Raw genomic sequence first — 72,089 nt, forward strand, 5'->3', positions numbered from 1 at the left:
GGCTACAAAAAAGAACCCTGCTCCTAATGGCGACGATGACGGGCGAATATGCCCCTTCTCCAAAGACTCCTTCACATAACTCCCCATAGCGGCGTGCTCAGGCACAGATAAATTAAACAGTCGACCTTTTGGGAATTTACTACCAGGAATCAAATCGATAGCACAATCACAATCCCTATGCGGAGGTAGGGTATCGGACTTGGGCTCATCAAATAAATCCCGGTAATCAGACAAGAACTCAGGAACCTCAGAAGGGGTGGATGACGAAATAGTCAGAAATGGGACATCACCATGTACCCCCTGACAACCCCAGCTGGACACAGACATGGATTTCCAATCTAATACTGGATTATGGACTTGTAGCCATGGCAACCCCAACACGACCACATCATGCAGATTATGCAACACCAGAAAGCGAATAACCTCCTGATGTGCAGGAGCCATGCACATGGTCAGCTGGGTCCAGTACTGAGGCTTATTCTTGGCCAAAGGCGTAGCATCAATTCCTCTCAATGGAATAGGACACTGCAAGGGCTCCAAGAAAAACCCACAACGCCTAGCATACTCCAAGTCCATCAAATTCAGAGCAGCGCCTGAGTCCACAAATGCCATGACAGAATATGATGACAAAGAACAGATCAAGGTAACAGACAGAAGAAATTTTGACTGTACCGTACCAATGGTGGCAGACCTAGCGAACCGCTTAGTGCGCTTAGGACAATCAGAGATAGCATGAGTGGAATCACCACAGTAGAAACACAGCCCATTCAGACGTCTGTGTTCTTGCCGTTCAACTCTGGTCAAAGTCCTATCGCACTGCATAGGCTCAGGTTTAAGCTCAGGTAATACCGCCAAATGGTGCACAGATTTACGCTCGCGCAAGCGTCGACCGATCTGAATGGCCAAAGACATAGACTCATTCAGACCAGCAGGCATAGGAAATCCCACCATGACATCCTTTAGGGCTTCAGAGAGACCTTTTCTGAAAATAGCTGCGAGCGCACCTTCATTCCACTGAGTGAGTACGGACCACTTTCTAAATTTCTGACAATATACCTCTATTTCATCCTGACCCTGACAGAGAGCCAGCAAATTCTTCTCTGCCTGATCCACAGAATTAGGCTCATCGTACAGCAATCCGAGCGCCAGGAAAAATGCATCGATATTACTTAATGCAGGATCTCCTGACGCAAGAGAAAATGCCCAGTCCTGAGGGTCGCCACGCAAAAAAGAAATAACGATCCTAACTTGTTGAACTGGGTCACCAGAGGAGCGAGGTTTCAAAGCCAGAAATAGTGTACAATTATTTTTGAAACTCAGAAATTTAGTTCTATCTCCAAAAAACAAATCAGGAATAGGAATTCTCGGTTCTAACATAGAATTCTGAACCACAAAGTCTTGAATACTTTGTACTCTTGCAGTGAGCTGATCCACACATGAAGACAGACCTTTAATGTCCATTGCTACACCTGTGTCCTGAACCACCCAAATGTCTAGGGGAAAAAAAAGGCAAAACACAGTGCAGAGAAAAAAAAATGGTCTCAGAACTTCTTTTTTCCCTCTATTGAGAATCATTAGTACTTTTGGCCTCCAGTACTGTTATGAAAGGTAATTCAGTACCACAATGGACATAGAGGTCAGCGCACATACAGTGACCTGGCAATAACCCAAAAAACAAGAACGAGCTCTGAGACGTGGGAACTCTGCAGACCGCAATCCCTAATCCTCTCCAACCACACTAAAGGCAGCCGTGGATTGCGCCTAACGCTCCCTATGCAACTCGGCACGGCCTGAGAAACTAGCTAGCCTGAAGATAGAAAATAAGCCTACCTTGCCTCAGAGAAATACCCCAAAGGAAAAGGCAGCCCCCACATATAATGACTGTGAGTTAAGATGAAAAGACAAACGTAGAGATGAAATTGATTTAGCAAAGTGAGGCCCAACTTTCTGAACAGAGCGAGGATAGGAAAGGTAATTTTGCGGTCAACACAAAACCCTACCAACACCACGCAAAGGGGGCAAAAAGACCCTCCGTACCGAACCAACGGCACGGAGGTACACCCTCTGCGTCCCAGAGCTTCCAGCAAGCAGTAAAAAAACAAATAGACAAGCTGGACAGAAAAAAAACAGCAAACAAATAGCAAAGAGTAACTTAGCTATGCAGAGCAGCAGGCCACAGGAACGATCCAGGAGGAAACAGGTCCAATACTAGAACATTGACTGGAGGCCAGGATCAAAGCACTAGGTGGAGTTAAATAGAGCAGCACCTAACGACTTCACCACTCACCTGAGGAAGGAAACTCAGAAGCCGCAGTACCACTTTCCTCCACCAACGGAAGCTCACAGAGAGAACCAGCCGAAGTACCACTTGTGACCACAGGAGGGAGCTCTGCCACAGAATTCACAACAAGTCCCATAGACAATGAATGGAGTGGAGGTCAAGAAATAGCATCTATGCTCTATTCAAGGTGGGGCTGGTTAGAGGTTGGTTTCCCGGATCCAGAAATCTGTTTTCAGGATGGGGGGGGGTCCCAGCAGCCAATTAGTTATGACTTAGGATTTTGGGAATATTTCTATAATGAAACATTGAAAATTAGAGTTGAGGCAGCACACCAAGTATAGTAATAAAGTGCTCTTTTGAAAGCCCATGCGGCGACATTTTGGTCCCAAGTGTGGACCTTTCTAAAAAATATTGATATATTAGACAGTTGTGTGTGTGCACTATCATAAATTGTAACCAACCCTTCCATTTTATATTTGAAAGCTGAGTTTTAACCTCTTTCCACCAAACAGTGGGAGTCCGACATGGGCATACTATCTATACAGCTGGCATGTGCCCGCAACAATCTCTGACAGCGGCATTTAACTAGCGCTTGCCGGAAGCACATCGTTAATCCCGCCCATCACCCCGTGACATGATCGAGGGTCACCGATGGATCAGCATGACAACCAGAGGTCTGCAGCAGACCTCTATGGTTGTCATTGCCAGATTGCTATGAGCCCAGAAAGTGAGCATTTCTGCTACACACAGGCAATCTGTTCATCGCCTGTGTGTAGTAGAAGTGATCAAACTACTGCAGCTTCTGGTCTTCTATGGAGACTATTGAAGCATGTAAAAAGTAAAAAAAAGTTTTTAAAAAATATAAAAGTTCAAATCACCCCCTTTCACACCATTCAAAATAAAACAAACAAAAAAAAATCAAATAAACACATATTTTGTATCACCAAGTTCATAATCGCCCGATCTATCAATATAAAAAAGAATAAACCTGATCGCTAAACGACAAAAAATTAAAAATGCCAGAATTACTTTTTTTTGATTGCCGCTACTTTGCAATAAAATGCAATAATGAGCGATCAAAAGTTTGTATCCAGCTCAAAATGTTCAAAGAAAAACATCAGCTCTACATGCAAAAAATAAGCCCTCACCCAACCTGAGATCACGAAAAATGGAGATGCTACAAGTCTCTGAAACTGGTGCCATTTTTATTTTTTAACAAATTTTGGAATTTTTTTTCACCACTTAAAGGGACACTGTCACCTGGATTTGGAGGGAACAATCTTCAGCCATGGAGGCGGGGTTTTGGGGTTTTTGATTCACCCTTTCCTTACCCGCTGGCTGCATGCTGGCTGCAATATTGGATTGAAGTTCATTCTCTGTCCTCCATAGTACACGCCTGCGCAAGGGAAGATTGCATTGCGCAGGCGTGTACTACGGAGTACATAGAATGAACTTCAATCCAATATTGCAGCCAGCATGCAGCCAGCGGGTAAGGAAAGGGTGAATCAAAAACCCCAAAACCCCGCCTCCATGGCTGAAGATTGTTCCCTCCAAATTCAGGTGACAGTGTCCCTTTAAATAAAAAAAGAACCTAGACATGTTTGGTGTCTGTGAACTCGTAATTACCTGGAGAATCATAATGGCAGGTCAGTTTTAGCATTTAGTGAACATGGTAAAAAAAAACAACTGTGGAATTGCGCTTTTTTGCAATTTTACCACATTTGAATTTTTTCCCCCCATTTTCCAGTACATGATATGTAATGGCGTCATTCACAACTTGTCCTACAAAAAACAAGCCCTCACGTGGCCATATTGACCTAGAAATAAAAAAGTTATGACTCTGGGAAGAAGGGGAGCGAAAAACAGAAATTGAAAAACTGAAATATCCCTGGTCGTTAAGGGGTTAAAACATGATTTGGGCCACATAAGCATTTTTCATATTTGTTCTCCTGATTACAGAGCCATTGCTAGTCAATGCAGCTATTCATACAGATTTACTCATTTGTATCATATGTAATTTTAGGGCTCTCACACAGAGATGTGCCTCACGCCATGTGAACAATCAATGCCTCATTATGTAGTAAATGTCACCATACGGTATAATTCCGCAACACTGCATAGCACGCCAAGTTCACATGAGCGTAGGAAAATATTGGCCAATTTTCTTCCCGAAAAAATGGCAATTTTTCATCTGCATTGTCATCCGTATTCCATCTGCATGCAGTCTCTATGGCGGACATTTTTATATTCCAGCAATGAATACAATTTTAAAGACCAAATACACTTTTTTTTATTGTAAGAATCGCAATGTACCCTAAATATCGGATGCTTTATCGGATCCATATTTTTGAATATTCTGGACAGTCCATAAACTATGGCCCTATTTTTCACCAGTCTGAAAAAAATAAATTCATTTCTCTGAAGCTGGAGAAAGTCTGTACGGATTATAATAACTATAATTATCATATTTATAAAGTTTACATAGTTTTCTTATTTGAATTATGGGCTGGAGACAAAAGTGTTGGCTATTTGTGATTTTTTTTGATAAGCTGTCCAGAAAAAAATAAAAACTCAAGTTTGCAACCCTGGCGTTGAGGGTAAAGGCCCCATCACCCTATGTGCTACGACACCAGCATTGGCTTCCTGGGGTAGCCGGTTCTGTATACGCTACAGGTGAGTAGCAGTTTACTTGTATTGGCATTTTAGCTATTCGTGCTTAGCTTGGTCTGTTGAGCCAAGAAAGGGTCTGGAGCCAGCATGGTCACTATAAGAACCTATGGACCTGGTGCGTTTCCAAAGAAAACTGATCATGAATGCAGTTAGTGGTTTGTCATTCTATTAGACCGCCTAAATAATCTAAGCTATTTAGAGTCAGTAGAGAGAACTCTTCTAGAGGCACCTAGACTGCAAGCATCATGTGTGGGTTAAATGGTAGACCGTTTAAGTCAGCGCTCCACAACCTTTCTTACCTTGAGAGGGACATTCAGCTCTAAGAAGGGGTCACGAGCCACTTTTGGAGCCCCCTGAGTGGTGACATCCAACTCTTGCCTCCACCCCCCCCCCCCCCCCACAATAATGATACCCAGCACTCCCATTACTAGTGTAATGACAACTATAGCTTCCCCACAGAAATCACACTGGGTTTTCCAGGGGTTGCCACCTTATTCCAATGTCGTATTCTCGCATCAAGAATACCACCACACTATTGCATCGAGCTTCAGGTACCCCTTTATCTGCAGTATCGGGCTATCATCACCTTACCCTATGTATCTCTCAATCCCTCCAGCCAATATATGCACATCCAGGTCTACTCTTCTATGCGGGGCTACTAACAAAAGTCATCATCTGGACACCTGCTCTTCATAGCTGTTTGTTAGACCTGGCGCTAATGCACCAGGCTGTCAGATACTCGTGAGCCACGCATCAGGCACCTGTGAGCCACTTGTGGCTCCCTAGCCACAGGTTGAAGACTCCTGGTCTAAGGTCAATAAGTACTGCTGCTGCAACTGAGGGTGTAAAGTTTTCCTGCAGAGAGATGGTTTCCCCAAAAGGTTTGAAAGCATAGGCTAAGTAGACCACATGTTGGTTTAGGGCTGTACACTAATTGATACCAAGCCTAGTCGTCTTTCTGGAGGGCAAGCGGTAAGTCACAAAGTCACTAGAAAGCACTAGATTGTTGGCCCGCTAAGAGAGTCCTCGTCAAGCTTGTGTGCTGCTCTCTAAGAAAAAACATACAACATTAATCATCATTAACTGATATTTTAATGTCTTAGACATATCACATTTAGTAAACACCATAAGATATCCCATTTAACTCCAAATGTTACCTTAGGGCTTTGATGGAAGCCGCAAAGGGTGCCAAGATCCCACAGTCCATACTGTTTTTGAACTGTCTCCTGGGCATATCTGCATTTTTATGCCATCCTTGAGCTGGGCCATTGTATCCAGTATTTATAGTGCCACACCATCATTCACATCCATCCAACCAAGCTCCACAACAAGCACTGCTAATCCAGCACAAAAGTGAAATCTGCCTCTGACTTCTTTTCAGCCATGTTGGCTGCCCTAACACTTGGGCATGTAAGGGGGTTACCTTCTCTGCTCCGCGCCTGGAGCCACTTAGCTCTGAAGCAGGTTTCCCTGGGGGAAGACTTAGAGGCCGGGACAGGAAGGAAGCCGGGCCGAGAGAGAAAAGAAGCACGCTTTCCAAGGCTAGAGCAGCATGCACAGCAGAGAGAGCAGCGTGCACAGCAGAGAGAGCAGAGTGTGCAGCAGAGAGAGCAGCATGTGCTGCAGAGAGAGCATCGTGCGCAGCAGAGAGAGCAGCGGATACAGCAGACAGAACAGCACGCGGCTGCGCTCCGGGGAGGAGAGAGAGCTCGCAGTTGGAGGACTGAGACAGGAACATTGTCCAGAAAGACTGCATCTTGTGAGTACGTGAAAGCGGACTCTGCTGTGACTGGAGAGGTGTGCCCTGATGCTCGTGCAAAGACATTGATCCGTGCAAAGACAGTGACCCGTGCAGAGGCAGTGGCCCCTAGCATCCACGTTATTAGTGCAAAGCCCCTGATTCCTGTTGGGAGACCCAATAATAGACTGAGCATCGTTCTCCCGAGATAGGCTGCACTGTTGAGGCAGAAGACTCAGAGCACAGGGGACCCTGTTTGCCTAGCATCCCCTCTACTCACCACAGTAACCCCTCAAACCCCAGGTTGCGGGTTCCCAGAGACTACACAGCTCACGGATAACAGAGGGACGACAAGTGCCGCTGTTTCCCGGCGCCTACGTTGGAGAAGACGACCCTACAAGCAAGTCCTCATCAGACTGATAAGTGTTTTTCCCAAGAACTTCCATTTACTTCTGTTATTCTGCTTCCCATATATTTTGCACCGTTATTTCTGCAGTTTATATTCTACTGTTTTCTCCCTGCGAGGAGAATATCGCCCCTGTTAATAAACCCCCTCAACAGTTGGTCTGTCTGTTCCGTGGTGACATAGTCTACCCTGCACTCTATTACAGGCAGATAGCCTTAGCGAATTCATAAAAATACACTGGCACAGGTTTAGGAGTCGCATCACGTTTCCTGTTCTTAAAGGGATATTCTCAAGTTTTGAAGTTATAACTTATTTCGAGAACTGGGGCTCAGAAGAGCTCCGTGTGAATGGAACAGAGGTTGATCATGCGCACTGCGGCTCCATTCATTCTTAAGGGAGTGCCAAAGACCAACTCAACACGGCACTGTCTCCGGTGGTCCCATTAAGAATGAATGCAATGAGGTGCACATGATCAACCACTATTTCATTTATACGGAGCTATTCAGAATCCAGGCTATTGGGATCATTTCCCAGAGGTTGAACCTCAAGCGATCGGAAAGTTATCCCCTATTCCATGGATAAGAGATAACTTCCAAACTTGAGTATAAGTGGTTTAGGACAATGGACAGGACAAGTGAAATGTTTCCATTTTTAGCAGCTTTGCTGAATTCTTTTATTTTTAGCTTTACCTATTGACTTTCATAGTTACAACCTGATCTGGCGGTGATGTGTGGGAAAGTTCATGAATGAAGACATAAAGCCTCGTGCTGAGCTTTTCATGTTTTATTGTGGGCAGGTCTTGGTTGTGACTTGTGACCTGCTCTCAGTAAATCCATTTTAATCTTGTATCAGGTTTCTTCTATTTCGCTTAGTGTGTAGGAGCAAGAAGAGACATGCTACACAGGTTTATTCACCTTACCAGAGTATGGGTTATTTACGTTATACTGTAATATTTTTAGGTTGGTATTTTTACCATTACTTACTGCTTTTTGTATATATTATTAAAAAAATCCTCAAAATCCCAAAATTTCATATAGAATGTATTCAATGTCCACTGATATTCATGATCGCTGTCTCTGCTCAGCATCTACATAAAAAAAATAGCCAAGAAGAAATCTATATCACATACTGTGAAACATCTTTGAGACAACCACCAAAAAGTAGTCTACTAGAGGTTTACTGAAACAAAATTAATATGGTGGAGCTAGAAGTCTGTTACAAGTAATCTCATCTGGATAAGGATGGGGGTCACCATTTTATTTCTGAAATGGGTTACTAGCACCAGACGAGGAAGTTTCAGGTCTGATGGGAGCAGAGATTTTTTTGTCGATGTTCCTATGACAGTTGTTACTCGTCCTGTAGTCCAACAGCACAGTGTTACTTTAACAAGGTGGCATGGGGCGGTAGCCATGACCTCCTCCCTTAGGGCGCCAAATCTTCTCCATGACACCCACGAAAGGCGGCAAGATCTCTCATTTTCACGCCAATGGCCACTACCTTCTCGGCAGCAGTTAGTGCCATATTAAAGTCACTGTCAGCCGCCATCTTTATTTCCTTCACGGCGGTCAACAATTCACAATCACTGTCAACCGCCATCTTCAATTCCTTCACGGCGGTCAACAATTCACAATCACTGTCAGTCTCTCATCCGGTTCCAATGGGGAAAGCTGCCGGGAACAACATCTTAGGCTACTTTCACACTAGTGTCTTGCACTGCACGTCGCAATGCGTCGTTTATGAGAAAAAACGCATCCTGCAAAATTGCTTGCAGGATGCGTTTTTTCTCCATTGACTAACATTGCCACACGTCGCAACCGTTGTGCGACGGTTGCGCCGTGTTGTGGCGGACCGTCGGCAGCAAAAAACGTTACATGTAACGTTTTTTGCTGCGTTGTGTCTGCCATTTCCAACCGTGCATGCGCGGCCGGAACTCCGCCCCCACCTCCCTGCAACTCACAATGGGGCAGCAGATACGCTGGAAAAATGCATCCGCTGCCCCCGTTGTGCGGCGCTTGCACAGTATGCGTCGGTATGCCGGGCCGACGCAGCGCGACGGCCCCGTACCGACGCTAGTGTGAAAGTAGCCTTAGCTGCTCCCGCCCCGGTCGTAAGCCCCGGATCCTTCTATGACAGTCTTAGAATTTTAGGGCTGCTAGGTTCGATCCTGCCGACTACACCAAATATAACAAGGTGGCATGGAGCGGTAGCCATGACTGAGTCCATTCAAAACAGCACTCTACAAGTACTCCGGCCCTTTGCACATAAAACAGACAGGACACATGCAATCTTGGGCAATTTACCTTCTTTGTTCCATCGTTACTGCAGCACGGGTAATGAGGGTCTAGGAACACAACCCAGGCACAGTTGTAATCCAGCAGGTAAAACCATTTATTGCAGAAAAGGAAGATGCAATAAACTGGATAAGACTTCCTGCACTTTCCCTAGCAAACATTCACCGAAGTATCAGCGGCGGCAGGAGCAGTAGTGGTAGTTCACAAGCCGGTATCTGGACGCTTACAGTCCTCGGCGGGGCACTTATGCAGTCCTGGTGCCCAATTCTACTGCCTGGAGGTCCGGGGCAACACACTCTCCCCTCCAGGGGAGTCTTCGGCTCCAGAGGCTGCTGAGCACCTGCCCTAGGGGCCTATTCGCTCAGCCCGCTTAATTAACCTCTTCTGTCCCTAACTAAAACATGGGCACAGACATCATATTACAATACACAGAATTAAAGGGAACTTACATAGTAAACCATAGTACACAGCAGATGTAGAAAACACTATACATGAGACATGACATATTCATCATACAAAAAGAGTCACATGGGTTCTGTGTGTAGGAGAGGGGAGGCGAATGGGGGTGTCCGCCATCTCCTTATTTTACCATAAGATGACTAAAGTTATTCATAATCAATCAGAATCAAATTTTATTGTATTAGCATGGGAAGAAAAGTCCTTAATAAAACTATACTCCTGTACATTGAAATTCCAAAACCAATAAGGAAAAGTGGTGGAATCGAGGAAATCACACGTTCGATATCACTGTTAACCCCTTCATGATATTTGACATACCTATACATCCTGGTTGAATAGGGGTTCCCGACTGATGAACTATAGGTAAGTCATGCGCTGCACAGGAGCTGCTTTTGCACTATCACTGTTGTAAGCTTGGCTTATGTGATAGCCAAGCCCCGGATCTCACAGCCAGGAACAAAGTCGGCACCGCCCCCGGTTGTTTAATTCCCTGAAAGCCACGATCGATATTGATTGCAACACTTAGGTGGCTAAGAAAGGGAAGAGGCTCTCTATCCCATTTGATCAACCACACTCTTCCCCGCGACACCTTAGAGGGACTAAGGCTAAGTTCACATTAGCATCTCTGTAAGCAGCGTATCATCTGCATGTGCAAACGCATTCCAAAATGCATGCGAACGCATGCTTATGTCGCCACATATTACGCTGCATGAGCATGCGTTTAAATGCGTTTTGGCATGCGTTTGCATTTTTTATGAGCATGGTGGAGGTGGTGACATCATTTCCTGGACATGTGCAGTCTAAAGTATGCATGCGTATTGAACGCATGCGTACGCATGTCCTTGCGTACCAATGCGTTCCCATAGACAGTAATGCATTTTTGACGCACTCATCCGCAATCATTCGCATGCACATGATTGCGCAATATTTGATGCCTCAAAAAATGCAACATGTTGCAGTCGCCGGAAAACACCTCACAACCCGAAACAACGCACGCGTACGCATCCGCATGCAAACGCATGTGCCTGCCTTCACCATATTAAAAATATGTATGCGTAATGCATGTGGATCTATGCGGATCATACGCTGCGCACAGAAACACTAATGTGAACTCGCCCTTAGTAAGAAAGCTAAAAAAATTGTAAAAATATATTTAAAAAAAAAATCAGAAAACAATGAAAAAACAACACAAATAAGTATTTTATGTAAAAAGAAAAAACAACAAAAAAAAATACACATTTGGTAAAGCCGTGATGGCCATGACTGGAACTATTGATCTATAAAACTGTCACACTGGTAAACCCCTTCAGTGAACACCGTAAAAAAAATCACTAAAAAAAAGGCAAAAAACTATGCTTTTACATCATACTGGCGAACAAAAAGTGGAATAAAACACGACCAAATAGACGAATGCAAATAAAAATTATATTGCTGAAAACACCATCCTGTCCCTCAAAAAACAAGCTGCCATACAGCTCCATCAGTGGAACAGTAAAAAGGCTATAGCTCTCAGAATACAGTAATGCAAAAACAATTCTTTTTTCTATAGTTTTTGTTGTGTAAAAGAGCAAAACATAAAAAAATTATATAAATGAGGTATTGCTGTAATCGTACTGATCTGAAGAATAAAGCCGCCTTATCAATTTTACCCCCCATGGAACGGCATAAAAAAAACTCCAAAAAACATTTCCTGAATTGCCTGTTTTTGTTCATTTTGTGTTCCAAAAATCAGAATAGAAAAGCAATCAAAAAATGTCAGGTGCCCGATCATGGTACCAATAATATTGTCAACTCGTCCTGCAAAAAACAAACCCTCACATGACTTTGTTGGCAGAAATATAGACAAATTATAGCTCTCAAAATATGGCAATAAAAAGTTCTTTTTGCAAAAAAAAAAAAATGCATCTTTTAGTGTGTGATAGTTACCAAACAAAAAAAATCAAAATATCTTATCACTGCAATCACACCGACCTGAAGAATAAAGTCGTTTAATCGGTTATACAGCATGAGCAATGTCATAAAAAATAAATGGATTCTTAATCTGATGTTGATTTGCTCATTTTGCCTCTCCAAGATCACAGCAAGGCACGGGCGCACATTTATGCTGTGCTCTACACTGAGCACTTACACCGGGGTTTCCGTGTAAATCTCTGAAATATATGATTAAGACTGAAGATACCCTATAATGAGGCAGATGGAGGCACTGTGGACACCATCTGGCCTATGATCCAGCGGTGTCCATCGTTTTAGACGTGCATAAAAATGCAGTTGGCTACGGTTTTCTGCTCCTTTGAAAAGAAGAACACTGCTGAGAAGAGGCCAGACTGAGTCCATAGTAACTCTGCTATTCCCTCGGGGGTTTCATCTTAATCACGTCATTGGAGATTCAGATGGAATCCCCAATGTATATGCTCAACGTAGAGCGCAAGATAAACGTGATCCAAAATGTTATGTAAAATGTTGTCAGAAGTTATAGGGGACTTCCACATTACCAGGAATACAAATTCTCCGAAAAATTGAAATGGCTCCCTCAAAAGATATTCAGCAAATTCTGCACTCCCAAATCCAAATGCCCCTTCCTTCTGAGCCCCAGTGTGCCTAAACCACATTTAGTGTCCACATGTTTGGCATTTCTGTAGTGATGAAAACCCACTTAATTAACGCTTGCATGTCTCCAGAAGCATGAGCTGGGCATAATATACTTAGCGCTACAATATACGGGCATTACAATGGAAGATTTGCAATTTTCACTCTGCAACATTCACTGCTGCTTGTTTCCGGAAAACACCCAAGGAGTCAAACCGTCACTACACCTGTAGATAAATTCCCAAAGCGGTATAATTTCCAGAATGGGGTCACCTGAGAGGGAATTCTGCTCTTTTAATACACAGGAGCGCTGTATATCGAGTCCACAAATTATTTTATGAAAATCTGTGCTCCAGGAGTCAAATAGTGCTCCTTCCCTTCTGAGTCTCGCTGTATAGCTAAACAGCACCGTACAGCGATAACACATATAGGGCATTTCCACGTTCAGCAGAAATTATTGGATACATTTTGGTGCCATTTTTACGCATTTTATCTTGTGAAAATGTAAAATCTGAGGCTAAAACTAAATTTTTATTTTTTATTTTTTCTTCACTGTCCAATGGTATAAACGCCTGCTGTTACACACCTATGGTGTCAATATGATCGCTGCACCTTAGATTAATTAATTGAGAGGTGTAGTTTGTAAAATGAAGTCATTTCTAGGGGGTCCTGCTATTTTGGTACCTCAGGGGCTCTTCCAGTGGGTCATGTGGGTCATGGCACCTGCAAATCAAAACAGTAAAATCTACAGCATAATTTGGCCCTCCTTCCCTTCTAAGCTTTACACTGTGCCTAAAAAATATTTCCTGATTACATGTAGAGTACTGGCGCACTCAGGAGAAATTGTACAACAAACTGTAAGATCCATTTTTGACCATCAGCCCTTATAACAATAAAAAATTTGTAGATAAAAAAACATTTTAGTGGTAAAAATGTAATTATTCTTTCTCCACAGCCAAACGGTATAACATTTTGTGAGGCACATGAATTCATTAGGGGTATAGCTTGTAAAATTGTGTCACTTATGGAGGTTTTGCTGTTCTGGCACTTCGGGGGCTCTGCCAATGTGGCATGGCAACATCTAAAATCCAAAATGGCACTTATTCCCTTCTGATCTTTGCACTGTATCTCAAAAATAGTTTTTTTTACCACATATGAGATACTAGATGGAGGCCCGATGCGATATGTCATGATGGGTGCAGGCATGCAGCGCTGTTTTTGCCTAATGGCATCCTGTGATAATCTAATGACTTTTGCATCAGGGGACTCATATGCTTGACGCCTACGCTTATATGCGTGAATACACCTTTCGCAAATAAATGTATTATAAATATTTTATTACATCTTTTCATGGGACAAAAATAAAGATATGACACTTTGATACAATGTAAAGTAGTCAGTATACAGCTTGCACAACAGTGTATATTTGGTGTGCCTTCTAAAAAACTCAATTCATGGCCATAAATGTCTGAACCGCTGGCAACAAAAGTAAGTACACCCAAAAGGAAAAATGTCCTAATTATGCCCAGTTAGCCATTTTCCCTCCGCGCTGTCATGTGACTCATTAATTAGTTACAAGATCTCAGGTGTGAATGTGGGGCAAGTGTGTTAAATTTGGTGTTATTACTGTCACGATATATATAGCGACCTCTCGGTGGGTCTGTAGCGGACTGCACAACAAACTCACAACGGGATAGAAAAGGGGGGATGAAGGAATGGTCACCTCCTGCTCAAACCTGAGCATTTCCCTGCGCTCCCCTAACACCCTAAGTGGGTCTTTCCCCCACCGCCATCAGGAATCTTATTCCTAGTTGTCACCTCACACTGCCCTGGCTAGTGCACTGGCCGGCAAGGAGCGCTAGCCTCACCACTGCAGACGGTATCACAAAGGGGACAGTGACAAACACAAAAGGGACGAAGAAAAAACACCACACTTAGCTTCCAGACTCAGCTGCCCAGCTTCACACCGCAGATGACACTGAAGCCAGACTCCAAACTCCATTCAGCATAGGATACGACACCAGGACGTCAAACAGCTGATACATGCTGGCACCAGAGAGCTCCTCACACATCGGCCGGTCTCCAGAGAAACTCTATCACCAACAGTCAGCTGATGCATCAGGTGACTATTTAAAGGATGGTGGGAGTGGTCACCACCCACATCAGCTGACCCAAGACCACTGCAGTTGCACCAGATTGCAAGGGGGGGGGGAAAGCTGACATTAACCCCTGATGGTCCGGAAAGGAAAAAGCAACATTTAAAGCAGAGTGGAACCAGAGCTTACCACAAATCCAAAAATTGATCGTGACAGTCACTCTCTCTCATACTGGTAGACACTGGTAGACACTGGAAGATCGATATAGCACCTTATGGCAAGGAACTCTCTGAAGATCTGAATAAGAGAATTATTGCTGTGCATAAAGATGGCCGCCTAGGTTCTAAGATGATTGCCAACACCCTGAAACTAAGCTGCAGCACAGTGGCCACTCAGAACAGGTCTTGCCATGGTCGACCAAAGAAGCTGAGAGCACATGCTCACTGTCATATCCAGAGGTTGTCTTTTGAAAATATTGTATGAGTGCATATGAGTGCTGCCAGAACTGCTGCAGTGGGGTAAAGGGGTGGGGGTTCAGTCTATCTGTGCTCAGACCATATGCCACATACTGCATCTCATTGCTCTGCATAGCTGTTGCTCTAGATGGAAGCCTCTTCTAAAGATGATGCACAAAAAACCCCACAAACAGCTTGCTGAAAACAAGCAGAGTAAGCATGGCTTACTGGAACCGTGTTCCAGTAAGCCATGGTCTGATGAGACAAACATAAACTTATTTAGTTCAGATGGTGTCAAGCTTTGAAGCTTTGTGTGGTGGCAACCAGGTGAGGAGTACAAAGACAAGTGCATCTTGCCTACAGTCAAGCATGGTGGTATCAGTGTCATGGTTTGGGGCTGCATGAGAGCTGCCTTCTGTGGGGAGCTACATTTCATTTTTGGGAACCATGAATGCCAACATATACTGTGACATACTGAAGCAGAGCATGATCCCATCCTTTCGGGAACTTGGTCACAGGGCAGAATTTAAAAATAATAACGACCCCAAACACACTGCCAAGACGACCACTATCTTGCTAAAGGAATTGAGGGTAAAAGTGCTGGAGTGGGGAAAATAAGTATTTGATACACTGATGATTTTGCAAGTTTTCCCATCTACAAACAATTCAGAGGTCTGTAATTTTTATCGTAGGTACACTTCAACTGTGAGAGACAGAGTCTAAAAATAAAAAAAAACAACAGAAAATCACACTGTATACTTGCATTTTGCTGCATGAAATAAATATTTGATCACCTACCAACCAGCAAGAATTTTGGCTCTCACAGACCTGTTAATTTTTTCTATAAGAACCCCTCCTACTCTGCACTCATTACCTATATTAATTGTACCTGTTTGAACTTGATACCCGTATAAAAAAGACCTGTCCAAAATTCAAGTCAATCAATCTGTCCACCATGGGCAAAGACCAAAGAGCTGTCTAAGGACACCAGTGACAAAATTGTGGACCTGCACAAGGTTGGGATAGGCTATAGGACAATAGGCAACAGCTTGGTGAGAAGGCAAGAACTGTTGGCACAATTATTAGAAAATGGAAGAAACACAAGATGACTGTCAATCTTCCTCGGTCTGAGGCTCTATGCAAGATCTCGCCTCGTGGGGTAAGGATGGTTTTCAGAAAGGTCTGGAATCAGTCTACCACTACACATGAGGACCTGGTCAATGACTTGAAGAATGCTGGGACCACAGTCTCAAACATTACCATTAGTTACACACTACGCCGTCATGGATCAAAATCCTGCAGTGCTTGTAAGTTCCCTCTGATCACACCATCACATGTCTAGGCCATTTGAAGTTCACCAATGACCATCTGGATGATCCAGAGAAGGCATGGGTAAAGGTCATGTGGTCAGATAAGACCAAAATAGAACTTTTTGGTATCAACTCCATTTGCCGTGTTTGGAGGAAGAAGATGGATGAGTACAATCCCAAGAGCACCATCCCAAACATGAAGCATAGTGGGGAAACACCATACTTTGCGGGTTCTTTTCTGTAAAGGGGACAGGACAACTGCGCCGTATTGAAGCGAGAATGAATGGGGTCATGTATCGCGAGATTTTGGCAAACAACCTCTACCCCTCAGTAAGAGTATTGAAGATGTGTCGTGGCTAGGTCTACCAGCCTGACAATGAACTGAAACTCACAGCCAGGGCGACTAAGGAGTGGCTCCGTAAGAAGCGTTTCAAAGTCCTGGAGTGGCCTAGCCAGTCTCCAGACCTGAACCCAATACAAATTCTTTGGAGGGAGTTGAAATTCAATGTTGCCCAGCAACAACTCCTAAAACTGAATGATCTGGAGAAGGTCTGTATGGAGGAGTGGGACAAAATCCCTGCTGCAGTGTATGCAAACTTGGTGAAGTACTACAGGAAATGTCTGACCTCTGTAATTACAAACAAAGGTTTCTGTACCAAATATTAAGTTCTGTTTGTATCAAATACTTATTTCATGAAATAAAAAGCAAATTAATTATATTAAAATCATACAAAGTGATTTTCTATATTTTTTTTAAGATTCCGCCTCTCACAGTTGAAATGTACCTAATATAAAAAATACAGACCTCTCTATTCTTTGTAGGTGGGAAAACTTGCAAAATCTGTAGTGTATCAAATAATTATTTCCCCACTGTGTATGTTTCTTATCCTTGAACCCATCCTGATATGCATGTTCCCCATCCTGGTGTTAATGTCCCTTATCATGCCTGGGCCCCATCCTGGTATATACTGTATATATGCTCCATCCTGTGCCCCATCCTGGTATATAATCCAACAGGAGAAACAGAGAACACTTGGCACTATCCATTGTGCATATTCGCAGATAGCAAAACGCACCATAAACCAATGGCAAAAAACGGTGCCGCAAATGTTCCCACCACAGGGAGAGAGGTGCAAAAATCAAGTAGCAGACAAGGTGTCACTCACCGTATAAAAATATTCCTTTATTGAAGGTCATGGAAGCGTATCTATATGTCAAAAGACAGTTGCCTGACCAGCTGCACCTGTTCCCTCTCCCTTACTGCATGTTCTTAGAAGGACTTCAATAAAGGAATAATGTTAGACAGTGAGTGATGCCTTATCTGCTACTCGATTTTACTATCCTGGTATATATCCCCATCCTACTATATGTCCCTTATCCAGGGCCCATCCTGATATATTTATTCCCCATCCTTGTATATGTCCCTTATTCTTGGCACCATCCTGGTAAACATCCCCCATCCAGGTATATGTTCCTTGTTCTGCCGCTGTTTTTCAATACATAGAAAAAAAGAAACACATACACTCACCTTCCCTCCTTTCCCCCACCATGCTGTGTCCTCTCCTGAAGCGGCAGCTGACTTCAGTTTGCAAGCGACGGGATATCATGATGTCACTTCCATGCACCCCCAGTTACATACACGCCAATGTCAGGCTAGCCTCTGATTGGCTGACAGCTTGTATTGTTGCGCACGGACCCAACAGGTCTCTGTGCCACTTTACTTCAACTGAATGGGCGTCGGGGATTGCACATCCAGTTTAGGTTTTTGCTGGTGTTGGCGGGCTCTTCATCCGCATGGGCCCACACCTGCATGGCATTGTCGTGGTCGCATCTTTTTGACCTCTGTTCTTCAGCATGTGGAAAGAGGCCAGCACACATTCACCAGATGTTGTATACAAATGCACATGCATATAAAAAATAAAGGTAAAAAAGCAAGATATACAATGTGGTTGTGACAGAGACATGCAAAGCCTTGTACTATACAGCATTAAAAGAAGTGATCTAACAGTAAAATCCTTTTTTTAGGCATGGATTGATTTAAAAATAATAAACAGAGGATATTCACATTCCAAATTCCCTGCAGATTCCGAATAGGCTGCTCCAGAGGTCTGCATCAGCTCCGAAAGTGGTGCCTGTCCCATTTGGAAGTCACAGCACTCCTGCATTCGGTAATTGGCTACAATGATCAGGTGACTAGAAGAGGGCGTCATCAGAGACCACTTTTGTCACCTGGCTGCTGCAGCCAATCACAGGCTGCAGTGGTGCTGCGTCTTCTGAATGTGGCAGTCGCCACTTACGGCGCCAGTGCAGATATCCCGAGAAGATCCACGGAGAAGCTAGAAAGGGAGTATGGCTCCGTTTATTATTTTGAATTCATTCTTGCCTAAAAACATGTATAAGCTGTATATATTTTACTGTTAGACGCCCCTTTAACAATCACATGTTTATTTTAAGTCATCTGGGAATTCTTGTTTGGCCACAAGGTGGCAATAAAGCTTTCATAAATATACTGTAAATGTCACCATTCATTATAATTAGGCGGGTCACCTTCATCTGTGCTGTCATTGTAGTACGTACCCACCTGTTATCAAAGACCAGAACGACATGACATTGTGCAATTACGCTTATTGTTATTGTAAATCACAAAAAAAAGTCTTTGAAACATATATATATGAAACACAACACAGAAAACCTCAGGACACTTATTAGAAATGGAATGGCTAAATGCCGGCTGGGTCATTGCCCACAGAGAACCCAACCCAATGGCACAAGACTAATGGGCATCTATGATCTGTGGACATTCAGCAATGGGATTCAATATCTGTATGTTGGTGCAGACAATTGTGAAGTCTATATTTCTTATATTCAATGGCTAAGGAACGGGAGAACTTGCACCACATGTCTCTCATTCCATCCCCTTAATTTCCTTCCATTACAGATTGCGTATAACTGGCAAAGTGGTGCTTGCGGGATGTGTGTAGATGACGGGCGTTTGGCTTATTGAGGTGCTTCCCCTGAGATTCAGGACCACAGACGCGTCACAGCACGTGAAAACACATCCTGAGAGCTCTCACTCCGCCTAATAAAAAAGTAAAGTACGGTAGATGAATTTTGCCCGTGGCGAGTGACACTTTAAAAAAAAAAAAAAGATTTCTCTACTTTGACGCATAACATGTGTTACAGATACCAGAGCACCATGAAGACTGTGAGGCAGTCAGTGGGTAAGATAATGTAAAACCTCTTACCAGAACACTGATAGTGCCAGGCTAAGTCTCTGTAAGGGCGTAGTCAAATGGCTGTACAAATCAGACCGAGATCACACCACAATGCTCGGACTGGCCGCAGCTCTTCATGCCTGAGCATAACAGCTGCATAGAAATATATGAAGCTGTCAGGTTCAGGATGGGAGAGCCGCCAGCTTGTCTCGGTCTGATTTATACGGCTGTCTGACTACGCCTTTTCTGTGGATAGTGGTTGACAAGATGCTCACAACCAATCTCCAGGTCCCAATAACTTTCATTTTGCCCTGATGGCATTGAATCCTGGACACATATTTACCATAAGGTTGGGTAGCCAAAAGCAACACTGTGTATCATAGAATTATAGAATGTTAGAGTTGGTAAGAACCTCCAGGGCCATTGTGTCCAACCCCCTGCTCAATGCAGGATTCACTAAATGATCCCAGACAGATGTCTGTCCAGCCTCTGTTTGAAGACTTCTATTGAAGGAGAACTCACCACCTCTCATGGCAGCCTGTTCCACTAGTTGATCACTCTCAGTTAGAAAGTTTTTTCTACTATTTAATCTGTGTCTCCTCCCATTCAGTTTCATCCAATTGCTTTTAGTCTTTCCTTGTGCAAATGAGAATAAGGCTGATCTCTCCACAGTGTGACATCCCTTCAGATATTTGTAGACAGCTATTAAGTCTCCTCTCAGTCTTCTTTTTTGCAAGCTAAACATTCCCAGATGCTTTAACTGTTCCTTGTAGGACATACTTTGCAGTCCGCTCATCATCCTGGTAGCTCTTCTCTGAACTTGCTCCAGTTTGCTCATGTATTTTTTAAAATATGCTGCCCAGAACTGGACAAAGTATTTCCAGATGAGGTCTGACTAAAAAGGAGTAGAGGGGGATAATTACTTCTTGTGATCTAGACTGTATTCTTCTGTTAATGCTACTCAGAATTGTATTTGCCTTTTTTGCTGCTGCATCACACTGTTGACTCATGTTCAGTCTGTTATCTATTAGTATACCCAAGTCTTTTTCATATGTGCTGTTGCTTAGCCCTATTTCTCCCATTCTGTATATGCTTTTTTCATTTTTCTTGCCCAGATGTAGGACATTGCATTTCTCCCTGATAAAAATCATTCAATTAGTTGCTGACCACATTTTCAATTTGTTTAGATCTTTTTCAATCCTCTCTCTCTATTCTCTAGTATTAGCTATCCTTTCATGCTTTGTGTTATTAGTAGAGATGGGCGAACCTGAACAGTAAAGTTCCGGGTCCGTACCAAACTCCTAGTGTTCGGGCACAGACCCTGAACACGGACTTCTCCAGGAAGTCCATGTTACTGTTTGGGCTCGGCAGCCTGAACATCGGATTTTTCCCACACTGTCATGTTCATGACAGTACGAGAAACACCAAGGGCTCTAATCGGCAGTAAAATCAGTACATACCGCTGACATACCGCTGGTCAGAGAGCTGCTATGGTCAAATACGTGTGCTGATAAGAGTCATGATAAGCTGTCAGCTTTATCATGGCTGGTTATCAAGACAGTATTGTCCCCCAAGCCTAAAAAGAGCAGTCCGCAGTCACACCAGAAAAGACGCATCTATTAGATGCACCAATTTTGGCACTTTGCCTGGCTCTTGCCACTTGCCCTTGCGGCGCCCCAGGGTCCTGGTCGTCGTAGTGGTATTGCTTTCCTCTCGGGGAGAGTGATGCTATGATTGGAGGTAAGGAAGGATAACTGCATCCAGGTATCACAAACATGCAACACATTCACACTCCAGGCCACCAGGGGGAACTCTTGCTCCTGTTTATTAGGTCACTCCCTATATATATATATATATATATATATATATATATATATAACTGGTAGTCTGTAGGGAAAGTTAGTTAGTTCCAGACAGGAGTTGGTTCCTGACAGAGCTCCAGACAGGAGTTCTGTAGAAGTCTGTTCCAGACTGTAGTCTGAGGAGGACAGAAGGTTAAAGGAGCAGAGCATGCCCTCAGAGCTGCAGCTCCCAGAAAGAGTCATTAAAAGGCAGAATTGTATTGCAGCGAGCGTGAAGGAAGTCGAAGCAAAGGAGAGGATACCAGAAGGGGACCAGCCCCGCTCAGGCTGCCTCCTTCTGAGGTGCAAAATCCCGGTAGCTGGAACACCGAGGGAGTAAGGACCTCTACACCTTATTTCAGAGAATGGCAGGACAGCTAATTGCAGGTTACCTGTCTGTACCTACACCCAGGAGGCATGGTGACACCTACAGAGCTGGCTTATCTATGAGACCCTATAAACAGGCTCAAGTGACCACTCATACGGGTTTTGTCCTATCCTATACGGGGGACAGAGAGAGCGAAACATTGCATCTGTGAGATCCTTATGTGAAGCCATAGGCACTAAGGGACTACACCACCGCAGCGCAAGGGAAGGCTACTGATTTCCACCTGGACAAGGAAACTCTGGACTTGCCTCCAAACTGGCCGGACTCTGCCTGCCCTGTGATCTGGTGTCCTGGACTGTGGATGCTGAAGTCTTCAGTAAAGGTAAAGAGACTGCAACCTTGTGTCCTCGCACCATACCACCATCTACATACTGGGAAGTCCTGAGGACATACTTCACCTGTGGGAAGGTATACCATCCAGCTGCCACAACATCACCCCAGTGGACCCCAAAGCAGCGTCGGTCACCCTGACCGAATACCACAGGTGGCATCAAGAACATAAACTTTATCCCTTTAAAGACCTTTCCCTTTTATATAAATGTCCCAGGGCTACGCACCAGGTCAGCCACTGTGACATCCCCCTGTGAACTGAAGGACCCAGTACCGAGTACCCCACGACCCTTGCGGGGCGATCCACCCTCGTGCGGTGGCAAGTGAGATATTGGTTGTAGGGTTGAAGTCAGCTGTTTATGGCTGCTGGCATGAAGTCTATAGGTTAGTAATGGAGAGACATTTATAAGACGCCCCTATTACTAACCCCATAGTTAGATTGAAAAAAAGACACAGACTGCTTTATTTGAAATAAAAAAGCGCAGTTAAATTCACCTTAACACTAGGACTACTGGACTCGTGAACCCTGACTAGAACTACTGCAAGTAAGTAGTCAAAATGACTATACCAGTAGTCCTAGTGTTAAGCTTAATACACCAATGCCCACTTCAGCTATAAAACAAGGAAAATAATAAACAACCATATGCTCAGCTTACGCCTAATACACTGATGCCCTTGTCCCCTGGAACAAACAGAAAATAATAAACAACAATATCCCTCACCTGCCAGATGTGAAGTTAATTCATACTGTTCCATGACAATCCGGATGATTTGGACAGCAGTCATAGTCGACTGAAAGTTCTCACGCATTGAGCGGTGCCATAAGTGAGGTCCTCGAGGTTCATCAGCTTTGAATTCTGGTGACTTTTCTCAAGGCAGCTCCGCACTTACACGCTGCAGGAGTGATTAGACTCCTGTCCGGCTGGCGGGGATAGCAGTTGCATCTCTGGGTACTGCTATGTCCATTGGCTCTGATATCAGTACAGCTTCTTATTTGAAGGGAGTTCATTGTGAGTGAGATAAGATAAAGTTGAAGGGCAGTCAGGGCTGATAGCAAGAGTGAGTACATTTTGCTCTGGGCAGTGCTAGGTTTTACAAAAAATTCCCTGCGGACTTTCCTCCAACATCCACAGCCCAAGGATATATTCAGGTGCTATGGTGAGCACCTCGGCCCCTTCCGCACAGAGAAAGATAGATGTGGAACCAAGTGTGGGAAAGGTAACAGATCATGGGTGTGCAGATGAGAATATATAATCCTTTGTTTGCTGTACCTTATATTGAGAGTAACCTGTGAGCAGGTGGATCAACTGTCACATTCCCCCCTGAAGACATCAATGAGCTTAATGTAAATGTGTGAAATATATTTTCTTGTGGCAACAAGTGTTAATTACCTTGTGGGCTGCCGGACTAACCAACAGTCACAAGATGACACCGTGTTCTTCTATTGTTCTGTACAGAACTGGGTGAAAGGTTAAGTCTGCCCAGAAACAGACTCCATGGACGATGTGAGAGTTCACTGTAAGGCCGGTCTATATTGGAGAGGAGGATTGAGCATCTCTGGGTATTGAGACACTGAGGAAGTTAGTGAAGGAAGAGAAGGAAGGAGAGAGTGCAGAGATCTGGATAGGAAGAGAACTAGTGTAGAGCTGGAAGGCACAAGGCAGCAATACCCATTACAGAACTTTAGGGGCGACTGAGAGCCAGTTCAGCAGGCAAGTGGGTGAAACCCATTAGTGGGACATTGAAAGGAAGAAGAGAGTCCAGTATTGGCCATACATGGGAGGCCCTGTAGAGAAGGGTCTTGCCCAGCAGAAGACAAGGTAGAGGGAAGCGGCTCTAACAGAGGCCCTTGCTAACAGATCATAGACTACTTTTTGGGTGCAGGGTTTAAAGCGTAACATATTGACCTTTGAGTCCCTGCAGTGGGAAGATGGAGGTTTCTCTGATTTGTTTTGCTTATCCCATGCCTTCAGCATCCCGCACTGACTGTGAGCGCCGGCCGGCCATAAAGCAAAGCACAGCGGTGACACCGGCGCTCAGTCAGTGCGGGAAGCTGAAGGCGAGGGACGTGACCAGACACCGGAATGTAAGTATGTAGTGTTTGTTTTTTTTTACATTTACAATGGTAACCAGGGTAAACATCGGGTTACTAAGCGCGGCCCTGCGCTTAGTAACCCGATGTTTACCCTGGTTACCCGGGGACTTCGGGATCGTTGGTCGCTGGAGAGCTGTCTGTGTGACAGCTCTCCAGCGACCAAACAGCGACGCTGCAGCGATCGACATCGTTGTCTAGATCGCTGCAGCGTCGCTTAATGTGACGGTACCTTAAGTGTGTTGCCAATTAAAGAGTGTCTTGTTTTTATGACTGCATCTGGTGACCTTGTCTTGTAGTCTAATGAACCTGGTGAGGAGTGGAACGGGACGAGCTTGAAGGTACTCATAGTAACACTGCCAGCATACACACACATTCAGAACTCTATTTGTTTCTGTATCGTGTTGGGGCGTTGGTCTCATGACACTCGTCTACAGCTACCAAGCTGGGCACCATTACAAACACACTGGGAGCGCCATTTCTCTTTTTCTTTACAAAACCATAAATGGAATTGTGCATTTCATCTGGCACAGCAGATAACAGGTGGTCACTAGGGGTGCTGTTTGTCAGAGGCAGACCAATCTGATATTGATGAGCTATAAATTAAGGCTAGGGTCACATAACTGGGTATTCTCTCATCCAAGAGAATTGGGTCGTTTATGCAAATCACATTCTAATTAAACTCTAATCAGTGCGTCATCATAGTGTGAGCCACTTCTCTTGGATGAAGAGGAAATGGGAAAAAAAAATCTCCATCTCCTCCATTCTGACAGTCTCTGTGGAGGAAAATGAAATCGGACATGTGCACGGCCCCATAGAATAACATGGGAACAAGTGGTATCCGTCAAAATGATGAATAGCACTCGTCTGATTATGACAGTCATCTGTACGAGCCCTAAGGTTAGGTTATCAATATGAAAGTAGTAGTGGAGAACTCCTTGAACTTTTTGAGGTGTGTCATGTTCAGAGGAAGCAGTGCAGGAAGCAGCTCCCCTTGCCCATAGTGCACACTGTGCTGTAATTTGGCTGTAAAAGGTTCCCCATTATAATGTAAAATGCAGCAATATTAGTCCAGGACGGACTATGACACATGATTATACAACATGATTATAACAATGGATCTGGATAAGTTGGAAACTTGGGCTGAAAGGTGGCAGATGAGGTTTAACAATGATAAATGTAAGGTTATACACATGGGAAGAGGGAATCAATATCACCATTACACACTGAACGGGAAACCACTGGGTAAATCTGACAGGGAGAAGGACTTGGGGATCCTAGTTAATGATAAACTTACCTGGAGCAGCCAGTGCCAGGCAGCAGCTGCCAAGGCAAACAGGATCATGGGGTGCATTAAAAGAGGTCTGGATACACATGATGAGAGCATTATACTGCCTCTGTACAAATCCCTAGTTAGACCGCACATGGAGTACTGTGTCCAGTTTTGGGCACCGGTGCTCAGGAAGGATATAATGGAACTAGAGAGAGTACAAAGGAGGGCAACAAAATTAATAAAGGGGATGGGAGAACTACAATACCCAGATAGATTAGCGAAATTAGGATTATTTAGTCTAGAAAAAAGACGACTGAGGGGCGATCTAATAACCATGTATAAGTATATAAGGGGACAATACAAATATCTCGCTGAGGATCTGTTTATACCAAGGAAGGTGACGGGCACAAGGGGGCATTCTTTGCGTCTGGAGGAGAGAAGGTTTTTCCACCAACATAGAAGAGGATTCTTTACTGTTAGGGCAGTGAGAATCTGGAATTGCTTGCCTGAGGAGGTGGTGATGGCGAACTCAGTCGAGGGGTTCAAGAGAGGCCTGGATGTCTTCCTGGAGCAGAACAATATTGTATCATACAATTATTAGGTTCTGTAGAAGGACGTAGATCTGGGTATTTATTATGATGGAATATAGGCTGAACTGGATGGACAAATGTCTTTTTTCGGCCTTACTAACTATGTTACTATGTTACTAAGTATGTTACTATGTTACAACCGCTACTGAGCTCTAACTCTAATTTTAGCAGCTACAGATTGTGAACTTTTATACCAGCATTAGCGGTTTATGAATTGTGCAATTATTCCAAGCACAACTAGTAATTGAACTTGCTATGTTAAAGGGTATTTAACCTTAAAATAAACAATTTGGCAACAAATACAGATCTTCTGTCATATTAATAACTAGCGGCGTACACGGAAATCCTGAGGCCCTGCAGCAAAGCTCCAAATTAAGGTGTACAGTGAACAACCCGTCAGGTTCCCATGAAGACGTTGGGGAAGACAGAGCGTCCATTCTGTGTAACCTATTAGATGCCATAGTTGGGGTTAACCTTGGCATCTAAATGCTTTAATCAGAGCTAGCACCAATCACAGCAGTTACTGGCGGGGGTCTGCAGCGTAAAATAGCCGTCATCCAGCGCCAATGAGAGTTTGCTGCACTACAAATCCTTCCTATGTCTACTGTACAGATATAGCAAATGTCGAGAGAAGAGGGTGTACATCAGACAGAGTGTGGATCCATGCCCCCTCTACTCATGGGTCTCTTAGCGGTTGGGTGTCACTTTTGGCTGAACACTATTGTTGTTATCAATTCACCCCACACATGAGTCATTGTAACCCGGCTCATCAAGACTTCGTCATGATAAATCTGCAATGCTATGAAGCATATAAGGACCAAGGAGGTGTTCTATTGACTGTGTGGGTCCATGTGCTGTCTGCGTACAATCTACTGTGGACTAAGACACCACATGGACCAAAACTACGATCATCCGAATAAGGCTTTGGTCGGGGTAGTTTCCTTGAACCAAAAATCCTCTCTAATCAGAATGTCTGCTCTTGAAAGTTTGGGCCATATATTGACTCTATGGTTTGTGCTTTTGCTTGGTATCTTTGACCAATGACCACAGATGGATGGAGTGTATAACTTCTCCCTGTGCTTGCAGGGTTTTTGTTAGTTTCTTTCAACACTCCAAAAATGTGCTCTCACATTTCTTGCTTTTCCATGAAATTGGCCGGTATGTGTCTTCAATCTGCATAGAGGCAATGTGGATTTCATGGAGGAAAAATGGCTGGCATGCTGGGCATTGTTGTTGGCATATATACTATCACGATAGTCCACTTCAATCAATAAACTATGGCACTTCCAAGACTATTTCTACCAAGTTGCGGACTTACATACCACTGCCGCATGAAGAGATCCATACATTTGTATTAAAATCAAGTTTTACTTTATTGACATTCTTTTAAAATTATCCATAGATAAATGAAACATAAATAAACAAAAAGTGTCCAACGGAATGGAACAGAGTGGAGCTCTAATTAATATATACCATATATCTATTGTTATCAATCAGCCTACTTTGCTGCCACTGTCTCATAAGGGTAGAAATGCAGTGCATAGAACCACCTCATTGAAATTCTAATGGTGAAAATTCACCTGCCCCGGTTAGTCGTGCATTATAAACAACCTATGTCCGTGTAAACAACCTATATAGCCACAATATTCACAGACTGTAATAGTCCTACAAACAGATCGCTATCATGTAGAGATATCCTATATGGCACTTACTCGCAGACACAGGTATTCCCAAGAGACCCCCGGCGCCCCCGGAAGAAGCTTGTGGGCCAAACGCGCGTCGGGGCGCACCTGGAGGGTTCGGTGGGCTCGTATCTCTGATCACGGTCTCTTGGGAATACCTGTGTCTGCGAGTAAGTGCCATATAGGATATCTCTACATGATAGCGATCTGTTTGTAGGACTATTACAGTCTGTGAATATTGTGGCTACATAGGTTGTTTACACGGACATAGGTTGTTTATAATGCACGACTAATCGGGGCAGGTGAATTTTCACCATTAGGATTTCAATGAGGTGGTTCTATGCACTGCATTTCTACCCATATGAGACAGTGGCAGCAAAGTAGGCTGATTGATAACAATAGATATATGGTATATATTAATTAGAGCTCCACTCTGTTCCATTCCGTTGGACACTATTTGTTTATTTATGTTTCATTTATCTATGGATAATTTTAAAAGAATGTCAATAAAGTAAAACTTGATTTTAATACAAATGTATGGATCTCTTCATGCGGCAGTGGTATGTAAGTCCGCAACTTGGTAGAAATTGTTGTTGGCATACAGCATTACAAGAATGTGGTTCGGAATAGTAGTCCTTGTTAATTGGTAGAAATATGTGCATTAGTAAGCGGAAAAATGGATCTAAACATTGCAGACACCTCCACAACCTTGGGTATTCTGAGGGGGGTGCTTCTCTACAATTCTGATTTAGGGCTCTGAACGCTGGTGAAGGTAGAGGGTAACATAAAGTTTTCTAGGAAATCCTGGAGGAAAATCTGTTCACATGTAGAAAAAAATTAGGTGCTTTGAGCTCACATCTCAAATGCTTGGTTAGATCCATGGGAAATGTTGGATGAAAAAGCCCGATTGGGAAGGAATGGATGGAACTTAGAAAGTTAGTGAAAATCCAGCACTTTATTTCTAGTGTAAGAACAAAGACTTTTATTGAAACATCCAAATTAAAATTGTAGAAACATTAAAAAGAAGGACATACTGGAAATAGTGGTAAAAAACCCATGGGTTTCGAACTCACATTTGTGTGCGGTTCTTATTCATGGCAAGAATGGAATAAGAACCTCATACAAATGCCGGTACGGAATGCAGTTTTTAATGTGTTTTTAATTTGGATGTTTCAATAAAAGTCTTTGTCTGTATTCACGCTGGAAAACAAGTGCTGGCTTTTGAATGACATTCTAAGGAATATTTGGTGAAAAAAAGAAAAAGAAATCCTTAACATTACGCCAAAGTAAAAAAAAAACCCAGTAATATTAATCCAATACTGACCGTCATGAACATACAACGGCTGCCGAAATCACTCTAAGCTACTGTGTGTTTGGGGGCTCCACATGATCCCCCAGAGTCAATGGTCCTGTCTGGGGTTCATCTGAATCCCATGTTTTGGGTGCTTTAGCTGGACCCCGACCAAGTGCACTGCAGAAACACAATGTGAACCGGGCCTAATAACTATTAACAAGAAGAACCGAAAGAACATGCATATTATATACAGTACAACTAGTGGTTTATGAATTGTACTACTGTTTTTCAAAGCTGGAAATTACCCTTTATTTTAATAAACTAGAGTTAAAAGGCATTTCCTCTTACAAATTAATGACATTAGCAGTAAATATAGGTCATCTGTCAAATTGGCAAAAATTCTATTCTTAGGTCGGTTTCAACATCTCACATACACATCTCACATGGACAGTCTGATTACTCGGTATATGGTTCTCCTGGCTCGAACTTATATATTTTTATCAGGCTGTTGAATTCTTGGAAAGTTGTGTGAAATATAGATCGATCTCTACATCTCCCATAGGAGTTGGTGTAGCTACAGTGGGGCAAAAAAGTATTTAGTCAGTCAGCAATAGTGCAAGTTCCACCACTTAAAAAGATGAGAGGCGTCTGTAATTTACATCATAGGTAGACCTCAACTATGGGAGACAAACTGAGAAAAAAAAATCCAGAAAATCACATTGTCTGTTTTTTTAACATTTTATTTGCATATTATGGTGGAAAATAAGTATTTGGTCAGAAACAAAATTTCATCTCAATACTTTGTAATATATCCTTTGTTGGCAATGACAGAGGTCAAACGTTTTCTGTAAGTCTTCACAAGGTTGCCACACACTGTTGTTGGTATGTTGGCCCATTCCTCCATGCAGATCTCCTCTAGAGCAGTGATGTTTTTGGCTTTTCGCTTGGCAACACGGACTTTCAACTCCCTCCAAAGGTTTTCTATAGGGTTGAGATCTGGAGACTGGCTAGGCCACTCCAGGACCTTGAAATGCTTCTTACGAAGCCACTCCTTCGTTGCCCTGGAGGTGTGCTTTGGATCATTGTCATGTTGAAAGACCCAGCCACGTTTCATCTTCAATGCCCTTGCTGATGGAAGGAGGTTTGCACTCAAAATCTCACAATACATGGCCCCATTCATTCATTCATGTACCCGGATCAGTCGTCCTGGCCCCTTTGCAGATAAACAGCCCCAAAGCATGATGTTTCCACCACCATGCTTTACAGTAGGTATGGTGTTTGATGGATGCAACTCAGTATTATTTTTCCTCCAAACACGACAAGTTGTGTTTCTACCAAACAGTTCCAGTTTGGTTTCATCAGACCATAGGACATTCTCCCAAAACTCCTCTGGATCATCCAAATGCTCTCTAGCAAACTTCAGACGGGCCCGGACATGTACTGGCTTAAGCAGTGGGACACGTCTGGCACTGCAGGATCTGAGTCCATGGTGGCGTAGTGTGTTACTTATGGTAGGCCTTGTTACATTGGTCCCAGCTCTCTGCAGTTCATTCACTAGGTCCCCCCGCGTGGTTCTGGGATTTTTGCTCACCGTTCTTGTGATCATTCTGACCCCACGGGGTGGGATTTTGCGTGGAGCCCAAGATCGAGGGAGATTATCAGTGGTCTTGTATGTCTTCCATTTTCTAATTATTGCTCCCGCTGTTGATTTCTGCACTCCAAGCTGGTTGGCTATTGCAGATTCAGTCTTCCCAGCCTGGTGCAGGGCTACAATTTTGTTTCTGGTGTCCTTTGACAGCTCTTTGGTCTTCACCATAGTGGAGTTTGGAGTCAGACTGTTTGAGGGTGTGCACAGGTGTCTTTTTATACTGATAACAAGTTTAAACAGGTGCCATTACTACAGGTAATGAGTGGAGGAAAGAGGAGACTCTTAAAGAAGAAGTTACAGGTCTGTGAGAGCCAGAAATCTTGATTGTTTGTTTCTGACCAAATACTTATTTTCCACCATAATATGCAAAAAAAATGATAAAAAAGCAGACAATGTAATTTTCTGGATTTTTTTTTCTCAGTTTGTCTCCCATAGTTGAGGTCTACCTATGATGTAAATTACAGACGCCTCTCATCTTTTTAAGTGGTGGAACTTGCACTATTGCTCACTGACTAAATACTTTTTTGCCCCACTGTATATTGACAGTGATTGCTGCTATTTAAGTGGACACAGGATTCTTAGAAAACCATTCCAATTCCAACACCACTCCAGCTGGAAAAATGTATAAAAGGCAAGAAATATGTGATGGTGCCTGATGTAAATAACAGTTCATTAATTCATTTCTTTGCAATGAACAGTAGAAATGTCAGGACCAGCGTAAACTATCATTTTACACAATGCAACCAAAAATCATATTAAGGTTCCCCAATATAAATATATATCTACTATATAATTGTCTAAGGGGTACTTCCGTCTGTCTGTCCTTCTGTCACGGTTATTCATCCGCTGATTGGTCTCGGCTGCCTGTCATGCCTGCCGGGACCAATCAGCGACGGGCACAGTTCGATTAGTCCCTCCCCTACTCCCCTGCACTCACTGCCCGGCGCCCGCTCCGTAATCCCCTCCACTCACCACTCACACACGGTTAATTGCATGCGGTAACGGCCCGTGGTGTAACGCACTCCGTTACCACTGCTATTAACCATGTGTGTCCCCAACTATTTACTATTGATGCTGCCTATGCGGCATCAATAGTAAAAATATGTCATGTTAACAATAAAAAAAACAAAAAACCTGCTATACTCACCCTCCGCCGCCTTTCCCGCTCCTCGGGACGCTCTCGGGACCGCTCCATTGCAAGCGGCAGCTTCCAGTCTCAGGGCTGGTGTGCGACAAGGACCTGCCGTGACGTCACAGTCATGTGACCGCGACGTCATCACACCAGCCTTGGGACCGGAAGCTGATGTTTGCAATGGAGCAGTCCCGGGAGCGTCCCGAGGAGCGGGAATAGCGGCGGATGGTGAGTATAGCAGGACTTCAATGGGCCTTTGGAAGGTGAGTATATGTTTATTTTTTTTAAAGTCTCTATACTACGTGGCTCTGTGCTGTATACTCCGTCGCTGTGCAATATACTATGTGGCTGGGCAATATACTACCTGACTGGGCAATATACTACGTGCCTGGGCAATATACTACGTGACTGGGCAATATACTATGTGGCTGTGCAATATACTCCGTCGCTGTGCAATATACTCCGTCGTTGTGCAATATACTACGTGGCTGGGCAATATACTAGGTGACTGGGCAATATACTATGTGACTGGGCAATATACTACATTCCTGGGCAATATACTATGTGGCTGGACAATATACTTCGTCACTGTGCAATATACTCAGTCGCTGTGCAATATACTACGTGGCTGTGCAATATACTACGTGGCTGTGCAATATACTACGTGGCTGGGCTATATACTACGTGGACATGCATATTCTAGAATACCCGATGCGAACTATGTGGCTGGGCTATATACTACGTGACTGGGCAATATACTACATGCCTGGGCAATATACTACGTGACTGGGCAACATACTACGTGACTGGGCAACATACTACGTGGCTGGGCAATATACTACGTGACTGGGCAATATACTATGTGACTGGGCAATATACTACGTGGCTGTGCAATTTACTATGTGGACATGCATATTCTAGAATACCCGATGCGAACTATGTGGCTGGGAAATATACTACGTGACTGGGCAATATACTACGTGCCTGGGCAATATACTACGTGACTGGGCAATATACTATGTGACTGGGCAATATACTACGTGACTGGGCAATATACTACGTGGTTGGGCAATATACTATGTGGGCTGTGCAATATACTATGTGGCTGTGCAATATACTACGTGGCTGGGCAATATACTACGTGGACATGCATATTCTAGAATACCCGATGCGAACTATGTGGCTGGGCTATATACTACGTGACTAAGGTACTTTAGTCTGTTTCAGTAGGCTCCACAGTTATGGGGAAGACTGCTGACTTGACAGATGTCCAGAAGGCAGTCATTGACACACTCCACAAGGAGGGTAAGCCACAAAAGGTCATTGCTAAAGAAGCTGGCTATTCACAGAATGCTGTATCCAAGCATATTAATGGAAAGTTGAGTGGAAGGAAAAATTGTTGTAGAAAAAGGTGCACAAGCAACCGGGATAACTGCAGCCTTGAAAGGATTGTTAAGAAAAGGCCATTCAAAAATATGGGGGAGATTCACAAGGAGTGGACTGCTGCTGGAGTCATTGCTTCAAGAGCCACCACACACAGGCGTACCCAGGACATGGGCTACAAGTGTCGCATTCCTTGTGTGAAGCCACTCATGTCCAATAGACAACGCCAGAAGCATCTTACCTGGGCCAAGGAGAAAAAGAACTGGACTGTTGCTCAGTGGTCCAAGGTGTTTTCAGATGAAAGTAAATTTTGCATTTCATTTGGAAATAAAAGGTCCCAGAGTCTGGAGGAAGAGTGGAGAGGCCACAATCCAAGCTGCTTGAGGTCTAGTGTGAAGTTTCCACAATCAGTGATGGTTTGGGGAGCCATGTCATCTGCTGGTGTAGGTCCACGGTGTTTTATCAAGACCAAAGTCAGTGCAGCCATCTACCAGGAAATTTTAGAGCACTTCATGCTTCCGTCTGCCGACAAGCTTTTTGGAGATGGAAATGTCGTTCTCCAGCAGGACTTGGCACCTGTCCACACGGCCAAAAGTACCAATACCTGGTTTACAAACAACAGTATCACTGTGCTTCATTGGCCAGCAAACTCGCCTGACCTTAACCCCATAGAGAATCTATGTGGAATTGTCAAGAGGAAGATGATGTACAATAACAAATTGTATTGTGGTACCGTGTTAGCCAGAAAAATCGATGTGAATACTTCGATCTATCTGTAATCTTGCCTGAAGAAAGAGCCTCTGTGCTCTGAAAGCTTGCAAACATATTATTTTCTGCTTAGCCAATAAAGGTATCACTCCCAGAATACTTCTGTCATCATTGGGCAGAAAAGTATTCACATCAAGAGGAAGATGAGAGACATCAGACCCAACAATGCAGACGAGCTGAAGGCTGCTATCAAAGCAATTACACCTCAGCAGTGCCACAGGATGATCGCCTACATACCACGCCGCATTGATGCAGTAATTGATGCAAAAGGAGCCCCGACCAAGTATTGAGTGCATTTACTGAACATACATTTCAGTAGGCCAACACTTCGGATTTTTAAACCATTTTCCAAGCTGGTGTTATAAAGTATTCGAATTTACAGAGATAATCACTTTTGGGTTTTCATTGGCTGTAAGCCATAATCATCAACAGAAATATACACTTGAGAATAGATCACTCTGCTTGTAATGACTCTATGTAATATATGAGTTTCACTTTTTGTATCGAAGAACTGAAATAAATTAACTTTTTGATGATATTCTAATTTTGTGAGAAGCACTTGTAGGTACAACCATAATGTATGACACAGTCTACCCTAAAAAGCTAATTTTCTTTCCTGACCCTGAATTTCAGGGACAATGACTTAAAATGATTGATTCCCATTCAAAAGCTCAATGAGGCAACAAACAAATGGAGCTTTTACTCACCCTCCTGGGGTCAAGTGCTGACTTCGATGAGGCTGTGTACAGAATTGCTCCCTGGCAGGGTGAATAAAAGCTACGGTGAGTGAGGGTGAGCAATAATCTTTAAAAGGAGACAACCACTCTAAGGTTAGCTACTCGTCTGTGTTATTAAGTAAATCATTTTCCAATTGTTGCTGTCCTTCCTACACCTCAAAACTTTTGTGCCGTCTTAGTTCCCCACACTGCCACTCAGAAGTCAATACCAGGGGTGTCAAACTGCATTCCTCGAGGGCTGCAAACAGGTCATGTTTTCAGGATTTCCTTGTATTGCACAGGTGATAATTTAATCACCAACTCATTATTTGTGCAGGTGATTAAATTATCACCTGTGCAGTACAAGGAAATCCTGAAAACATGACCTGTTTGCAGCCCTCGAGGAATGCAGTTTGACACCCCTGGTCTATACTAGGAAAAAAAACCAGCGAATAATGTAGTTCCTAAAATTGGTATTTGCATAAATGCAACTTTTAGGGAATTGTATAAAAGCTGAAACTTGTAGAGCTGCAGATGTCGCTTTCTTGGTGCCGTCAGTGATCGCTGGAACATTCCTCAGGTTCCATCCAGATAAATGCGATCACATAAACAGCCATCTCTGCCCAGGCTGAGCTAATCACTATTGCTGCCATGTGTCGGAGCACGGGAAGCATCCCCTTTACCCACATTTCGCCATCTCATCTCTGGCTGTCAGCCAGAGCAATGTGAAACAGCTGAGCTGGTCTTTACAATGACAGAGTCTGGGGAGGGAATAGTGAAGTGATCCACTGACGTCACCGCCAGCCCTCCCAGTGCACTGGTCCTCAGCTCAGAGTGCAGCCACTTTATAAGGGCAGGCGCCCCCAGTGCTGCCCTCAGCACCCTCCACACCTCTGTGCTGAGCACTGCATCCCCTCCAGCAATCACTCATCATGGTGGACCAGTTTGTAGGCACTTGGAAGCTGTGCGACAGCCAGGGCTTCGATGAATACATGCAGTGTCTAGGTAAGTAAGGATGCTCCGCTGCAGGTAACCATATATGATCACCTGTCGGGTGCTGTGTACACAGGTGCATCACTTTCTCTTTAAGCTGAAGACTCTGGAAAAGAAAGCGTTAAAAGCACATACCGGTAATAATGAGGATTTCACTTGGATTAATAGTTTTTGTTACCGCTAGTATTAACTCTATAATTTCTTCCTGAGAAGTGTGCCCAGGAGTGTACTAAACCTTAACGTAGAGACACGCGTTTTTGTTTTTTTTTTAATAATTTGAATTGGTTATTAAATCTACTTGTTACACATTAATTTAACAGTTTCCAGTATTATTCGACTATATATTTAGAAATGATCCTGGAAGTTCTCAGAAGTGATTATAGTGGAGGCGATTTATGGAAGTGTCTCATTGTCCATTGTAACCAATCAGAGCGCAGCTCTCATTTCTAAACAGCAGAATACAAAATGAAAGCTGCTCGGTGATTGGTTGCTATAGGTAGCATAGACAATTTTAAATCTCCCCCACTACGTGAGAAAGCAGTGATCATGGGCTTTAAAAAAAAATCTCTGAGTTATTGTGTGGCATTACACATCACATTAATATTGCAAATGTCTAATGTGTATGGGGATAGGGCTGTTGGATTTCAGCATAGCCAATCCTTTAACCGTCAGGGGAGATAAGACAATGCCAACGGTGTCTTGGCAGTGGCTTATTCTCTATTCTCCATTTTGAGCATGTCTTTTTTTGGCAGTAAATACATAGATTTCTGCAATTTCCATGCATGAATGGGTCAGTCGCTGACATTTTGCAACAAAATTTTCATACCCAAAGAAAAATGGAGCACATATCCAGAATAGCATAAAAAGGTATACGTTTATTACATACTATATCAAAGACAAAAAGTACATTTGAAATACCATATCACAAGGTTATTACATGTTCAGCGAGGAAAACAAGATAGAACAAAAACAGTGTGACCTCCTAATACTGCTGCATACATATTCAATAGTAAAGTCTCCGTGCTTTATAAGTAGATGGGAGAAAGACACCAGGACAGGGTGGTAAATATATCTAGTATATAGGTCCATAGAGGAGTCCAAAATCACAAATATCTCATCATTATAAATACCTCCCCAACCTTGGGTTCCTTACCATTTTTGCAGTTTCAGAGGGTCCATACCATGCAGCCCCAACGCGCGTTTCACGTCGGCTTCGTCAGGGGGCGGTAACAAAACTCGCAGCAAAATTTTGCAAATTTGCTCTCAGCCTGAAGTGGCTTCTGAGGGCTCATTCAGACGTCAGTAATTTCTCTTGGGCTCAAAAAAAAATGGTCTGAGATCTATCAGTGTTTTTTTAATCAGAGTTTCGTCAGTTTTTCTTGGATGAAAAAAACACTGATGGGAGTTTCTCTAGCTTCAAACAGTCCTGAAAAAACGGACAGTACATGGAAATCAACTGCCTTCTGTCCAGTTTTTCACAGATCCATAGACTTGCGTTGATGAGATTGGTCAAATTCGAACATGTCTTTGTGATCGTTTTTTGCAGACCACTCGGTTCGCAAAAATGTAGAGACATGTGAACAGCTCTATAGACTATAATAGGTACAAGTGTTATCCGTGAAAACCGCAGATGTAACCCGTGCAAGAAATATGTACGTCTTAATGATACATAACACACACCTGCACAGTAATGGAGTGGAAGGTTAACTTTTTCATTGAAGCTTGACCAATCCATTTAGCTTTCTTTTATAATTTTGTGATTATTAGAGTGATGTGTATTTGCACTGGTACTTGTGATATATGTTAAATATTATATATACTAGCTATTGAACCCATTCTACGCCCGGGTGGCGAGCATTTATATTGGTATATGGTCTCCATCCTGGTATGTGCTGCTCCATCCTGCGTCCCCATCCTGTCATGTGCTGCTCCATCCTGTGTCCCCATCCTGTCATGAGCTGCTCCATCCTGCGCCCCCATCCTGTCATGTGCTGCTCCATCCTGCGCCCCCATCCTGTCATGTGCTGCTCCATCCTGCGTCCCCATTCTGTCATGTGCTGCACCCATCCTGCGCCCCCATTCTGACATGTGCTGCACCCATCCTGCGCCTCCATTCTGTCATTTGCTGCTCCCATCCTGCGCCCCCGTTCTGTTATGTGCTGCTCCCATCCTGCGCCCCCATTCTGTCATGTGCTGCTTCCATCCTGCACCCCCGTTCTGTCATGTGCTGCTGCCATCCTGCACCCCCGTTCTGTCATGTGCTGCCCTATTCTGTCATGTGCTGCTCCCATCCTGCGCCCCCGTTCTGCCATGTGCTGCTCCCATCCTGCGCCAAAGGTTCTTTAATTTGCTGCTCCCATCCATATGCCCCATACGCTGCTCCATAAAGGTTTATGGCCCCCATAAGATGCTCCATAGTATATGCCCCGTACACTGCTCCATAAAGGTTTATGGCCCCCATAAGATGCTCCATAGTATATGCCCCGTACACTGCTCCATAAAGGTTTATGGCCCCCATAAGATGCTCCATAGTATATGCCCCGTACACTGCTCCATAAAGCTTTATGGCCCCCATAAGATGCTCCATATTATATGCCCCGTACACTGCTGCTGCTTCAGGAATCGGCGCCTGCACAGTCTGCGCTTTCCGGCGCCATTTTCTTGAAGACACACTGAGGTTTCCAACAAAATGGCGCCGGAAAGCACGGACTGCGCATGCGCCGATTGCAGGAACAGGGAGAAATTCATGGCCCGGAGTCAGGGGGCCTAAAATTAAGAAATCGCTGGGGCATGAAGTGCCACAGCGTAATGAGGGTGGGATCCTGTGCACACGCTACCTGATTCCGTTCCGCCGCCATTTTCTTGGTCCTCCTGCTGCCGGAATCGGCGCCTGTGCAGTCCGCGCTTTTCGGCGCCATTTTCTTGAAGACACACTGCAGTGTGTCTTCAAGAAAATGGCGCCGGAAAGTGCAGACTGCGCAGGCGCCGATTCCGGCAGCAGGAGGACCAAGAAAATGGCAAAGGAATGGCGTAAGTAACAAATTGCTGTGGCATGAAGTGCCACAGCATAATCAGGGCGCAAATATGTGCAAGGTGTCCCCCTGCTCCCGACCCCCTGCTCCCGGCAGTCCGCGCCTGCCGGCGCCATTTTTTTTTCCTGACACTCTATAATGTAACGCTAGGAGCGTCGCGCCTGCGCAGTCTATAAAGGCTTCGGACAGAGTGACGCTCCCAGCGTTATATTATAGATATATATATATATATATATATATAAATATATAATATTTGCATAATTTAAAAGCAGAAATGTTGAATTTGGGAACTGACTGTAAGCTGAATTTACAATTGTGTTGTTTTACACTGCAATTTTTACTAATTGTAAAACTGAAGATTCATTGACATTTCATTGCATCGAGACTCCATCTTAGATTAACAATACCGGACGCCATGATGCAGAATACCTTTTCATCTGGTAAAATAATGCACATCTTAAAAGAAACCAGACGGACTCCATTATAGTCAGCCATAATGGATAAAAAAATCCTGGATCTTATTGACATATAGTGGGGAACTTCCGGTTTCCATTAGGGTTACAGTATTTTTTTTCTGGCAAGAATAGTGCAACAGTTTTTTTTTTATTAATGAAGTTGGCAGACAACGTGAATGTGTGAATGGGCAAATTATTATAGGATTACTGCTAATAACTTCTTTCATTGCTGATATTTTGCTATAGGCCACATTCACACGTTCAGTATTTGGTCAGTATTTGACATCAGTATTTATTACCAGGAGTGGAACAATCAGAGGAAAAGTATAATAAAAACACGTCACCACTTCTTCCTTTTTCACCCACTCCTGGTCTTGGCTTTCAGACACTGATGTAAAATACTGACCAAATACTGAACGTGTGAATGTGGCCTACTGTATTTCTTCATCTCAGCATAGTTGTCATTGTTGTTGGCCGTAGAGTTCTCATCGTACACATATGCTGCATGCTGAGCTCATTTATTAGTTCTTACACTTTATTATTTTGTCATCTGGTTTACAAGTTGGTTAAAAAATGAAATTAGGTAGAAACCAGTACAATGGCTACGAGAGTACAAAAGGAAATATAATAGTCATAGTTGTCCGTTTGTTCAGAGGATTTCTCATCGACAACATCACATTCTTTGCTTTACAGGAGTTGGCTTTGCCACAAGAAAAGCCGGTGCCATGGCAAAGCCAAATGTTGTCATTTCTAAAAATGGCGACGAGATCTGCCTTAAAACAGAGAGCAGCCTAAAAACTACCGAGGTGAGGTTCAGGCTTGGAGAAGAGTTTGACGAGACCACAGCAGATAGCAGGAACACAAGGGTAAGGATAAACTTCAGAAGCTCGCTCCAACAATGGATGAGAGTTTAAGAAAAACTGAAGAAAATAAAATTCCACATCTTAATTGTTGCTTTCATGGTGAAGTTTATGAAGGCTGTTTTACATTTTAGTCATAAATGTGATTGAATGAAAATAAGAGGAGTACTATAGTGCTTCACTTTATGGGGCTAAAAGGTATCTTTCACACATAAGCTTTATCTTCAGGAGCTTCATGGTTGTTTGTGGGTGGGTGGGTGCTCTTGATTGAAGAGGTAAAATAAAAAACTATACAGAATTATATATATTATATTTAAGGCATTCAATCCCGTTGAAATCTACTAGTCCATTAGTTGTGTATAAATTCCGTAAGTACTCCCATTCACTCTATAACTTGCCACAATGCCTTTGTAATGACTTCAGTTCATGCCTGGAATTGCTATTAAGAAGTAGAACCTTGGCTTAGTAAATGAAAAGGTAAAAAATGCCTCCCAAATATGTTTAACCAAACACCTGACTTCATCAGGGGCTATAAGGTCATTGCCATTTATTCAAGCCCCTGATGAACCTTGGCATTTGGTGAAACATTTTGGAAGATGAGGCACTGACCCTTAAATTCATAGAACAACAGTCTTCGCAACAGCAATTTTGGGCATGCACCGTAGTTTATAGGAATCACATTTTGAATATTCTGTGAATACTTACCAAATTTATACACAAGTAGATTTCATTAGGATTTGAAATTGAGTGTTTTTTTACATGAATAAACTTTGAAGACTTTTATTATGTGCACTAGTAGCATACATGTAATATAATATAGATGTATAGTACGGAAATGTTTGGCAGTCAGATATACAGTATAGAAGCAATAAGTATTGTATCATAATCAAACAATATCTACTATATAATCGTCTAAGGGTACCGTCACACTATACGATTTACCTACGATCACGACCAGCGATACGACCTGGCCGTGATCGTAGGTAAATCGTAGTGTGGTCGCTGGGGAGCTGTCACACAGACAGCTCTCCAGCGACCAACGATGCCGAGGTCCCTGGGTAACCAGGGTAAATATCGGGTAACTAAGCGCAGGACCGCGCTTAGTAACCCGATGTTTACCCTGGTTACAAGCGTAAAACTAAAAAAACCAAACAGTACATACTTACATTCTGGTGTCCGTCAGGTCCCTTGCCGTCTGCTTCCCGCACTCACTGACTGCCGGCCGTAAAGTGAAAGTGAAAGCACAGCCGCTGTGCTCTGCTTTCACTTTACGGCCGGCAGTCACAGTGCGGGAAGCAGACGGCAAGGGACCTGACAGACACCAGAATGTAAGTATGTGCTGTTTGTTTTTTTTTAGTTTTACGCTTGTAACCAGGGTAAACATCGGGTTACTAAGCGCGGCCCTGCGCTTAGTAACCCGATGTTTACCCTGGTTACAAGCGAACGCATCGCTGGATCGCATCGCTAGATCGCTAGATCGGTGTCACACACACCGATCTAGCGATGACAGTGGGAGATCCAGCCATGAAAGAAAGTTCTAAGGCTACGTTCACACTAGCGTTGTGCGCCGCTGCGTCGGCGACACAACGCACCGAAAAATGCGTGCAAACGCACGCAAAAACGCTGCGTTTTTCGACGCGTGCGGCATTTTTTGACGAAAATCGGACGCAAGAAAAATGCAACTTGTTGCGTTTTCTTGGTCCGACGCTAGGGTCAAAAAAGACGCACGTGTCGGAAAACGCAACAAGCAAAAACGCATGCATCCCCCATGTTAAACATAGGGGCGCATGACGCGTGCGTCGCCGCTGCGTCGCCCGACGCTAGCGCGACGCACACTAGCCGAACGCTAGTGTGAACGTAGCCATAACGATCTGCTACGACGTATGATTCTCAGCAGGATCCCTGATCGCTGCTGCGTGTCAGACACAGCGATATCGTAACGATATCGCTGGAACGTCACGAATCGTACCGTCGTAGCGATCGAAATGGTATAGTGTGACGGTACCCTAAGTGGTACTTCCTTCTGTTTGTTTGTCTGTCTCTGTCACGGAAATCCCGCGTCGCTGATTGGTCGCGGCTGATTGGTCAGCGACGGGCACAGTCCGGCCGTGAATTCGCCCCTTCCTACTCTCCGTCAGTGCCACCTCCAGTCAACGCTCACACAGGGTTAATGCCTGCGTTATACCACGTTATGCCGCGGTGTAATGCAGTCCATTAACGCTGCTATTAACCCTGTGTGACCAACTTTTTACTATTGATGCTGCACATGCAGCATCAATAGTAAAAAGATCCAATGTTAAAAATAAGAAAAAAAAAATCATGACATACTCGCCTTCTGTCGCCTTTCCTGCTTATCGCAATGCTCCGGGCCTTGCATTGCGTTCTTGCGAGATGATGACGTAGCGGTCTTGCGAGACTGCTAAGTCATCTGAGTAATTTCGCAATGCATCGCAGGGAACGGAAGCTGGCGCATAGGGACAGCTTCGCTGGATGTCGGAGGGTTAGTATATAACTATTGTTTATTTTCATTCTTTTTTTAACAGGTATGTGGTGCCCACAGTGCTATATAGTACTTGGGCTGTGTTATATACTGCGAGGCTGCTATATACTACGTGGGCAGTGTTATATACTGTGTGGTCTGTGTTATATACTACGTGGGCAATTTTATATACTACGTGGGCAATGTTAAATACTACGTGAGCTGTGTTATATACTGCGTGGATGCTATATATTGCGTGGGCTGTTATATACTATGTGCGCAGTGTTATATACTGTGGGCTGTGTTATATACTGCGTGGGCTGTGTTATATGCTATGTGGGCAGTGTTATATACTACGTGGGCTGTGTTATATGCTACGTGGCAGTGTTATATTCTATGTGTGCTGTGTCATATACTATGTGGGCTGTGTTATATACTACGTGCGCAGTGTTATATACTACGTGGGCTGTGTTATATACTGCGTGGGCAGTGTTATATACTACGTGGGCATTGTTATATACTATGTGGCTGTGTTATATACTACGTGGCAGTGTTATATACTACGTGGGCAGTGTTATATACTATGTGGCAGTGTTATATACTACGTGGCTGTGTTATACACTACGTGGGCTGTGTTATACACTATGTGGGCTGTGTTATATACTACGTGGGCTGTGTTATATACTACGTGGGCTGTGTTATATACTGCGTGGGCTGTGTTATATACTACGTGGCTGTGCTATATACTACGTGGCTGTCTGTGTTACGTGGCCTCTGCTATATGCTATGTGGCTGCTATATATATAAATATATATATATCTATAATATAACGCTGGGAGCGTCACTCTGTCCGAAGCCTCTATAGACTGCGCAAGCGCAAGCGCCGGCGCAGTCTGGGCCTCACAGAGCGACGCTCCCGGGAGATCGCGGTGTGTGTTCAGTGTGAACACCGCAGAAGCAGGGACCGCCAGGAGGGTGAGTATCGGCCTATATTCACCTGTCCCCGTTCCATCGCTGAGCGGCGCCATCTTCCCGGTCTTCGGTCTGTGGCCTTCAGTTCAGAGGGCGCGATGACGCGCTTAATGCGTGCCAGCGCCGCCCTCTGACTGAACAGTCACAGCCAGGAGACCGGGAAGATGGCGGCGCTCAGCGATGGAACGCCGGACAGGTGAGTATAGTAAGTGCTGGGGGGGCCTGAGCTGGCGGCGATACCGGCACCTGACCCCCACAGCGCGCCGGTGTCCCCGCCTGCTCAGGCCCCCCAGCACTCGGCGCCGAGCGGGTCAGAGGCAGTATGGGGACGCAGGATGGAGCAGCACATAAGGATGGGGACGCAGGATGGAGCAGCACATAAGGATGGGGACGCAGGATGGAGCAGGACATAAGGATGGGGACGCAGGATGGAGCAGCACATAACAGTATGGGGACGCAGGATGGAGCAGGACATAAGGATGGGGACGCAGGATGGAGAAGCACATAAGGACGGGGACGCAGGATGGAGCAGCACATAACAGTATGGGGACGCAGGATGGAGCAGGACATAAGGATGGGGACGCAGGATGGAGCAGCACATAAGGATGGGGACGCAGGATGGAGCAGCACATAAGGATGGGGACGCAGGATGGAGCAGCACATAAGGATGGGGACGCAGGATGGAGCAGCACATAACAGTATGGGGACGCAGGATGGAGCAGGACATAAGGATGGGGACGCAGGATGGAGCAGGACATAAGGATGGGGACGCAGGATGGAGCAGCACATAAGGATGGGGACGCAGGATGGAGCAGCACATAAGGATGGGGACGCAGGATGGAGCAGGACATAAGGATGGGGATGCAGGATGGAGCAGCACATAACAGTATGGGGACGCAGGATGGAGCAGGACATAAGGATGGGGACGCAGGATGGAGCAGCACATAAGGATGGGGATGCAGGATGGAGCAGCACATAACAGTATGGGGACGCAGGATGGAGCAGGACATAAGGATGGGGACGCAGGATGGAGCAGCACATAAGGATGGGGACGCAGGATGGAGCAGCACATAAGGATGGGGACGCAGGATGGAGCAGCACATAAGGATGGGGACGCAGGATGGAGCAGCACATAACAGTATGGGGACGCAGGATGGAGCAGCACATAAGGATGGGGACGCAGGATGCAGCAGCACATAAGGATGGGGACGCAGGATGCAGCAGCACATAAGGATGGGGACGCAGGATGGAGCAGCACATAAGGATGGGGACGCAGGATGGAGCAGCACATAAGGATGGGGACGCAGTATGCAGCAGCACATAAGGATGGGGACGCAGGATGCAGCAGCACATAAGGATGGGGACGCAGGATGCAGCAGCACATAAGGATGGGGACGCAGGATGGAGCAGCGCATGACAGGATGGGGACGCATGATGGAGCAGCGCATGACAGGATGGGGACGCAGGATGGAGCAGCACATGACAGGATGGGGACGCAGGATGGGAGCAGCGCATCACAGGATGGGAGCAGCGCATCACAGGATGGGGACGCAGGATGGGAGCAGCGCATGACAGGATGGGGACGCAGGATGGGAGCAGCGCATGACAGGAAAGGGAACGCAGGATGGAGCAGCACATGACAGGATGGGGACGCAGGATGGAGCAGCGCATGACAGGATGGGGACGCAGGATGGAGCAGCACATGACAGGATGGGGACGCAGGATGGAGCAGCACATGACAGGATGGGGACGCAGGATGGAGCAGCACATGACAGGATGGGGACGCAGGATGGAGCAGCGCATGACAGGATGGGGACGCAGGATGGAGCAGCACATGACAGGATGGGGACGCAGGATGGAGCAGCGCATGACAGGATGGGGACGCTGGATGGAGCAGCACATACCATGATGGAGACAATATACCAATATAAATGCTCGCCACCCGGGCGTAGAACGGGTTCAATAGCTAGTATATATACATACATACATACATACATACATATATATATTCTGGAATACCCGATGCGTTAGAATCGGGCCGCCATCTAGTTATTTTTATAATTATTTAAGGGTTGCTCTAAAGTTTCATCTTCAGGAGCTCACTGCTCTTCTGGCTCCTGGCTTCCTGTTTGCCAAGCACAGTATGCTCCAATCCAAAATCTGCACTCTCCGATGCTCTGCAGCATTGTAGGAGCGCGTTGACACTAATGCTTGCCAGTTCGTGTGCTCCAGTGATTCAACCAGCCTTAGACTAGTGCTTACAAGCTCTATTAACAAGAGCTTGTAAGCGCTACATATGTTCGGCCGTATTGCTAGACCTCAGAGGCAGCCAGGAACCTAAACAATGAGCATTAAACAATTAAATTAAAATTCCATCTATTTTTGAGAATGGAGAAGATTTTTAGTAAGATTAAAATTGCAAAGTTGGCCAAACACTTAACAGTATTATTTACTATTACTGAGGTTGAAACAACACCTTTAACTCCTTTCCATTTTAGCGTGTGAATTAATATCCAGGGAAAGGGTCAGCATGTATGGAGGGTGCTCATGAACTCCACGTATGGCTGATGCTTGCTTTATTACAAAGCTGTTAACCATTTAATTGCTGCTTTTAATCTCTGACAGCATCATTTAAATGGAACACACGTCGAAGCTTTGTGCATTGTAATAAATCTCAGGGGATGGATGGGTTACAATGGCGTCGGGTGACCTGATGAAGGCCCCGGTCACTGTCATGTCGGTACTACTGTGAAGTTCAGCCACAGGCTGAACCATAGAGGAGACTGAGATTTTCATTATGTATTGCAATACTATGCAGTATGTAGTATAAAGAATCAAATGATCGCATTTTCAACTTCCTTATGGCGATTAATAGTGTAACAAATACATTTAAAAAAATATAACAAATATTTAAAACTTCAAATCATCCCACTTTTCTACTGTTAAAAAGAAATGGTGAAAAAAAACATGTTTGGTATTGCTGAATTAGTTTGACCTGTGAAAATCTAAATCTAAAGAGAAAAAAAGAATACAAATGCCATAATTAAACTTTTTTGGTCACCTCACATCCCTAAAAAAATGTAGTAATAAGCAATCTAAGCATAGTATGCACACAAAATTGTCATAGAAAAAACATTGGCTCACTGCACAAAGAAAATGCCCACACTCAGCCCCATCAACAGAAAAACATAAATGTTACAGGTTTTGGAAAATGGAGACACAAAGCCAAAAAAAATATTCACAAGGTTTGGATTTTTTTCGACACTTAACTAAAAAAGAAAATTGATGCATGTGTGATATCGCCATAATCAGATTAACCTGGACGATCATGTTTCCAGGTCATTTTTACTGCGCAAAAACACTGTAAAACCTAAACACAACAAAGGCAGAATTGTGTTGTTTTTTTCACAATTTCATCCCACTTGGCATTCCGTTTTTCAGTACATGGTACTCCAACTTCTTGGTCAGGTGGGCACATAAGCTGAGTGAGGGCCAGCTAATGGAGGAGGAGGCTATGGTTACACACTGAAGTCATGCACATTTGTAAAGAAGTAGTGGAATGCTGAAACCCGAGGATCTTATAAAAGAAAAATGAATCAGAGTGATGGTAAAAAGTGAAATTAAGTAACATTTTATGCAGTATCCTTCACATTTACATAACCCTTCAGAGCTCATCAATCATATTTGTATATTCAGCACATTATGGTTAATTGTGTATATCGAAGGGTTATCTTTATCAATTGATTTTGCATTTGTTGGCTATTCTCCTGTAGACAAATCACATACTGGTCTATTGTCTCGAGCGCCCGGGATTTCAGAATGAGCCATCACTTTGCATATTGTTTTCTTTCCAGACCATTATTACTTGTGATGATGGAGTACTAACGCAGGTGCAGAAATGGGATGGCAAAGAGACTACTATCAAAAGGGAACTGAGAAATGGACAGCTGGTGGTGGTAAGTTTATAATATTGTCCAGAACCCTGATTTCCATACTGGTTTGCATTATATATAATTAGCTTAAAGGGATGTCTATTTTTGTAGAAAATTGGGTACAGACTGGTAAGAAGTGCTGTCCCATCAATAGCATGTGACTGCTGCAGCCAATCACTGGCCGCAGGGGTTATGCTGAGTTTGACAGTGCCATGCTGCAGCATATGTTTGTACCCTGGACATCCTTGTTGTTGACCTGTAAACAAGGAAGCAGTGAATAAGGGGCGATGAAACAGCAGGGGCTTCAGCAGCTAAGCATTATATACATGTCAATTGGAAAATCATTCAAAGGGCTTTTCTAGGATTTTATGAAAATTGTCTAACAGCCAATACGAGAACATAAAGAAATTATCATAACTTACATTTAAAATTGCACCTATTTTGAGAATAGAACCAATATAGCTAAAAAAAAGTTGACATATTGAGAGGGTGCAATCACAGACCAAGTTTTGGTTCTTGTGCTTTACATCCCCCCTAAAAAAAAAACAGCAATGCACCATTAGCAATACAAAAAGAAGGTGCTTATTCATGAAGGCATGTACAACGTTCCAAGTGTAAACCCTCTGGGGGCTTGTCTAATTCCTCTCTTAGGGGGCTTGTCTAATTCCTCTCTTAGGGGGCTTGTCTAATTCCTCTCTTAGGGGGCTTGTCTAATTCCTCTCTTTGGGGGCTTGTCTCATTCCTCTCTTTGGGGGCTTGTCTCATTCCTCTCTTTGGGGGCTTGTCTCATTCCATACTACTTACATTTCTAGCTGCTGTTTTATCAACTGAAATAAACACATGTGAAGAAAATGTGATCATACGGAGGTATTCACATGCAAACTTCAAGTCCCTTTCCGCTGTTTATGTCATAGCTCCAACCAAATAAAGCCTATATGTAGGATGTATGGTGTAAAATATTGCCAACGTTTCAGCGACTGCCCCTTTATAATTACTCTCAGCTGGTCTTCTCATACACATGCATTATATATATCAGGGATGGATAACATTCTGCTGACCTTCAGGGCAGGAGTGGCGCCATTAATCTAAGTTCCTTGTCCCTGGTATTATAATTACCAGCCACTGTCTTCATCCCTTCCCTGAGGCGCTCTGGTCGTGCTCATCCATCTTGTGACTACAACGTTAGACTGACCAGAAGTCAGAGGTAACGATCACGAGCTTTCAATGCAAGTCTACGAGAGCCTCGTTCTGGCCTCATTCCGGCTCTCATAGACTGACAATGAGTAGTAACTTCTGACCCACATAGCAAACACTGGAGCAATCCGGCAGATCACAACCTTCAGAAGACCACCAGAGTGGGTCCGAGAACAGATAAAGACGGCGGCTGGAAGAAGATACTTGGTGCAGAGACATTAGATTAGTGGCACCACTTCAGTGGTGCTTTAAGAGAATTACTCACAATCCACCCAAACAAAAGCCATGAGAAGAATTTTTTATATTAGTTGCACTACTTCCACGCTGTAAATGGAGCTTAATTTCATCACCATATTTATGAAGCCTTTTACACCTACACATCCCATTGTGGGTTTCATTTCAGCTTAGTGATCTTTTTGACAGATTTAGAATTTGTGATTTTTTTTTAGAACATTGGGAACAATTTCACTCCAGGAAGGGAATGGCGTAAAGAAATTACTTACTTTTCCCTGTTTCAAATAAAAGGCCAAATATATTTATTTTGCATCATATTCCACAGCACTTTACAGACATTATCATCACTGTCCCCATTGGGGCTCACAATCTACATTCCCTATCAGTATGTCTTTGGAGTGTCTGAGGAAACTGTAGAACTTGGAGGAAACCCCTACAAACTCTTAAGGCCCCTTCACATTAAGCGACGCTGCAGCGATACCGACAACGATCCGGATTGCTGCAGCGTCGCTGTTTGGTCGCTGGAGAGCTGTCACACAGACCACTCCCAAGCGACCAACGATGCCGGTAACCAGGGTAAACATCGGGTAACTAAGCGCAGGGCCGCGCTTAGTAACCTGATGTTTACCCTGGTTACCATCCTAAAAGTAAAAAAAAACAAACAGTACATACTTACCTAACGCTGTCTGTCCTCCAGCGCTGTGCTCTGCACTCCTCCTGTACTGTCTGTGTGAGCACAGCGGCCGGAAAGCAGAGCGGTGACGTCACCGCTCTGCTTTCCGGCTGACCGACGCTCACAGCCAGTACAGGAGGAGTGCAGAGCACAGCGCTGGAGGACAGACGGCTGTAGGTAAGTATGTAGTGTTTGTTTTTTTTTACTTTTAGGATGGTAACCAGGGTAAACATCGGGTTACTAAGCGCGGCCCTGCGCTTAGTTACCCGATGTTTACCCTGGTTACCAGTGAAGACATCGCTGGATCGGTGTCACACACGCCGATCCAGCGATGTCAGCAGGAGTCCAGCGACGAAATAAAGTTCTGGACTTTATTCAGCGACCAACGATCTCCCAGCAGGGGCCTGATCGTTGGTCGCTGTCACACATAACGATTTCATTAACGATATCGTTGCTACGTCACAAAATGCAACGATATCGTTAACAATATCGTTATGTGTGAAGGTACCTTTAGTAGATGTTGTTGTTGGTAGGGTTTGAATCCAGGGCCCCAGTGCTACAAAACAACAGTATTGACCACTGAGCCACTGTGCTGCCCAAATCTGATAACCATATCAAAGTTTGCATATTGACCAATGGGTTTTATTACAGATGAACTGTTTATGTGTGGGCAGTTTTCTGATAAAAGCAATGCACAGAATGCTTAGATCTCACCAGTATCACTTTTTTGACATACGTACATATATAGTTCGGAGAACCTCCAGAAAGTATTGCAATACATCTCATAACTTATCTTATTTCTTTCTTCCAGACATGCACCATGGGAGACGTGAAGTGTGTCCGTGTGTATGACAGGCTCTAGGCTTAACTTCAGTCTATCAGACTGAAACTGGAAACAGCTCAGTTCAATGAGCCTCGCTCAACGACACTACTCTGCAAATCAATCTATTTCTATCTCATAATCAGATTAAATAAATTATGTGTAAAATTATGGAAGCAGTAGTGTACCGGATCTGAACCTGCTGTGCACCCAAAATAAATCCCTTCTACATCCTGTCTGATGTGTTTTGGACTCTGTTTATGGGTGTTAACGGAGCTCTCCTCACATCAAAGTTTTTATCCTCTTAATATATTGCAGTCATCATATTATACAGCACTGTGTACTTGCAATTGCTCGTTTTGCCTTTCTACTCAGTTACTTCTTCTCTTTTTCCGACAGGTTTATGACATCACATGATTAAAAACTGACTAGCTGAATCCTTCTAAGCTCTGTGTAGAAACAGGAGGTCAATTTTCCCTGCATGAGTCATCTCCCTCTTCACCTCTTGACCCAACTGCTCACTCCTCCCCTGCCAGGGACTTTGCAGTGATGACTCATACAGGAAAAATTGAGAAAATGAGAAATTGTAAGTACTCAGTGATATATAACATGATGAGTGCAATATACAGTAGTAAGAGGATAAAAACTTTGATAGGAGTGCTTCTAGGGAATGATGGTTCTTGTAGTTTTCCCAAAAAATTGAGCCTTGTTTTGGAGATTAAATAATCAACTTTATTTCATACGATAATTACACAATTCCAAAAATTCGTGTTGTACAATAAAATATAATGAAAAATTTGAGTGCAGTGGACTGCACTCTGTGTAAGTCAGACAAGAGATGCTCATGCACAGAGGATCCCCAAGTGTAGTCTACATAGAAACACCGCAAATTCCAGGATTTTCCCCGTAGAATTGCATTAGCGGCAAAAAATCAGTTGGTAAAAAACGCAGTGCATTTCTACTATGAAAATGCATTAAAGACACACGTAAAGCACACATGACTGCATCAATAAAGTTTTGTTAAAGCCAAATACCAGGAAACATCAAAAACAAAGCAAGTTTATTAAAACATGACATACCAATAAAAGATAAAACTGTGGTGTGAAAAATGCGATAAAAATGCATGCAAAAAAGCGCACTCAAAATTGCAATAAAAAAGTAACCTAATTTCGCTAATAGGTGCAGAAAATCTGTAACATCAGAAATTCACCAAATAGTCATTGTGGGGAACTTAAGGGATTATTCCCATCTTCAAGAACCTATCCCAATATGTAGTAGGTGTAATAATAATATAAGCACATACCTCCAATTAAAAATGTAGTATAGTTCTGATAACCTAGGTCGCTTACCCAATGTGCAGGGCATTGCAGTCGCTTAGGTATCCATGGTTACAACCACTTATATAGTGACAGTTAGGTAGCTAGTTAGCTGCTAGTGGTCGTAACCATGGATACTTAAGCTTCTGCAATGCCCTACACATGGGGTACGCGACCTAGGTTATCAGAACTATATTACATTTCTAATTGGAGGTATTTGCTTCTATTATTACACTTACTACATGTTGGGATAGGATCTTGGAGATGGGAACCCCATTAACCATAAAATATATACACTGGAATCTTTTCCCTGCATATACCTCTGGATTTGTTCTCACATGCTGTGCCCAATTAGCCTCACGTCATGAATGTACTCAACATAAGAGAAAAGAACTCCACTTATTGATTGCTTTCATAGTGTAAGATAAATGTTATCAAAGGTTCAGGGGCTATTAACCTTGTTCCCCCTACTAATTAAATTCAGTCTGGTTAAAGATGTGCGCATCAGTAATAAATTAGCTCTACTAAGTAAGTCATATAAACAAATGAGGCAGAAAGAGAGACAGATTATATATACAATATAATGGTTATACTTAAATTGTGAAATTGATCCTGACTCGCGTTTCATCCTCCTTCATCAGGGGGTATCAGCATTCACAACATGCATAGCATGGAAACTCCTGCCCTTCAATAATCCCATATCACAGAACAATATCCATTCTAGTTGACACTCAGGAACAGATATCTTTTGAGTAGGAAGCTTCTGTAGGTAAATCCCATATTGTTGATAATAGTAGAAGATTACGATTATTCACACAACAGTCTATGAATGCTTCACAAGTAAAGGAGGGAACGCTCACACAATAGACGGCAGATTATATTTCTACTTTTCATGACCGGATATTTTCTTGTTTGCACTATTTACACAGATTCAGTCATTGTGAGCAAATCCTGTTCTCAGGACATATTGACCCATAGGTAATACAGGCTGGGTGGGGAGCGTATTGAGCTGCCATTGTTTTCCTATAGTGGGACCTGTTCTAAGGTTGTATTATTTTTATTACTGAATAGATTTATTTAGTTAGTTTAATGATTATTTATTTGTTTAGTACAATGATTTATTTAGTTAGTGTGAGGCTAGTTACTATTCACGAGCAAGCCGTGAGGTTTGGGTAGTCAAGAGGTCCAGGATCAGATACCAAGAGGGCTCCTCATATTCTAACGCAGGGGTGGGAAACCTCAGGCCCATGGGCCATTTACGGTTCTCGATGACCTTTTATCTGGCTCCCGAGCAGATTCCCGGGGACAGCCATGATTGGTCCGGCAGCTGTATTTTGACGGCCGCTGGCCCATTAATTTCTTCTTGCTCATCGAGCACACACATGCAGTGATCACTACTGATGCTGAAGTGCGTTCAATTAAAGATTACGGTCTAACACCAGTGCCGGCATCAGGACGTACTTTGTGGGCAGAGTTAGCATACCATTTGTATGGACCCCGAAGGATGGAATAAATATCCAAATAGCCCTTGGCAGAAACAAGATTCCCTGCCTGTGTATTAAGGGGTAAGGTAAAAGGCGTAGTAGGATGAAAGTCCAGAGTCAGAATTTCAAGGTCAGAGCGCGTCAAGGCAAAACAGGTAATACAAACAGGAAATCAAAAGGAAAATCCAGGGTCCAACAACAAAATATCAGAATGACAGAATCCAGTGTACAAGCACAAATGACAAGCCACACAGAGCTGAAAGTTTTGATTGGCAGTTATCTGGGGCAGACAGCTCAGTTAAGTAGCTGATAAGTAATAACTAGTAACAAGGAACACCTGAAGAAAGCCCAGTGCCCCCCAGTTGCAGATTGGATGGCAGAGCTGTCACTCAAAACACCGACAGCTCAGCAAGCCAGTGCACTAGATTGGAATACTAAGCTGTCAGTCACTGCATCCAAGACACACTGAGTGGTGGAATCATGCTAGTTAGTCCATTTATATAGTTAGTCCAATGATTAGAGATGTGTTGTGATAGGCAATTCAGTATCACAATGGACATAGCGGTCAGAGCACATACAGTGATCTGACAATAACCCAAAATAATAGAACGAGCTCTGAGACGTGGGAACTCTGCAGACCGCAATCCCTAATCCTCTCCAAACAACACTAGAGGCAGCCGTGGATTGCGCCTAACTCTGCCTATGCAACTCGGCACAGCCTGAGAAACTAACTAGCCTGAAGATAGAAAATAAGCCTACCTTGCCTCAGAGAAATACCCCAAAGGAAAAGGCAGCCCCCCACATATAATGACTGTGAGTTAAGATGAAAAGACAAACGTAGGGATGAAATAGATTCAGCAAAGTGAGGCCCGACTTTCTTAACAGAGCGAGGATAGGAAAGATAACTTTGCGGTCTACACAAAACCCTAAAGAAAACCACGCAAAGGGGGCAAAAAGACCCTCCGTACCAAACTAACGGCACGGAGGTACACCCTTTGCGTCCCAGAGCTTCCAGCAAAACAATTAGACAAGCTGGACAGAAAAAATAGCAAACAAACAGCAAAGAAGAACTTAGCTATGCAGAGCAGCAGGCCACAGGAATGATCCAGGGAAAAACAAGTCCAACACTGGACATTGACAGGAAGCATGGATCAAAGCATTAGGTGGAGTTAAGTAGAGAAGCACCTAACGACCTCACCAGATCACCTGAGGGAGGAAACTCAGAAGCCGCAGTACCACTTTCCTCCACAAACGGAAGCTCCCAGAGAGAATCAGCCGAAGTACCACTTGTGACCACAGGAGGGAGTTCTGCCACAGAATTCACAACAGTACCCCCCCCTTGAGGAGGGGTCACCAAACCCTCACCAGAGCCCCCAGGCCGACCAGGATGAGCCACATGAAAGGCACGAACAAGATCGGGAGCATGGACATCAGAGGCAAAAACCCAGGAATTATCTTCCTGAGCATAACCCTTCCATTTAACCAGATACTGGAGTTTCCGTCTTGAAACACGAGAATCCAAAATCTTCTCCACAATATACTCCAATTCCCCCTCCACCAAAACCGGGGCAGGAGGGTCAACAGATGGAACCATAGGTGCCACGTATCTCCGCAACAATGACCTATGGAATACGTTATGTATGGAAAAAGAATCTGGGAGGGTCAGACGAAAAGACACAGGATTAAGAACCTTAGAAATCCTATACGGACCAATGAAACGAGGTTTAAACTTAGGAGAGGAAACCTTCATAGGAATATGACGAGAAGATAACCAAACTAGATCCCCAACACGAAGTCGGGGACCCACACGGCGTCTGCGATTAGCGAAACGTTGAGCCTTCTCCTGGGACAAGGTCAAATTGTCCACTACATGAGTCCAAATCTGCTGCAACCTGTCCACCACAGTATCCACACCAGGACAGTCCGAAGACTCAACCTGTCCTGAAGAGAAACGAGGATGGAACCCAGAATTGCAGAAAAATGGCGAAACCAAGGTAGCCGAGCTGGCCCGATTATTAAGGGCGAACTCAGCCAAAGGCAAAAAGGACACCCAGTCATCCTGATCGGCAGAAACAAAGCATCTCAGATAGGTTTCCAAGGTCTGATTGGTTCGTTCGGTCTGGCCATTAGTCTGAGGACGGAAAGCCAAGGAAAAAGACAAGTCAATGCCCATCCTACCACAAAAGGCTCGCCAAAACCTCGAAACAAACTGGGAACCTCTGTCAGAAACGATATTCTCTGGAATGCCATGCAAACGAACCACATGCTGGAAGAACAATGGCACCAAATCAGAGGAGGAAGGCAATTTAGACAAGGGTACCAGATGGACCATCTTAGAAAAGCGATCACAGACCACCCAAATGACTGACATCTTTTGAGAAACGGGAAGATCTGAAATAAAATCCATAGAGATATGTGTCCAAGGCCTCTTCGGGACCGGCAAGGGCAAAAGCAACCCACTGGCACGAGAACAGCAGGGCTTAGCCCAAGCACAAATCCCACAGGACTGCACAAAAGTACGCACATCCCGCGACAGAAATGGCCACCAAAAGGATCTAGCCACTGTAATGTATAAGAATTAGATCTGTCTCTTTAAGAAAGCGAGGGCGGGAGTTGAGAGGAGTTTCAGTTTCAGTTCTGACCTGAGGAGGAAATGTTATGCTGCTGTTATGCTGTGTGCTGGAGGAAATGAGAAGAATAAACTACAGTTAAAGCTTACTCTCTCTTAAATTCCTTACACCGTGTGGACATTACAACTGGCGACGAGGATGGGATAGAATCACCTGCTACTGTGAGTACTGACCCCTGCTTTACTGCTTCACACGCCAGCACCACTGAGAGACTCCATCATGGCTGAATACTTGCACATGTTCCCACAGTTTGATATGACTGATGTCACTAATCTCTCTCATAACTGGAGAAAATGGTTAAATCGATTTGAGAATTTCCTGGAAGCAATAGATATAAAAGAGGAGAACAGAAAAAAAGCCGTGCTCCTGCATTGTGCGGGCACAGGAGTCTATGACATATACAGCACATTACCAGCAGCGGAGACAGACACGTACAGCAAATGCTCCAAAGCTCTCACTGACTACTTCAACCCTAAACAAAACATCAGATATGAAAGATACAAGTTCAGGATTGCTAAGCAGCTTCCAGAAGAATCCATAGACACCTATGTCACCCGGCTAAAAGAACTAGCACATGGGTGTGCATTTACTGACGTAGATGATGAAATCCTAACTCAAGTAATTGTCACCTGCTCGTCTAATACCATAAGGCGTAAAGCTCTGCAGCAGGATCTCTCTCTGCATGATTTACTCAAGATGGCCCGTGCTATAGAGATAGCAGATCATCAGGCAAGTGCAATGGAGAGTGGGGATAATTTACATGTGCATAATCTCAAACATAACAGTGCACAAGACAAGCAGGCCCTGCAACAGAAGAAATGTTATAGATGTGGACAAGATTTCCCTCACCACATGAACAAATGTCCAGCTATAGGACAAACTTGCAGTAAATGTGGAAAAGGGAACCATTTTGCAGTTGTCTGCAAATCAGCGCCCAACAAGTCTCCTCTGCCAATGACAAAGCCTGCAAATATAAAAATGGTAAATCAGGATATAGAAGAAACTAGCTATTGAACCCGTTCTACGCCCGGGTGGCGAGCATTTATATTGGTATATGGTCTCCATCCTGGTATGTGCTGCTCCCATCCTGCGCCCCCGTTCTGTCATGTGCTGCTCCCATCCTGCGCCCCCGTTCTGTCATGTGCTGCTCCCATCCTGCGCCTCCATTCTGTCATTTGCTGCTCCCATCCTGTCATTTGCTGCTCCCATCCTGCGTCCCCGTTCTGTCATTTGATGCTGCCATCCTGCGCCCGTTCTGTCATGTGCTGCTGCCATCCTGCGCCCGTTCTGTCATGTGCTGCTGCCATCCTGCGCCCGTTCTGTCATGTGCTGCTGCCATCCTGCGCCCGTTCTGTCATGTGCTGCTGCCATCCTGCGCCCGTTCTGTCATGTGCTGCTGCCATCCTGCGCCCGTTCTGTCATGTGCTGCTGCCATCCTGCGCCCGTTCTGTCATGTGCTGCTGCCATCCTGCGCCCGTTCTGTCATGTGCTGCTGCCATCCTGCGCCCGTTCTGTCATGTGCTGCTGCCATCCTGCGCCCGTTCTGTCATGTGCTGCTGCCATCCTGCGCCCGTTCTGTCATGTGCTGCTGCCATCCTGCGCCCGTTCTGTCATGTGCTGCTGCCATCCTGCCCCCTGTTCTGTCATGTGCTGCTCCCATCCTGCGCCCGTTCTGTCATGTGCTGCTGCCATCCTGCGCCCGTTCTGTCATGTGCTGCTGCCATCCTGCGCCCGTTCTGTCATGTGCTGCTGCCATCCTTCGCCCGTTCTATCATGTGCTGCTGCCATCCTTCGCCCGTTCTGTCATGTGCTGCTGCCATCCTGCGCCCGTTCTGTCATGTGCTGCGGCCATCCTGCGCCCGTTCTGTCATGTGCTGCTGCCATCCTGCGCCCGTTCTGTCATGTGCTGCTGCCATCCTGCGCCCGTTCTGTCATGTGCTGCGGCCATCCTGCGCCCGTTCTGTCATGTGCTGCTGCCATCCTGCGCCCGTTCTGTCATGTGCTGCTGCCATCCTGCGCCCGTTCTGACATGTGCTGCTGCCATCCTGCGCCCGTTATGTCATGTGTTGCGGCCATCCTGCGCCCGTTCTGTCATGTGCTGCTGCCATCCTGCGCCCGTTCTGTCATGTGCTGCGGCCATCCTGCGCCCGTTCTGACATGTGCTGCTGCCATCCTGCGCCCGTTCTGTCATGTGCTGCTGCCATCCTGCGCCCGTTCTGTCATGTGCTGCGGCCATCCTGCGCCCGTTCTGACATGTGCTGCTGCCATCCTGCGCCCATTCTGTCATGTGCTGCTGCCATCCTGCGCCCGTTCTGTCATGTGCTGCGGCCATCCTGCGCCCGTTCTGTCATGTGCTGCTGCCATCCTGCGCCCGTTCTGTCATGTGCTGCTGCCATCCTGCGCCCGTTCTGTCATGTGCTGCGGCCATCCTGCGCCCGTTCTGTCATGTGCTGCGGCCATCCTGCGCCCGTTCTGTCATGTGCTGCGGCCATCCTGCGGCCGTTCTGTCATGTGCTGCGGCCATCCTGAGCCCGTTCTGTCATGTGCTGCTGCCATCCTGCGCCCGTGCTGTCATGTGCTGCTGCCATCCTGCGCCCGTTCTGTCATGTGCTGCGGCCATCCTGCGCCCGTTCTGTCTTGTGCTGCGGCCATCCTGCGCCCGTTCTGTCATGTGCTGCGGCCATCCTGCGCCCGTTCTGTCATGTGCTGCGGCCATCCTGCGGCCGTTCTGTCATGTGCTGCGGCCATCCTGAGCCCGTTCTGTCATGTGCTGCTGCCATCCTGCGCCCGTTCTGTCATGTGCTGCTGCCATCCTGCGCCCGTTCTGTCATGTGCTGCTCCCATCCTGCGCCCGTTCTGTCATGTGCTGCTGCCATCCTGCGCCCGTTCTGTCATGTGCTGCGGCCATCCTGCGCCCATTCTGTCATGTGCTGCTCCCATCCTGCGGCCGTTCTGTCATGTGCTGCGGCCATCCTGAGCCCGTTCTGTCATGTGCTGCTCCCATCCTGCGCCCGTTCTGTCATGTGCTGCTGCCATCCTGCGCCCGTTCTGTCATGTGCTGCTCCCATCCTGCGCCCGTTCTGTCATGTGCTGCTGCCATCCTGCGCCCGTTCTGTCATGTGCTGCGGCCATCCTGCGCCCGTTCTGTCATGTGCTGCTGCCATCCTGCGCCCGTTCTGTCATGTGCTGCGGCCATCCTGCGCCCGTTCTGTCATGTGCTGCTGCCATCCTGCGCCCGTTCTGTCATGTGCTGCTCCCATCCTGCGCCACCATTGTATTATATGCCCCCCGCTCCAGTGTGTATGCCCCCGAATGCTGCTGCCATATAAAAAAAAAAAAAATACCATACTCACCTATCGTCCGGCTCCACTGCAGGTATGTCTTCAAGAAAATGGCGCCAAAAAGCGGGGACTGCGCAGGCGCCGATTCCGGCTGCCGGAATCGGCGCCTGCGCAGTCCGCGCTTTCCGGCGCCATTTTCTTGAAGACACACCTGCAGTGGAGCCCGAGTGTGTCTTCAAGAAAATGGCGCCGGAAAGCGCGGACTGCGCAGGCGCCGATTCCGGCAGCAGGAATCGGCGCCTGCGCAGTCCGCGCCCTCCGGAGCCGGGAGCAGAGGAGCCGGGAGACGGAGCCGCAAGCAGCGCTGGAACCGGGAAAGGTGAGTATACTTACCCTCCCTCCTGGCGGTCCCTGATTCTCCGGTGGAGATCGCGGTATGCGTTCAGTGCTTACGCATACCGCGATCTCCCGGGAGCGTCGCTCTGTGAGGCCCAGACTGCGCCTGCGCTTGCGCTTGCGCAGTCTATAGAGGCTTCGGACAGAGTGACGCTCCCAGCGTTATATTATAGATGTCTGTGGCTGAGAACTATGTGTTCACAACTTCTGTCACTGGCTCAGTGCAGGCTCCATGTATTACACTCACCATCTGCAACACGGATATCACCTTTACAATAGATACAGGAGCTTCGGTGGATATCATAGACAGCAATACTTATGAACAATTGAAAACAAAGCCAGTCTTACAGCAAGTGCATACTAAAATCTTCCCATATGGATCTAAAACACCTCTAGTTACAATGGGACAATTTGATGCTGAACTTAGCTATAAAGAAAATAGGCAGAAAACCACTTTTCACACATTACAAGGATCCGGAGGCTGTCTTCTCAGCTATCACACTGCCTTGAAGCTAGGACTCATCCAAATTGTTCATACCATAACCGACCCTGCGGACCTGGATGTACAAGCCATGGTGAATAGTTTTCCCTCCCTATTTAGTGGATTAGGAAAATTAAAGGACTCTCAAGTGCATCTTCATGTGGATGACAGTGTCCGTCCAGTAGCCCAGGCTCACAGGCGTATTCCATTTCACCTGAGAAAGAAGGTAGAAAAGGAACTCCAATTACTCATGGATGATGATGTCATTGAAACTGTTTCTGGTCCCACTCCATGGGTCTCTCCACTTGTGGTAGTTCCAAAACCAAAGACTCCAGAGCAGGTGAGACTGTGTGTTGACATGCGCCTGCCCAACACTGCTATTCAAAGGGAAAGACACATCTCACCCACAATTGATGACATTATTAATTTATTAAATGGAGCAACTGTTTTTTCAAAGCTCGACCTCAATAAGGGCTATCATCAATTAGAATTGAGTCCAGAATCCAGATACTTAACAACATTTTCCACCCATGTGGGTCTCAGAAGATACAAAAGATTGACGTTTGGGGTCTGCTCAGCAGCAGAAATTTTTCAAGATACGATAAGGAGTGTCATTCAACATATTCCAAATGCCTTTAATTACAGTGATGACATACTGGTTTTTGGGAAAACTCAAGCTGAACATAATCGTGCTCTATATGCTATCTTTGAATGTCTGCTCTCTGCTGGACTCACTTTAAACAAAGAAAAATGCGAATTTGCTAAAAATTCATTGGAGTTCTATGGTCACATTTTCTCGGCGGAAGGAGTACGACCTGATCCCAAGAAAGTGGAATCCATCAGAGCAGCTTCAATTCCACAGGATGCCAGTGAAGTGCACTCTTTTCTTGGAATGGCAAGTTACTGTGCTAGATATATTCCAAATTTTTCGACAATCAGCACTCCATTAAGGGAACTTACGAAACAAAATTGCGTTTTTCAATGGTCCCAAGACTGTCAGGCCTCTTTTGAAACAATAAAAAAGGAACTCTGCTCAACAACCACCATGGCCTATTTTGATCCAGCTCTTCGAACCGAACTGATTGTGGATGCTAGTCCCGTGGGACTGGGTGCAATTTTAGCACAATACAAGGATGACAATCAAAGTCCACACATCATTTCTTATGCAAGTAAAAGCTTAACAAGCACTGAAAGAAAGTATTCACAACCTGAAAAAGAAAGCTTGGCAGTCGTCTGGGGATGTGAACACTTTCACTTATTTCTCTATGGCGCTCCCTTCACCATTGTCACAGATCATCAAGCTCTCCTTACAATTTTTGGAAATCCCCGAGCTAAAATGCCAGCACGGATTGAACGATGGGGTCTACGTCTACAGGACTATAATTACAAAATTGTTCACAAACCTGGAAAATACAGCAATCCGGCTGATTATCTCTCAAGACATCCCACGAATGATGATTTACCTGTGCATTCCTCCATTGAAGAATACATCCACTTTGTTGCAGCTCACGCCGAGCCAAAAGCACTTTCTGTTGATCAGTTTGTGAATACGACAACAAGTGACAAGACACTCTGTGCCTTAATACAAATTATTCAAAATAGAAGGTGGCATGAAATTCAAAAGAAAAAATTTCCTGAAGATGGGATTGATCTGAAAGAGTTAAAACTATTTTCAAATGTACGTGAGGAATTATCAGTCACTGAAGATCAACTCATCCTTAGTGGTACCAAACTGGTTGTACCTAAGGCCTTGCGCAACCTAGTCATACAAATAGCACACGAAGGTCATCTAGGAATTGTTGGCACAAAAAGTTACTCAGAGAAAAAGTGTGGTTCCCAAATATGGATAAATTGGTGGAAGAGAAGCTTGGACATTGCTTAACTTGTCAATTAATTACTCCATCATCAACTCTAGAGCCATTACAAATGTCTCCGTTACCCACTGCTGTATGGGAGGAAGTGGCAGTCGACATATATGGACCATTACCAAATGGCCAATACATTCTAGTAACAATTGATGAATATTCTAGATACTCTGTCATTTCATTCATCTCTTCAACGTCTGCTAATAGTGTCATACCAGAACTGGACGACATATTCTCTGCATATGGCATTCCAAGAGTGGTCAAAACAGATAATGGACCTCCATTCAATGGACATGTGTTTGCACAGTTTTCTGAATACTTGGGGTTCGGCCACAGAAAAATCACACCTTGCTGGCCGCAAGCTAATGGAATCGTAGAACGTTTCATGCGCACCATGGGGAAACGAATCAAGGCAGCTAGCCTGGAGCACACCCCACTGAAACAGTCACTATACAAATTCCTGCGCAATTACCGCAACACGCCACATTCCACCACTAATGCTGCGCCATCTCATCTAATGTTCAGCAGAACTCTTCGTACACGGATCCCTGATGTGACCAGTCATCCCTTACCAAATGACTCTTCAGTGCGATCAACGGATTTCTTTAACAAGCAAGCCATGAAACATTATGCAGACATAAGGCGACGGGCACAACCATGTGCCATCAAAAGAGGTGATATGGTTGTTGTGCGTCAAAAATCAACCAACAAAACCTCAGCTGTACATAGTCCTGCAAAATATAATGTTACTGAGAGAAAAGGCAGTATGGTCACGGCTGAGCGAGACGGACACTCCATCACTCGAAATTCCTCACATTTTAAAATCATACCGCAGAACAATGGTAATGAACTCCTACCAGTGGAAGATTTGATACCCGACGGTGGAGAGGACCAACAAGAGGTGACTGATCCGTCAGCACTGGACACCCCCAATGAACGCAGACATTACCCTACACGGGAAAGAAGGGCTCCATCGAGACTTATTGAAGAGATATAGTTTAAAAAAAAAGGGGAATAAGACAATACAGACATGGTTTTTCTTGGACATTTTTGTGTTGTTACATTGTCAATATTTGTTTTAGGTTGTTAATATATGTATATAAAAAAAAAAAAAAAAAAAAAAAAAGGGATGATGTAATGTATAAGAATTAGATCTGTCTCTTTAAGAAAGCGAGGGCGGGAGTTGAGAGGAGTTTCAGTTTCAGTTCTGACCTGAGGAGGAAATGTTATGCTGCTGTTATGCTGTGTGCTGGAGGAAATGAGAAGAATAAACTACAGTTAAAGCTTACTCTCTCTTAAATTCCTTACACCGTGTGGACATTACAGCCACTAACTCTCTGGTACCAAAAATTCCAGGATGACCAGCCAACACCGAACAATGAACCTCAGAGATAACTCTATTCGTCCACCTATCAGGGACAAACAGTTTCTCCGCTGGACAACGATCAGGTTTATTAGCCTGAAATTTTTGCAGCACCAGCCGCAAATCAGGGGAGATGGCAGACACAATTACTCCTTCCTTGAGGATACCCGCCGGCTCAGATAAACCCGGAGAGTCGGGCACAAAACTCCTAGACAGAGCATCCGCCTTCACATTTTTAGAGCCCGGAAGGTACGAAATCACAAAGTCAAAACGGGCAAAAAACAGCGACCAACGAGCCTGTCTAGGATTCAAACGCTTAGCAGACTCGAGATAAGTCAAGTTCTTATGATCAGTCAATACCACCACGCGATGCTTAGCTCCTTCAAGCCAATGACGCCACTCCTCGAATGCCCACTTCATGGCCAGCAACTCTCGGTTGCCCACATCATAATTTCACTCAGCAGGCGAAAACTTCCTGGAAAAAAAAGCGCATGGTTTCATCCCTGAGCAGTCAGAACCTCTCTGCGACAAAACAGCCCCTGCTCCAATCTCAGAAGCATCAACCTCGACCTGGAACGGAAGAGAAACATCTGGTTGACACAACACAGGGGCACAAGAAAAACGACGCTTCAACTCTTGAAAAGCTTCCACAGCAGCAGAAGACCAATTGACCAAATCAGCACCCTTCTTGGTCAAATCGGTCAATGGTTTGGCAATACTAGAAAAATTGCAGATGAAGCGACGATAAAAATTAGCAAAGCCCAGGAACTTTTGCAGACTTTTCAGAGATGTCGGCTGAGTCCAATCATGGATGGCTTGGACCTTAACAGGATCCATCTCGATAGTAGAAGGGGAAAAGATGAACCCCAAAAATGAAACCTTCTGCACACCAAAGAGACACTTTGATCCCTTCACAAACAAAGAATTAGCACGCAGGACCTGAAAAACCGTTCTGACCTGCTTCACATGAGACTCCCAATCATCCGAGAAGATCAAAATGTCATCCGAGTACACAATCAGGAATTTATCCAGGTACTCTCGGAAGATGTCATGCATAAAGGACTGAAACACTGATGGAGCATTGGCAAGTCCGAATGGCATCACTAGATACTCAAAATGACCCTCGGGCGTATTAAATGCAGTTTTCCATTCATCGCCTTGCCTGATTCGCACCAGATTATACGCACCACGAAGATCTATCTTAGTGAACCAACTAGCCCCCTTAATCCGAGCAAACAAATCAGATAACAAAGGCAAGGGGTACTGAAATTTAACAGTGATCTTATTAAGAAGGCGGTAATCTATACAAGGTCTCAGCGAACCATCCTTCTTGGCTACAAAAAAGAACCCTGCTCCTAATGGCGACGATGACGGGCGAATATGCCCCTTCTCCAGGGATTCCTTCACATAACTGCGCATAGCGGTGTGCTCAGGCACGGATAAATTAAACAGTCGACCTTTTGGGAATTTACTACCAGGAATCAAATTGATAGCACAATCACAATCCCTATGCGGAGGTAGGGCATCGGACTTGGGCTCATCAAATACATCCCGGTAATCAGACAAAAACTCTGGAACCTCAGAAGGGGTGGATGACGAAATTGACAGAAATGGAACATCACCATGTACCCCCTGACAACCCCAGCTGGACACCGACATGGATTTCCAATCCAATACTGGATTATGGGCTTGTAGCCATGGCAACCCCAACACGACCACATCATGCAGATTATGCAACACCAGAAAGCGAATATCCTCCTGATGTGCAGGAGCCATGCACATGGTCAGCTGGGTCCAGTATTGAGGCTTATTCTTGGCCAGAGGCGTAGCATCAATTCCTCTCAATGGAATAGGACACTGCAAGGGCTCCAAGAAAAACCCACAACGCTTAGCATATTCCAAGTCCATCAAATTCAGGGCAGCGCCTGAATCCACAAACGCCATGACAGAATACGATGACAAAGAGCAGATCAAGGTAACGGACAGAAGAAATTTTGACTGTACTGTACCAATGGTGGCAGACCTAGCGAACTACTTAGTGCGCTTAGAACAATCAGAGATAGCATGAGTGGAATCACCACAGTAGAAACACAGCCCATTCAGACGTCTGTGTTCTTGCCGTTCAACTCTGGTCATAGTCCTATCGCACTGCATAGACTCAGGTTTAATCTCAGGTAATACCGCCAAATGGTGCACAGATTTACGCTCACGCAAGCGTCGACCGATCTGAATGGCCAAAGACATAGACTCATTCAAACCAGCAGGCATAGGAAATCCCACCATGACATCCTTAAGGGCTTCAGAGAGACCCTTTCTGAATATAGCTGCCAGCGCAGATTCATTCCATTGAGTGAGCACGGACCACTTTCTAAATTTCTGGCAATATACCTCTATCTCATCCTGAGCCTGACAAAGAGCCAGCAAATTTTTTTCTGCCTGATCCACTGAATTAGGCTCATCGTACAGCAATCCAAGCGCCAGGAAAAACGCATCGATATTACTTAATGCAGGATCTCCTGACGCAAGAGAAAATGCCCAGTCCTGAGGGTCGCCACGCAAAAAAGAAATGACGATCCTAACCTGTTGAACTGGGTCACCAGAGGAGCGAGGTTTCAAAGCCAGAAATAGTTTACAATTATTTTTGAAACTCAGAAATTTAGTTCTATCTCCAAAAAACAAATCTGGAATAGGAATTCTCGGTTCTAACAAAGAATTCTGAACCACAAAATCTTGAATATTTTGAACTCTTGCCGTGAGCTGATCCACACATGAAGACAGACCTTTAATGTCCATTGCTACACCTGTGTCCTGAACCACCCAAATGTCTAGGGGAAAAAAAAGGCAAAACACAGTGCAAAGAAAAAAAAATGGTCTCAGAACTTCTTTTTTCCCTCTGTTGAGAATCATTAGCACTTCTGGCTTCCTGTACTGTTGTGATAGGCAATTCAGTATCACAATGGACATAGCGGTCAGAGCACATACAGTGATCTAACAATAACCCAAAATTATAGAACGAGCTCTGAGACGTGGGAACTCTGCAGACCGCAATCCCTAATCCTCTCCAAACAACACTAGAGGCAGCCGTGGATTGCGCCTAACTCTGCCTATGCAACTCGGCACAGCCTGAGAAACTAACTAGCCTGAAGATAGAAAATAAGCCTACCTTGCCTCAGAGAAATACCCCAAAGGAAAAGGCAGCCCCCCACATATAATGACTGTGAGTTAAGATGAAAAGACAAACGTAGGGATGAAATAGATTCAGCAAAGTGAGGCCCGACTTTCTTAACAGAGCGAGGATAGGAAAGATAACTTTGCGGTCTACACAAAACCCTAAAGAATACCACGCAAAGGGGGCAAAAAGACCCTCTGTACCGAACTAACGGCACGGAGGTACACCCTTTGCGTCCCAGAGCTTCCAGCAAAACAATTAGACAAGCTGGACAGAAAAAATAGCAAACAAATAGCAAAGAAGAACTTAGCTATGCAGAGCAGCAGGCCACAGGAATGATCCAGGGAAAAACAAGTCCAACACTGGAACATTGACAGGAAGCATGGATCAAAGCATTAGGTGGAGTTAAGTAGAGAAGCACCTAACGACCTCACCAGATCACCTGAGGGAGGAAACTCAGAAGCCGCAGTACCACTTTCCTCCACAAACGGAAGCTCCCAGAGAGAATCAGCCGAAGTACCACTTGTGACCACAGGAGGGAGCTCTGCCACAGAATTCACAACAGAGATGAGTGAATCAATTCAATTTGAATCATTGTAGGCACCATTGTGTAATGAAGGTGCCACGGACTGCTGGGGGCTAAGATACAGTTGTGCTCAAAAGTTTACATACCATGGCAGAATTTTTGGTTTCTTGGTTGGGGGAAGCCATTTACTGTCAAACTACTGTATTTTCTCTTTTTAAATTATAATGACAACCCAAAACATCCAAATGACCCTGATTAAAAGTTTACTTACCCTGGTGATTTTGGCCTGATAACATGCACAGAAGTTGACACAAATGAGTTTGAATGGCTACTAAAGCTAACATCCTCACCAGTGACTGGTTTGCTTGTAATCAGTGTGTGTGCATGACAGCTGAGTGAGTTTATGCGATCCTGACAGATTCTTGCATTTTTCATCCAGCCACTGACATTTCTGGATTGTGAGTCATGGGGAAAGCAAAAGTATTGTCAACAGATCTATGGGAAAAGGTAGTTAGACTGTATGAAACAGGAAAGGGATACAAAAAGATATCCAAGGAATTGATAATGTCAGTCAGCAGCGTTCAAAATGTGATTAACAAATGGTAAATTAGGTGCTCTTTAAAAACAAAACCATGGTCATGTACACCAACAAAAAATTCATACTGGACTATTTGAAAACTAGCGGTGTGGCTCTTTCAAGATGCACAATAAGGAGACACTTGAAGAAAAATGGGCTGCATGGTTGAGTCACCAGAAGAAAGCCATTACTGCACAAATGCCACAAAGTATCTGGTCTATAATATGCAAAACAGCACAGAGACAAGCCTCAAAACTCCTAGAACAAGGTAATTTGGAGTGATGAGACCAAAATGTAACTTTTTGGCCATAACCATTACATTTGGAGATAGGTCAACAAGGCCTACGATGAAAGGAACACTATTCCTACTGTAAAGCACGGAGGTGGATTGCTGATGTTTTGGAGATGTGTGAGCTACAAAGGCACAGGAAACCTGGTCAAAGTTGAAGGAAAGATTAATGCAGCACGTTATCAGCAAATACTGTGTTAGGGGTCGAGTTCCCACCTTTGCACAGGGAGAATCTCGAGCCATCTCCTCTGCGGTCTCCCATTCTTCTCCAGCCGCAGTGGACCCTGCTCAGCAGAGATGTCGGTCCCAGCGCCTGGCTCAGCCTGATACTGTGCGGATGGTTTCTGCTGCTTTCCCAGGCTCACCCATTGCAGCCAGTACTGGTCAGCGGCGAGCAGACGTCTCTGGGACTAAGTCCTGCTTTTTCCCTTCTGAGCATGCCCAACGTAAAACCTCTCATTGGGGGTCAGGGGTCACATACTCAGGTACTGCTGCAGCTCCCATTGGTCCCCTAGGAAGGTCCTGAAGTTGCTCTGGTATTGTAGCAGCTTCCATTGGTCCTCTAGGAAGGTCCTGAAGCTGCTGCAGCTATAAAAGGTTTGTATGGCCGCACGGCCATGCGCTAGTATCACTTCATGTTATGAGCTTGCTATTTGGGGTCGCACCTGTATGTGGATAGGGTTTGGCTGAAATAAGCCCCTAGAATACCATCACCTCTGGTGAGGAGTTTGTATGTATGTATTCAGGGCCCCGGCTGAAATAAGCCCCTAGAATACCGGCACCTCCGGTGAGGAGTTTGTATGTATCCTTCTCTGTGTGTGTGACTACTGACTGCTATCAGCTCAGCAGTTAGCTGCGTTCCTCTGTGACGCTAACAGGGCACAGCGTGTTCTTTTCAGTGCGGCTCAGTGAAGTAACTGAGTTCACTTATACTGCCATATAGTGCCATCATCTTCTAGCAGCAGGTTCTCTCCTGCACGGTGGACCCCGGGCTGTGAACACACCAATTATAACATCTATATTAACTTGATGCATTCTGCCAGTCCTAACATACTGGAGGTAAATTTGCAATCATCAGCCCGGAAGCTGCTTATGAGTCGTACTTGGACATTCCAACATTAAAACGATCCAAAACACAAGGACAAGTCGACCTGTCATTGGCTACAGCAGAACAAAGTGAAGGTTCTGGAGTGGCCATCTCAGTCTCCTGACCTCAATATCATTGAGCCACTCTGGGAAGATCCCAAGCGCGCAGTTCATGCTAGACAGCCCAGGAATTTACAGGAACTGGAGGCTTTTTGCCAAGAAGAGTGGGCAGCTTTACCATCTGAGAAAATAAGAAACCTCATCCACTACTACCACAAAAGACTTCAAGCTGTCATTGATGTTAGAGGGGGCAATACATGGTATTAAGAAATGGGGTATGTAAACTTTTGATCAGGGTCATTTGGATGTTTTGGGATGTCATTATGATTTAAAAAGAGAAAACATAGTAGTCTGACAATAAATGACTTCACCCAACGACTAACCCTGAGTGGCGAAAAAGTTTTGGTGTTATCATTCTTATTCTCTGAAAAAAGGCCAAGAAAGGAAAAATTCTGCAGGGGTATGTAAACTTTTGAGCATAACTGTATGTGTAGGATGGGCTGTAAATTGGAATGTGGGCTGGCTGGTGTAGGATTGGTTTATGGGGTAAAGGGAGGGTCATGAAGGGGTTGTAAAAGAATAAAAGCGGGAAGGTACTCCCTCTTTCCTACCTCTGCCCTCGGAAGATCACCAACCCCTCCCACCCTTAACTGATCTGATTATATTATTGTGTCATAGTTGATAGGAATTCCTGGCCCCAAAAATTACATGCTCACTACCTTGCAGTGACTTGGCGCAGTGCAACATTTTAAAAGCAGGTGTGACATGCAAAGGTAGTGCTGAGTGCTCTGGCTTCAAAAGCATCCAGCAACTAGAATGGTTAACACAGTCACCCCAGGGAGATTGTGGGGAACTTGTGTTGAAATATTCTGCCAGCAGCCAAAGGAATGAGTGATGTGTGATCTGTCTCTTACAAAAGTTCCGGGTAGTGAACCATAGGGACATAGGATTCCATTAAAGAGTGAAGCTGGGCTAATGCCTGTACTGCTAGTTGAGAAAGTCTATCATGAGCAGGAAGATAAGGACTGGAAGGAATTGTGTCACAGGGATCTTCTCCCTCAGCAAACCCTCCCCAATCTCACTGTTCTAGAAGGAATGCTGCGTACACTGTGCTTTTGTAAAGAGTATTGATCTGTGCTGAACTGTGCTATCTAAAGAGACTGTTAGTCAATGTGACTTTAAGAAGCAGCTGTCCTGTTTATGAAGCCTGTGCATAAGAGACTTGAATTGTACTGAATGTGCTGTGACATTAAACTACACCGTCCATCTGTTCATGAGAACTCCTATCAGTGGTGTCTGTGTGAGCAAGTGGATCCATCTTGTGCCTGAGGAAGCTGCAGTGCATGGCTGCCCTGAGTAACGGTTCCTCCAGAGTTCCAAAGACTTCATGAGACCTGTCCCGCCCCTATCTGAACCTAGCGCCTTGCACGTAACATAAGGCCATGAAGGTTTGAAAGTGATTTATTGATCATAAAAACTGTGGCCATTTGTTCACCCAACATTATAGACTTGTGTTTTTTGGTTTGATCAGTTATAACAGCCTGGTCATCCATAAGGTATGATTCTGAATAAAAGCAGTCAATTTGTGTCACATTTTTATGAACTTTCCAATTTGCCGGTGTTAGGGCAGGGCAGACTAGACATTTGCATAAAGTACCCACCCTATTTGGGGCCCCCAGGGTCTACAGCAGGAGCTTCACTGATAATGGCAATCTCAGTGAAGTTTTCAATGTAGAGACTGGTTCGGGACCTGTAGCAACATCATGATCATGTGACCATGATGTCACCACAGGCCTTGCACTCTGGGGAAGGTCAGGACTTTTGGTGAGGGCCTGGCATTAAAAGAAGAGGTTTCAGTGAAGGACAAGAACACTGGCCACTGAACCATCCCCCATCAGAGTGATAGAAGCGCTCATGGGCCAGTGTTCCTACCCTCCTGCACAGTGCCTCTGAGGGGGAGAAAGAGCTACAGGTGGCCGGCACCTAACAAGCCAAGCTGCCAGATAAGTTGTCCTGTATCCACTTGTGTGTGCTGCTCCTGATGATAGTAGAAGTGACTCCTGTCCTGTCAGCCTCCGCCTGCTCTCGTTGGCAGTCCCAGCAAAGGACATGGCAGGGAGGTGTCTGCTGGGACAGTGCTGCTGTGAGCAGGAGAAGTTGCATCTCATATTGTGGAACATCTTCATTCCCTCCAGCAAAAAGCAGTGTGTGCATCTGAGGTGCGTGTACTGTGTGTATCTGAGGTACGTGTACTGTGTGTATCTGAGGTGCGTGTACTGTGTGCATCTGAGGTACGTGTACTGTGTGTATCGGAGGTACGTGTACTGTGTGTATCTGAGGTACGTGTACTGTGTGTATCTGAGGTACGTGTACTGTGTGTATCTGAGGTGCGTGTACTGTGTGCATCTGAGGTACGTGTACTGTGTGTATCTGAGGTGCGTGTACTGTGTGTATCTGAGGTACGTGTACTGTGTGTATCTGAGGTGCGTGTACTGTGTGCATCTGAGGTGCGTGTACTGTGTGTATCTGAGGTACGTGTACTGTGTGCATCTGAGGTACGTGTACTGTGTGTATCTGAGGTGCGTGTACTGTGTGTATCTGAGGTGCATGTACTGTGTGTATCTGAGGTACGTGTACTGTGTGTATCTGAGGTACGTGTACTGTGTGTATCTGAGGTGCGTGTACTGTGTGTATCTGAGGTACGTGTACTGTGTGCATCTGAGGTACGTGTACTGTGTGCATCTGAGGTGCGTGTACTGTGTGTATCTGAGGTACGTGTACTGTGTGTATCTGAGGTACGTGTACTGTGTGTATCTGAGGTACGTGTACTGTGTGCATCTGAGGTACGTGTACTGTGTGCATCTGAGGTGCGTGTACTGTGTGTATCTGAGGTGCGTGTACTGTGTGTATCTGAGGTGCGTGTACTGTGTGTATCTGAGGTGTGTGTACTGTGTGTATCTGAGGTACGTGTACTGTGTGTATCTGAGGTGCGTGTACTCTGTGTATCTGAGGTATGTGTACCAGACCTCCCAACCATCCCCGATCCAGTGGGACTGTCCCGATTTTGACAGTCAGTCCTGCGATCACAGGTGGTACATTAGTTGTCCCGCACTAGTTGGGAGGCATGTATATCACCCGGTCAGCTCCCTGAGTCCCTGCACCCAGGGCCGGCTCCAGGTTTTTGAGGGCCCCGGGCGAAAGAGTCTCAGTGGGTCCCCTACCTTAAAACATACCACGATTCATGATCGCATATAAACACAGCCATGTAGTATATAACA

At 44.8% G+C, this 72,089-nt stretch overlaps 1 protein-coding gene across 1 annotated transcript; it reads left to right on the forward strand.

The window, feature by feature from the left end:
• The first annotated feature begins 35,473 nt into the window (after positions 1 to 35,473).
• Positions 35,474 to 50,524, forward strand: LOC138642919 (fatty acid-binding protein, adipocyte-like). Its single transcript, XM_069731530.1, has 4 exons — positions 35,474 to 35,649; positions 39,818 to 39,990; positions 47,290 to 47,391; positions 50,280 to 50,524. Exons 1-4 carry the CDS (start codon positions 35,577 to 35,579, stop codon positions 50,328 to 50,330), a joined length of 399 nt encoding a protein of 132 aa, XP_069587631.1. The 5' UTR covers positions 35,474 to 35,576; the 3' UTR covers positions 50,331 to 50,524.
• Positions 50,525 to 72,089: the final 21,565 nt, after the last annotated feature.

The sequence above is a fragment of the Ranitomeya imitator genome, chromosome 6 (assembly GCF_032444005.1).
Source record: "Ranitomeya imitator isolate aRanImi1 chromosome 6, aRanImi1.pri, whole genome shotgun sequence".
Taxonomy (NCBI): Eukaryota; Metazoa; Chordata; class Amphibia; order Anura; family Dendrobatidae; genus Ranitomeya; species Ranitomeya imitator.

Bases quoted from the DNA above. Each gene is read 5' to 3' on its own strand.
- LOC138642919 (XM_069731530.1), top strand. From the start codon at position 35,577: ATGGTGGACCAGTTTGTAGGCACTTGGAAGCTGTGCGACAGCCAGGGC. The intron at 35,650-39,817 runs GTAAGTAAGGAT...TTTGCTTTACAG, and splicing joins TGAATACATGCAGTGTCTAG to GAGTTGGCTTTGCCACAAGA. The intron at 39,991-47,289 runs GTAAGGATAAAC...TTTTCTTTCCAG, and splicing joins CAGATAGCAGGAACACAAGG to ACCATTATTACTTGTGATGA.